Consider the following 57695-nt stretch of genomic DNA (forward strand, 5'->3'; position numbering starts at 1 on the left):
GGATGAAATGTAATAATAAATTTTCAAGGTTAACATGCATCACATGCTCTATCAGGTCAACAATGAAATACGTTTCATGATAGCAGTTCTGTACCTACTTTGGCCCACCTGTACCCATTATAAATTACAGTTGAGGTTTTTCTGTTTGATGATGCCCTTTTGCTGTATGGTACAACACTGTTAGGGAATGGAACTTGAGCTGCCAACACTGGAGACAGCTCTTGGCAAATGTATAATTCATATACAAGATGCCTTTTTTTATTTGGGCCTCAAATTTCAGAAGTGCACATGACAAGAAATGCCCATTAACTCATCCAGTGATTCACTTTGCTGGTGGAGTTTACCTTACTCCTCACGGCTGGTCCATCAATTCGTCTGAGCCACTATCAATTCTGTGTTCCCCTCCACGTTCTGTCCTACTATTGTGACCCTCTGTCACTACCAACACTATTACTACCGTGACCACCAACATCACCAATATTCCCACTACCTACAACTGGCCCAGTAACTTGTGGTTGGGTCAGCAATGCCTCCTCAACCTCGGGTTCCGTCCCTTCCGTTTTCACCACGCTCTTCCCAATAGAGGCCGGCCTGACAGGCATCCTGTGGGAGGTCTTTACCTGGACCATAACTGGCTGCACAGGAGATGGCACCACAGAGCTGAGAATTGACATAAGCCCCAACCTATCTAGTTCGGCCTGACCCCCTACTTTTGCAGGTCTACTATTTACCATCTTTCAAACCTTGACTAACAGCTACATAGCTACCCTGAATGCCTTAGCATTCTCCAACTCTGTGACTGCTGTCTCACGGATGGCTTTTAGCTTAGCCATCTTTTCCTCTGACTCCTCCTCTACCTCTTTTTCCTCCCTCTTAATCTCCACTTCCTTTCTCTCATTACCATATCTTTTCATCACTCCATCACTCCATTACAGATACTGGTCCAGCTACTTTCCTAGTCCCTCCACTTAGTCCCTTAACTTTCCAAATGAACTACCACACTTCCAACAACGTTCAACTCACTACCATCAGCATTTTCTAAAGCTGTTGATGACTTATTTAACTGAATTGGCTGTTGTCGCGGTTACTACTGACACCTCAGCCGAAGTATCAAAGGTGAACTCGAGATTTACTCCATTAACTTCCAAGTGCTGCACAATTCTCCACCATAGTTATCGATCTTCATCATATTTATCTCTAGAGCCAGCAAATCTTGTACCTCTACCCCTGCTACTGTCGGTGTACCTTTCATCACGCCTATCGATTTCTTGCTTCTCATACTGACTGTCTTACTCATACCTGTTCATACTATAGTCTCTGGGTCTAGTCCGCTTATCCCTTACATCTTGAAAGCTGTATCTGCCCAATACCTCTCCCTACTGCTGTCTCGACTGCAATACTTCCCAATACTGCTGTTATGGCTACCTCCTTGCCTACTGCTGCTACCTCGACTTCTATCATAGCTTACCGTTTGGCCCCTATCCCTTCAGTCTCAGGATAAATGACCGCATTGTCCATAAGAATAACATTTAAAGGAAAAAAAGACAACTCGGCATCTCATGGCCACAATGCTTACAATTATGGCAAACTCTATCTTCACTACTTTCTTTACTATTTGCTCGTATCTAGAGATATATATATCTCTGCTATTGTCTTTATACCTTTTACTATTCCTGCCCTTGCTATACTCTCAAATCCTTGCCCCAGTCCTACTAAAATCGCGTTCATCAATACTATCACCATAATACTTACTGCCACTTTCAGAAAAAACATCCATTCCTGAATTGTATCCTCTATCACCACTGCCACCCGGGACTGCTCACAGCTGTTTCACTCTGACAACTCCGCTACCTCCTTAATCTCATTTTTCAAGTCGCTACCTCTACTTTCCGCTCAACAACCTATCTGAATTATTCGCCATCTCACGAACCCTCAATGCCTCATTCAACATTACCAAAGTTAAATTGGCATTCTTCATCAAGTCTCTACTCACATCTCTCAACCCGCTAACTACCACTTCAAGAGCAAACTTTACTCTGTCAGCATTATTCACTACCTCAGCATATCTGCTTAAACTCTCAACTTGTTGCAAGAACTCTGTATCATTTTCACCGAGTGCCTGTCTAGCCGTCAAGAACTTATGCCCCTTCACAAACATGCTCTCTTGTCTACCATAATATTTTGGCAAAATTTCCACTGCCTCTTTATAAGTAAAATTTATCCATCTACATCAAACCCTGCACCTTTTAATACTTATCTACTACTAGCCCAATAGCTCTCAATAAGAGGTTCAACTTAGCTTTAGCTGTCATAAGAGGGTGTCTATTGCCACCTTTATAACCTCTCCTCTCAACTGCACTTTCAATACCGTAAGGCAAACTTGACTGTTTTAAATGATAATTTCAATGGTAGAGAAGTACAAATAGTATTTTAGTTCTTTTTATATTTTGTAATTAAAAAACCTGTTATTTTCCACAGTTACTGCCTATTCAAACTTCAAAAAATAAAGGGGTGACCAATGTAATCTTGCAAGTGGATCAACATCAATGAGTTTTCAGTATTAAGCTAAAGTTGACAGTTGATAGGGCAACTTTGGCTACCCGGAAAGGTCAGAAAGTGACAAAATAATAGTAGCAACATATACAAAAAATAATTACAAGTAATCAAGATTATGTTGAAGTAAAATTATTAGACACCATTGCGATAGGCCGAGAGCTATTTTTTAGAACATCGTTTCATCATACTATGGTAACCATTAGAAAAGATGGCTAAATAAGGACTCATCCTAGTCTATTCTACTGTACAAACATTCTTGCAAATATAGTTTGAAATTCGTGGATCCCTCTGTTATTATTGGTTTTTGCAGTTTCACCAAGATTTGGTCATTGCTTATAATGTGACAGTCAGCAATCAATGGAAAGACGAATTTTCTGCTTGACCCTGTCTGTTTTTTAAATTACATCTTGCTGTAACATTTCGACTTTGCCAACATATTTTTTGTTGTGCGCTTCGTCTTGTATGTCAACAGCTGAAAATCGTCTTCTTCTTGGTCGATCATGACCACCTCAGGCTTGCTGGATACATCCGAAATCGAATTTTCAATCTCAATCTCCGAATCACTTCCATCATTAATAGGCCTCTTTCTTTTGTTCACTGCACATGATGATTTCTTCCCAATGCTTTCTTGCGGAAATGCGGTGCTTGTACGGGGTAGTGCATCGGCATTACTTGTGCTAGGTTGTGGTTCGGTAAGTGAATCAGTGTTAGGTAGAAGACCCCTACCACCAATACTCTTTCCAGCTTCGACTGTTATTCTCCTCTTCTTTGCAGCTCTTTGTGCTTCTCCATACCTCAAGGTCTTCAGGTCATCCATGCATATTTCCCCTACTGTGGATTGAACATCTTCCGCGTTTCCAACATGATCTGGGAAGCCCGATAGTACCTGGTCTGAGTTTAGAGGGCAAATTCAAGTTTTTCTAAATCGAGATTGCATGTTGCGTTGACAGTTCTCTTCCATGGACTCCGGGAGCAATTTGAGACATGAAGAAATATATCTTTAGGGGCTGTCGCACTTCATTGTCTACCGGTTATCCAGGTTGAAAGGTACAGCTCCAGTTAATTTTAACTGACCTGGAAAATGCCTCATCAACCGAATAACACTGAGTTCGGAGGCAAGCAAACAAATTTATCTTGTTCTGCTCGCACAAGTTGAGTACTTCTTGATTGAAGTGAGAACTTGAGTTTTCACCAATTAATACTGTGGTTCTATCTTGTTTGCGTAAATAAGATAATGCTATGCTATGGAACCAGTCTTCAAAACAAAGACCATCAAACCAGCCAGATTTACTGCAATTATATCTAGTTCTTGGTGGTCGTCCATACGTCCAGTTGTTCCAGAAATTTCTCGTTTTATAAACTACATAAGGGGGCAACAGCTCACCTGCTGCAGTTCTAGCAAAAATTATACTGGTTAAACATTTGCTACTGTGCATCATTTGTTTTAGATACTTAGTTATTCTTTAGAAGATGCAATTTTGTCTGTCGGGATTATCAGAGAGGTTAGTTAAATCATAGTTGACAATGTTGGCAAGAGGAATATCTTTTAAAGTTTCCCTTACATTTCTAAAACAGGATTGAATGTCATCAGGTTTGATTTTTGCACGCCTCCGGGCTATATTTTGGCACGTTTTATGACAAAGTTTGTGATGGTTGCTTTTCATGAAACTGTAGCACCACTTCTCTCCCGGATGATTAATTTTGAACTGAACAACCGACCTCCCGATTCTGTTCAGATATGTCTTAACAAGTTCTCTCAAATTTATATATTATTAAAAAAAATGTAAAGATTTTCAAGTCTGGTTATAATAGCGGTTTGTAATTTAGAAATAATAGCTGTAGCTTCTACTAACTCAAAAATTACGCTATTATAAACACCGACTTGTTTCGTTCAATGAGAACCCCCATTCTGTTATTTTTGGATAAGTTCTACCAAAGTTGACTTCTCCATTGCACTTAGAATGGTTTGATGCCCTGGCTTACATGTGTGTTTACCAGCTACCCTGTTATAAAGTTTCCCTCTGCCAATTTTGTACTTTTTCCCCATTTTGCGCTGGGACTGCATTTTCTATTCCTTTCAGAGCAGCATTGATGTGTGCTGCCGAAACACCATAGCTACAGCATCCGTGTTTGAGTTGGTTTTTTCTAGGCATGATCAAATGGATTGACTGCCTGCAAGCAAGAATTTGTGTGTATAATTAAAACTTCATCAACTTTAAATAAATAACCTTTCCAAAAATTTGGGGTTGCTTTAGCCAGGCCAAAGTAACCCCAAATTCTTGCAAAACCATGAAAATTGTCTTCATAGTGTCACTGGAGGAACAATATAAACTAAAATGATTTATTTGTTTTATATATTCATTTGTAAAAGTATTATACATACAAATCCCAAAAATTTAAATGTCCTGATATCACTTTTAGTGTAATATGGAGATCAAAGATGGCAAGATTGAAACCATGTAGTGAAACTGAAAGTAGCAAAAAGAATGATAACAGGCCAGCAGCAAATGATTTATTATAATGGTAATTCTCTAATTACGTTTTATTGGGGTAAATTAATTATAATAGTAGTTATACAATCAAAAAAGAATTAACAGTATAAAATTATTTGTTAAATTAATTAATTGAATTGATTATTTTTATATTTTAATGAAATTTCTCTAAAGCGCCCAAAGTTACCGCAGCTGGCTAGCTAAAGTAACCTCGTTCTATGGTACACAAGATCATCTGTTTTACAAATCTCACTTCTACACAAAATTTGCGTTACTCTATCACAAAAAGATAGAGCTTTGTCAACTAAGCCATGTTGTATAAATGATTAAACTTTGTCTGTTCTTGCCTTCTGTGTTCAACCTGTGCTCTGGAAAATTCTGTTCTTTGTCTGAACATGATGGTAGATTTGGTTCAATTTAGGTTAGCTTGGTTGGTAAACACCTCTCTGTTCTGATCAACACTATAATGACTATTGAGTGCAGTGAGGTCTTTTAGAATTGGTTTGTCTTTTTGTATAAAGGCAGGACTGCACTGATTGGACGTCAAAATGTTTTTAGCTGGCTCAACTCAAGCGGTTTGTCTTTAGCAATTGGTCCAAATGCAGCACCCTTCGCTTACAAGAAATAATTTTTTCAATTTTCTAAATGCCTCTTTTGTTTAGAAGTGTAACTGTTGTGTCTGTCTATGGTTCCTTGACATTCGTCGTTGCATCATAGATTTTATAGATCATGAACTGAAGCAAAGAAGGAAGCTCCTGCTGTCTTGCACTTGCTTAAATAATCTTCCCTCTACTGCATCACCATTTTCTCGTTTAATTTTTCATCACTACCTGTAACTGCCGTGACCTCTGACATTAGTGTAGCCTGGGACCCACTAACCCGATTATACAACAAGCCTGACTGTGTGGGGCACTTCTTTGTTTTCTTTTTCTAACTTTGGTAATCAGTGTCTATAGGGAAGAGTTTCTGTTTTAGTTTATGTATCATGGACATTGCCAGTAAAGTGAAGGTTCACATTGTGTTTCTGGCAGTGACTGACAGAATTTTTAGTGGTGTGCATGTAGATTATTATTTCTTAGGTATGGCTGCCCGTGGAACAGAAAGTTGCGCTGAATTCGGGCAAGGGTAGCATTTTTTTCAGGGTTTGAGGTGGTAACGTTATCATACCTTTGCTTACAGGGTGTCTGGCTCTTACTTCACAGTTTGTTCACTTTGAATCTAACTGCTGCTATTATCATTTCATTAGTATGGTATATTGGTTTAGGGAAGAGTCTCATTGCATTTGTAAGTGCAGAAAGATTTTTCCTAGAGTCAATTCTCTCTTTTTGGCAAAAGCTATATAAGTCTAGCCATGTTTGCTGGAAAGTAGGATATAGTCAGGTTTTCTTGTAAGAAGACTACCTGTTGTGAATACTGTAATAATGAGTGTTTAATGGTTGTTGCAGAATTGGACACCTCGCTGTGTAGTAGTCGGTAATTTTTTCAATTCACGCTGTAGAAGGGTGATCCAATCATCGTGATAATCTGGCTGGCAGTATATGGCAACACATTGATTTTGCTGGCAGTTGGTTATTCCTTTGTATCAATATGTGTAGATTTTACCGCCCACGCGCTTCTAGTAAAATTTCCTAGATTAAAAGTGATCATAAATTTATCCATGGTAAGATCACATGGGCATGAGTTGGGGTGAACTTTATTGAAGTAGATTGTGTTGTCTTGGATTTGGCCCATTGTCAGGTATAATAAGGCACACAGGTGTCTGCGGGCTGGGTGGATTCTGATGAAATTTGGAGAATAAATCTAGTTGTCAAAGAGATGTTTTTGATAGTAAAGTCGGTATTTAAAGCACTTAAAATTTATTCAAAAGGTTAAAAGACTGTCTCTAATAGTAAAGAAGACGAAAGCAATATGAGATGATTACAGGGCAATAACGCTTGCAGGGCAATAACATTTTCTGCTTGGGTTTCAGTCTATTAAGCTGTTATTTATCTATATTGCATGTTATTACAAAAAATGTGTTTTGTTTGTCTGTATTTTCCAATTTGTCACATAAGCGACTTTGGACAACCTTGATAGTTAGAGACTTGATGTAGCGGATTCTTGGTTCATAGTTATGTTGTCACATACGGATGATGAGGCATAGTGTATATTCTATTCAAATGTTAGTTGTACAGTTGTTCATCTGTGAAGCCATTGGTAACATATAAAACAAAACATATAAAATGAAGGATATAACATTTACCTTAATAACACATCCAGGAGATTGCTAAATAGTAAGTGATTCTCTTTCTAGTTAATTTTTGATTATACATGTATATGATATTGGCGTAATGATCACACTTATATACAGATATAAGAAATTATCAGCATTGAAAAAGAGACATGAATAACTACATGTTGGTTCAAAGGCTGACAGAAAAATGACTTCAAGGTCACCTAATCAAATGTATAACTCTGGCAAGTCAGACAGACCACACAAGATTCACAGACCACCCAATATCAACAGATTAACTGGCATTCATTCTGAGCAGGAGCAGTGAATCTCACAGGGTGTCTAGATTATGAAGTGCATTATCAAATTAGGAATTTTTACAGAGACAAGCAGAACTTTACACTTAATATGTTTATATATTATTAGGTAAAAGGCATTGGGGAAGGTAGAATACAGTGTATTTACTATAGCTGCGTGATATATTGACATGTCGATTCACATTGGTGTTAATGCTATATCGACATGGCCATGTAGTGCTAAGAGTATGTTGATGTAAGGCATATTTATGGCTAATTTCTTTATACTGTTAATAAAACACTAACGTTTTCTAATGGAGTGGCTTGGTAAATCATCAAGCTCAAATAGAAGTCAGAAATCTTCTTCCACATACGTTTGACTGTACCAACTGCACATTCTGCTTCACCGTTACCTCTAAGGTATCTGGTTGAGCTCTTCACATGTGTGAAGCCATAGGATTTTGCAAACTCCTGGAAATCCTTAGAAGCAAACTGTGGTTCATTGTCGGGGATAATCTGATTTGGAATTCCATGAGTAGAGAAAATAGATTTCATGGCTGTGATAGTTGTGATCCCATAGAGCTCTTGAAACTCAATCCATCTACTGTAGTAGTCTACAACCAATGGTGAGTTAAACATACCTCATCATAGATAGAAGTTAGTTTCGTTTAGAATTTTAATTTATTTTGAAAAAAGTACAAAAAAACACCCAAGAAGTTTAATGTCATGAATTCAAACTAAATAAAATCTTCACTGATAATTTGAATAATATTGTGAGGTTGGTTTATCCGGTTTGCCTCTGTCTGTCGTTCGGCTGAAAAAAATCCCATATTTTAATGAAAATTAATAGAAAAAACAACATACCGGTGATAATATGATGAAACATGACCTTGAATATAAACGAGTAGGTCACCAAAACCTCCGTACATAAAAGTGTATCATGAATGCGATTCTATGGTTTTAGCAGGGAAGCTGAGCAGAGACCGCATTTATTGAGAAGATGCCTTGAGTGCCACGTAAGTTTTAAAAGAATGGCCTTATCCGCAGTCTATGGCCTTGAACCAGAAGCCGCGCCTAATGACAAGCCGAGCGGCTTGAGCATGAGGACTTACGGTATGCATCGAGGCTTGATATCATCTTTTAATGATATCTGGTAAGTGTTTCCTTTCAACAAATCCAAGCCTGTAAACAATCCTAGAAATTTAGAGAGTATAGCATTTTTAGCAGTGACAACTCGATTCTGCTGAACACTGCAAGTCATTAAATTTAGTGCTGAGCAAGCAGATCTACTGAGTAATGAAGTAAGTTGATCTCGTATGACATAAGCAGTCTCCTGGTGAGTTTTATCTTCATATGTAAGTTTAGTCTGGAAGGATCCAACAACATTAATTCGCTTCTTTCCTGGTTTTAGTAGTTCTATTACTGGCTTGTCCAGACGAATGTTGTTTAGCCACGGTTCGGTTGAATTTGCTATGGTTCTATCTGTACCAGTATCTAGCTTGAATAGAGTCTGGTAACCATTGACGTTGACCTTTGCATTCCAGCTAGTTACTTCTCCAATCACTAGCTCTCCAGTAAAAAGGTAATCTGAAACTGGTCTGGTAGTCACTTCATGGACAGATTTGCTTCTACAAAATTTGGCCCAGTGCCCTTGCTTATTGCAAATTTTGCATGCAGAATTCAAAGCAGGAAAACTCTGTTTAGGGTGAGTCTCTTTTCCACCCCGAGTACACTGCTTCTTGTCTGCATACATTGTTGAGTTCTGTGGTTTCTTTCTCTCAGTTGTACCTCGACTTTGGGTGTTTGGCACAGGTGTGAAAGTTTTATATGAACTCTTCTTTACCCTCACTGCATTCACTGTTTGAACGCTAGCTGCCCCCATCGACTTCATAGCTGAAAAAGTGATCTGACTCCTACACAATCGTACAGCAGCTTCTAATGTGAATGTGCTACCTTGAGAAATCAATTTTATTCTCGTTTCGTCTCCCTTTATCCTAAAACTATTCTGTCTTTAGTTAACTCATTCAGTGGTGTTTGACCTTCTCCACCCATTCGCTAAAAATTATAACCCACATCTACCTGTTAATGTTCTAATATCTGCGTAGAATGAATCAAAATCCCCCCCCCTCGGCAACTGATTCCAAGCACTAAAGTTAGATCTTTCATTAATTATATTTCGTTCTCCAACGCAGTATTGTTTTAGAATATTGAATATAGATGTACAACTCTGATCAGTTGCATACGCAGCTGATTACTCCTCAACTTAATAGTTCACTTTGATACTCTGCACTTTCATTTGCAAGTTTAGAAAGTACAAAAAATACAAATAAATACCTAAATACTCCTAAATATAGCTCCTAAATATACGAAAGTTGGCCTCTTGATCATCATTTAGTACCAAAGCAGCCGGTGGGTTTATTCTAGTTATATGTTTATCATTATTGTTCACAATAATCTGGTGTGCTCCGGCACCCTCCAATTCGTGATGACTATCACCCATACAAAATTCTCACTGCCACCATGGGTTGTTATGAGGTTGATGTGTGCAAGATAAGTGTCAAAGCATCGGATAACAGGATTATATTTTATTTCACGCCTAGCATCATGTTGGGCTCCACCGGAAGACGCACGGCACTCAGACCTTAGTTAGGGCGTCATAATACAAGCATGTGTATACACAACAATAGTTGTCTTCACACTAGACTACTTAATGTGGATGTGGTGTGCCTCATGATTTAATTTGTTTTGCCAGTGGTTTTCAATTTTTTGAGCAATTGAGTTTAATGTTATTTACATGTACAATAGTTGTTTTCTAACTTTTGGTTTTATTACAATACACTTTTCGTTTATGTAACTGCAAAACCTAACATTAGGAATGCAAATACCATAATGAATATCGGTATCGTCGATATTTATTGCATATCGTACCGATATGAAGAAAACTCATATCGCACAGCTATAGTATTTACACAATGCAATATAGTGAGATAGTATTGTGTTTACATTTTTACCAGTTTTGATGGATATCTTCTGGTGGGACATTAACCTTTTTTAACCCTTTCACTGCCGTAGACACATTTATGCATTTTCTATGGTCGACTGCTGTAGAATAGTGCTGGATAACGATTCGAGTGCATTCGGTTTTTCGATAGTTGTTCTCTCTCGGTTCATCGATTCAGAAGGAGAAGACAACTGCGCATGAACAGAATTTTACATCACGATTCGATTCAGTGTTTGCGCATGCCCACGCCGCAGCTTCCTAAGCGAATTTTCGTGAAAGCATTGATAGGTCATCAAATGTGTTTAGAGTTTTTTTCATCCAAATTGTAGCAATATTCTTGACTCTTGCCAAATTAACTCATGTGATGTTTTGTAGTTAAGAGACTTACATTTGTAATATCTTATTATGGTATTAATCTTCATTGATTGTTTTTGTCCTGAGTATATTGTAATTTTTTTTTTATTTATTCAATTGTTTTTAAATTAATTAATTTGATGTTGATTCATTAAATTTTAGCGAGGATAACATTTTTCAAATCGTACTGGTTAATTAATATAATTGAAAATGTCACCATTACTTAAACATTTTTTGCAAACACATGTATTAATTATTAGTTTACTATTTATTAATAAATATACAAATCCCGGTTCGATGCGGTTCATAATGCCCATATGACTAAACCGAAGTAACAATTGAAGATTCGGTTTCATTCAGTTTTCAGGAGGAAACAACTCTGAAATTGAATGCATAGTGCAGTTAGACATCGAACAGCTCTACCGTAGATGCATTTTTGCGACTTTCCCAGCAAGTGCGAAGTAACTTAATTTTATTATTCATTGACAATATTACCAACAATATTTAGGACTTTTATAGTCTTTGATTTGAGTTTATTTTTTTCATAAAAACAGATGCATACAGAGACATAAACTAAATAAATATACATATATGAATGAGCAATCACAATACAATAGGGAGGGATGAAGGCCCAGGTGCACAGGAGCAGGGCTAATCAAGGTACAGGGCCCGAGTTGACAATTTTCTTAATATAATAATGTTCACATATTAAGACCTAAAGCCATCCCAATGAGTCAAGTAGATGCCTCTTTAAAGCAATCCTAAAACTATTTGAATTTTCAATGTACCTGATCGATCTTGGTAAGTCATTCCAAATACTGAACAACTGGTAAGTTACTTGTCGATGTCCAGCTGTTAGAGGTGGAACGAGACAGGTTTTTTAAGTTCGAGACGAGACACTGTCTTGTAAAAATTCGAGACACGAGACAGTAAAATAATGAGCATTTGGTGGTGATTTCACTACACAAGTACTAGCTATTTGGTATATATAAAATTGATAAAACTATTTTTAAATTGAATTTTCACCTAGTGTAAACGATTTAAATACATTTTAATAGTGATATGCATGTAGTTTTTGTAAACAAAAGTGACACAAACAGCTCTAAAATACCGAAGTTGTATATTCTAAGAATTTTGAGCTTTATTGATCATAATTATTATAAACATATTGCTTTGTACATGTATATTTTTACCATCTATTGAATAGATCTTACTTTTTAAGGTAATGTGTAATGAAACCGATAGCCGTCGCTCTACAAAGAAATACCGCAAATAAAAGAACACACGATAACACTTTCATTTTTATCGTTTCATTAATTTCGTTTTTTATCCATTTCAGTCCCCAAGCCATTAAGCAATTATCTAATTATTCTCCATTCTCATTGTTAGAGTGAAGGTTTATGTCTCATTTTACAATATTGTCATTTAGACCATCTGGGAGTAACTTTTCTTATAAGAACACCTATATTCATTCAAATCAGAAATCTTTGGGCTTTCTAATGGTATAAGTAGCAAAATTGTAGCTCAATTACTGAAGAATGTATAGAATGTCAAACTTGGTGAATATAAAAATTTGACAAAAACACAATGATACATGATTTCAAAGACATTATTTTTATTATTATGACATGACTGAAAACATAACAGAGGATTGACGAAGTTGCAAAAAAAGAGGAAATGTTCGAGATTTTCACTTCTAATACTGAACTCTGGTATGGTACGCTTTCCAGCAGTCTGAACCGCGTTTGATGCACAAGTACACGTTGCAGGTTTCACACCGAATTGAACTCTTGACTGATTTGTGTTGTAAGTCTTTGTAAGCCTTCTCTGGATTTTGCTGTGATTCTATCAGGTACTTTTTCTGGCAGACTGCACAGCGGTGATCTTTTGACCCATCAGTAGGCCACTCGGGACAGTGTAGTTTGCTCATGTCTAGACGTATCTCCGGATTGTTGGGAGTGGCAGCTGGTGTGTTTGTCCTAGTTGACTGTCGAGAGAATGACTTTTCACCTATCCATGTCGTCAGTATCTGCAGGACAAAGTCTCTGAATTCCATCGGCTTTTCCTGGCCATGCTTATAGAGCACATAAGTGTTGTACAGGGTCCAGTGAAAGCATTTGCGGTCGATTCGCGTGTACCACTTATATGACTTTCGAGAGCGATCGAGTCTTGCCATTTTATCATTGAGGTCCACACCACCCATCATCTGATTGTATACGATGACGGATGGTGTGGCCTTCACTGTCAGCTTCTCACCTTTCTTATTTCTACGGATTACAGTTGGTGGCTCAGACAGCTCAGCTCTGACATAGTTTGACAGGAAGTAGATCGGTTTCTTGTCATTCCAGCGGGTTGCTACAATTCCTGTTTTCGCACACTGGAGCCACTTAGAATCCCCTTGCTCCAACCTCCGAGCTTCCGCTTTGGTGGCTATTAGCTGTTTCGGGTACTCCTTTCGGCTGGTCATACATGTACCAGTACCAGACATCTGAAGCTCACGTAGCCAGTGGAGAAGATAAGGTGACGTGTAGTAGCGATCAGTAATTACATGGTAGCCTCGACCCCAGTAACTTTGAACTAGTTTCAGTACTACTGCGGCAGAGTTTTTCACTGTGGTCAAGTCCTCAAAGTCTCTGTCCTTCCCAGAATAGACATCTAGGTTTAGCGCATATCCGCTGAAAGCACAACACGCCATCCAGACTTTCACTCCCCATTTGATTGGCTTTGAGGAGTCGTAACATTTCCCACTCCAGCGACCCCGAAAAGGAATCATGCACTCGTCTACTGACAGATCCTGGGAGGGAGAGTACTCTGCTGTGAATCGCTCTTTCATGTGGTTGATGAGGAACCTGATTTTGTAAAGTCTGTCGTATTCAGGATGGCTACGATCCTGAATTGACGTCTCTTCATTACAGTAATGCAGGTAACGTTTTATCTGGTCATACCGTCGTAATGACATGACAGTTGAAGCTTTAGGCATCTGGAGAAGCTCGTACTGCCGTCTCCAGATACTTCTCTGCCTATCCTTGCAGAACATTTCTATGAATGCTCGGAGCGCGTAGAACGCTCGGAGTTCGTCTGTCTCGAGTTTAGTCCATTTTCCATAACCGCTGTGGATGGTACTCTCGCTTATCTTTCGTCTGGCAGCATTCTCGTTCGTGAAATCACATACTGACTGTAAAAGTTTCTCATCGTAGAACAGCATGAAGAAGTCAGCTGGCTTTGAATCAGCAGGCATTACTCTTGTTGGTCCATGTGGTGCAGCTGGGTCAAAGTTAGGGCTGCACATTACTTTCTCAGTAGGCTGCCAGTCGAACGTGGGTGTTGGGGTATTATCCAAGTCAGACAGAATGAATCCCAGATAACCTGGTGCTGCCAGATTTCCTGAACTACCGTCATCACCAGAGGCTCCAGTAGAAATGTTGGTAGCAGTACTAGTACTAGCAGCTCCAGTATCAGTTGTATTAGTAGGTCTACTAGTAGTAGCAGTACTAGTAGAATTTGAGTCCAGCTGATCAAAATCTGAATCCGAGTCGAAATCAGCACCTAATTGTGAGTCATCATCACCAGTATCAGCATCAAAAACAATGTCCCTTGTTCTAGGATGAGCTCCAGTAGCATTGTCCACAAAATCATCTGAATCATACTCAAAATCACTAGAAAAATCCATAAATAAGCCAGCACTTCAAAATGTTACAACTTTCAACAATCAAAAATGGCCGCGTAGTTGTGAGTTTCCTTCCGTATATTTTCATTGGCCATTACTCTGAAAACTTTCATTGTAACATGGTTCAATATTAGCCAATAAGGGAAGCTTAGCATCTCTTCTTATTGGTTGGCTGCTCTAAGACTTCATTTGGATTGGACAAAGGCTGAAATTAGTCTATGCCAAATAGAGTTACACTAAAGCCTCTACAGAGGCTAGGAGGACTGTATGCAGACAACTCCAAGCCTCCACAGAGGCTTGTATGACTGAAATGGTCGCTCTACGAAGAAATACCGCAACTAAAAGAACACACGATAACACTTTCATTTTTAACGTTTCATTAATGTTAAGTTTTGTTTGTGTATTAACTGTAGTGTGTGAATTATATTTAAATTGTACTCAGGAAATTATATTAATTACTGTATACATGTACACGTATATTCTTATATTGAACTAACAATAACGTCATTGTTAGCCGAACACGGACTATGGTCGACACGGCCTTTCGTTCGTTTCTCGGTGTCCGGGCAACTTTTACCTGCGATTGGTAGTATATAAAAGAGGCCCGAATTTTATCAAGGGCAGTTGTTTAGACACGATACACAGATTAGTGTTTAGACACGATACGATAAAATACAGACATTTTACCCGCAAGTTTTATTTATTAAATTGGATTATCCGAAGGGTAATTAGATGCGACCCAATATCTGTTTTAAGGACACAGAACCGAACTACAATATATTAACAGGGCTGTTGTCCGGACTACATGATTAGACTCAGTGGCCAACATAATCAATAGCAACAAATAGTAACGGACCGGGTATAAGGCAGTTGCCCGCAATCCATTACAATATATGGAGTTGTTGCTACCGCAAGAAGCCATGTTTTAACAACCGTGCGCAGGCGCTTTAGTTCTATTTCCTGTCTCGAGTTTGGCAATAGTTGAGACCGAGACGAGACAGGTCGATACTGGAGACGTCTCGTGTCTCGTTCCACCTCTACCAGCTGTAGATGTAGACTTAGTGTAAAGTAAGGCATAAGAAGAATAACGAGTAGCATAAGAGTGTTGTTGAACATGAGTGTCAGAGTAGAATGATGAATGAGCGAGAATACCTAAACGAAGTTTGTATAACTCTTAAATTGGAAGAGCATTAGCCTTTTTGAACAGATCAACTGTGTGGTCTTTGAATTTTTTATGGAAGATTATTTGCATTATACGCTTTTGAATCAGGAATATTTTATTCAAATGACACTACAGCATTGCCCCATTGACAGTTTTGTCCGAAGATTTCTCTATAAAATTAGCCTAAAATGACGAAGCAGTTTTAAATTTGTTTGGAATTTTCCAGCTGGAGAACGAACATTTTTTGTGTAAGTTTTGTAAGTGCCTCCCGGGTTAGAAAACAGATAATTACTTATGTTGATGACATTATAACCAGTTCAGATTCAGATTTTTCCAATTACACCTGTAGATATTTAAAGTAGCAGCACTGACTCTGATGGTGATGAAAGTAATAGCTTTGTAAGAGTTAGAAACATTGTAGAGAATCGTTCTAGCTTCGTAGCGATTGTAGCTTCATATAGCTTTAGCAATGCGCAAAGTATAGATACATTGAATTTTTGACATAGCACTATTTGTTAATGTTAGCAAAATAAAATATATAACAACAATGTTCTAGATAGAGTTTGAAGTTGAAAAAAAATTGTATACGTATCATGAAGCAAAATAGGCAATTTTCAGTAAAATGGCTGGCAGTAGGCCGATAGCTAAATTGGACATGGACAGTAGTGTAAGGGTTAAACACACTCTTCTATACAAGAATTGTTATTATTAATTCAACATATACGGGATGTTTATTAATTGTACCATTAACGAATCATTCTTTGTTGTAATCGTAGCAAAACTGACTTGATTTAGCTATTACTTGCTAATTATTTCACATGTATATTTGAACCCTTTAATAGTTGTTTTATTTTTTGTAACTTATTTGACCTGCTCAAAACATTTTCTTCATGATATGAAGTTTGACAGTTACAGTTGTTTAACAAAATTTGAAAACCTTTCCAGGTGTTTTTATTTTCTCTATTAGTTTATTTCACTTACACAAAACACTTTTCTCATGATATCTAGTTTGAAAGTTTGAATAGCAAATGTTGTTACATGTTAAGTACAAATAAATTTTCTGTCCAAAGACTTTTTTATTACCCGGGCAACGCCGGGTAGTACAGCTAATGTATAATATATGTTGTCCGAGGCGAGAGAGACGAGGCTCTCTAAGCTTTTCGGATATGAGGCCCGGGTATCGCACTGGCTCTTCAATGAAAGCCAGTGGGGGAAATGCATTTGCGTTTCCTGCGCCCAGTTTTATCTAGACCCCCTCCCGCTGACTGTCTCTTCCGACAGTCAAGTGCGGGTGTCTCAGAGGGACATTCTTCAGTTGGCCCCGATACCGGAATGCCTCGCAGGGCTTGGCGGCCCGTCAAAGGCTTCAAGGAAAAGCTATAATATGAGTCAGTGGATGGTCGTGGGTTGCGTTACCACGATCTAGTACCACAGGCTCACCATTGGCTGTCGTCGAACAGTATGGTTGGCCGAAGTGGTGCACAATTTATTAGGGGAATCCTTTTAAAGATGAACCTAGTGCCCACTTCAGCCAGGCGGTGTTTGATTGGCCTTCTGACACCTGCCAACACTGTGGCCCCGGTCATCGAGCCACTCTAGGTCATGTGATGTAGAGCTGCACTTTCACGCATGGGTTACGAGTAAAAAAACACAATCTCGTGACCAAGTACATCATTTTGAGATTGCGTTATTTGGGCTACCTCTGCAGAGAGGAACCCATCATCCCCTTTGCCCAAACTTTCCGTAAACCTGACTTAATAGCCTGACGGGATGGACAAGCATTCGTGTTGGAGAGAGCCATCACAGGAAATGGATGGGATCCTGATAAGGCTCATGAGGAAAAGGTCAGGATGTATGATTGCCCAGAGGTCACCCGATGGGCAAGGAGTGAAAGGGCAGTCTCTTTTGGCAGTGCAACCCTCAAACTGGAGAGGGGCAGTGAGCCCGGTTGGCGCAGGTTTTCTGCGTACTCTAGGGTTAACTAATCATGGTTTTAAGGTCCTATCACGCTGCACGCTTGACCGTGGTTGGGCAATATGGCGCATGTTCCGAGACTATGGTGGGTGCTATTCGGTCGGCCCATCTGTGGGAAGCAATGTTGAGGGGGCCCGGGCGGCGCTCTTGCGGTGGGGCTGAGCTCGAGTTAGGCATTATCTTTCCCTAAGGTGAGTCGCAAAACTCTCACACCGCTCGCCCAGTGTTCGATGATGGGTGTATCAACTGTCCACCTTGACTGGGGCAGCCAAGCACCGAGAAGGCTACCACCAAGCAGAGGCGAGAAGATGCGCAATTTCGGTGGATCCGCTCTGCCCATCCATCTATATCAGGTAGTGGAAACGTGCATCTAGAACGCCGTTCATTCTCAGCGCCAGCACCTGCCGGGTGACGACTGGGTCTTACCATCCGGGCTCAGGAGTGCCATGGACCAAAGAGCTTGTGGTAGTGACACCTTTTACCACAACTTAAGATCGTTAATCTATAGTATCCGCAATTAAGCTCTGCAAAAAATATATATATATAATTTCTCTGCCTATATATACATGTACAGGCAGAAAATATATATAAAGCAGTGTGCACCAATTTCCATTTTTCTGGAAATCTGCATGGTTTGAATTCATTTCTGGACTTTCAAGTTTATTCCGAATTCAGCCTGACATGGCAGAGAAAAAGAGAGCGGGTGGAATGCGTTCACTGAAAGCTGGTGTTATTTCCAATATGTTGGGGTCTTCCATGGCTACACCATTGGGAAGAATGTCATTTCCTACACATGTAACTACTGTGTTTAAAGATTGATGCTATACCATGCTAAGATCATACACATTATTTACCTTTGGATGGAACCTGGACACTTTTCATCTCCACAATTCTTGCTCCAAAAACAAGTTAAACTTTTAAAGTATTTGTCAATTAAGTTGCTCAGTAAGAGATGGGATTGTGATAGTCAGGCAAAGCATTCTATTATGAATTGTATTTGGTTATGATTGAATTTAAATGTTCTTTTCCACACTCAATCCATATGTACAATACAGCAATGTGTCTATACCTGTACAATCTTTTTTACTCCTTGGTAAATGCATAATGAATACACAGACTGCACTACCGATCCATTCATTTTAATAAGCGTTAACATGCCCACCTATTTACAAACAATCTGAGAACCAATGAAATTAATTAACTAAGCTGACCAATCACAAGACACGTGAACATTTCTTTTGATAGAAAACCCTCAAGAGCTTGCTGTATACTCATTGTTCCCTGTGCCACCGATATATACATTGGCAAGAAGGTTTGTTTTGGTTATATATTTCATTTTGCCAACATGTTAACAAACACTGCTATGCAAAAAATTCATTGTATCTATACTTTGTGCATTGATAAAGCGATGTGAAACTATTAAGCTAAAATGATTCTCTACAATGTTTCTTATTTTTACAAAGCCATTACTTTCACCACCATCAGAGTCGGTGCTGATATTGCTATTTTAATTATCTGTGTATTCACAAAAATCTGAATCGGCTATAATGTCATCAACATAAGTAGTTATTTGTTTTCTAACTTGGAGGCGTTTACAGAACTTACACAAAAAGATTTCGTTTTCAAGTTGGAAATTCCCAAACAAAGATTTAAAATTAAATGTTAAGTTAATTTTATAGAGAAAACTTAGGACAACACTGTCACTACCATAAAAGTCCTAAAGATCGTTGGTTATGTTATCAACGAATAATAAAATTCAGTTACTAGCAATTGCTGGGAAAGTCGCAAAAATACATCTACGGCGGTTGGCCATAGAAAACACATAAATTAGTCTACCTCGATGAAAGGGTTAAAAACGTTGAATTTGCCACTGTTTGTGATAGTAAACATGTTCATTTCTTTCCGCAGCTGAAATATTTTTACTTTTTTATCTACGAGTACTACAAAACTACAGCTACTACAGAACTTGTACTGCTACAGTGTTTTACCTACTAAATTTCTACTTCAAAAAAGGTACTCATTCAATGATGTATTGACTATGAATTGCCACACATCCACTGCTTAAAAACGTTAGATTTTCCGCTGTTCATGATAGTAAACATGTTCATTTCCTTCTGCATCTGAGTTACTTTTACTTTTTTCCAGCTATGAGTACTACAGCTACTACAGAACTTGCATGGGTACTCCGAGCGTTGCGATAGGCGACGGTGAGAAGAAAGAGAGCAGGGTACATTACAAAAAAGCACACCATCTCATTCACTTTTAGAAATGCTCCCAATTGAAAATATACCTCAAATAACCTAAAAATCAGAAGTTTTACCAATTAAAACGATCATCTCTTGGAGCAGTACGGTGCCTCACAAAAAGCCTACTCTACTGCTGAAACGCAAAAACAGATTGATTCCCGTAGAGAAAAAGACCGAATTCACAAAGCAGCAGCTAAACGAGCAGAAACTGTTGAGCAAGCACGGCTACAGCTAGAACAGGCCAGAACTGCTACTGCAGCTTCTAGAACTGCAGAAATTGCAGAGCAAACCTAGCTACGCCTACAACGAAATAGAACTGCTACTGCAGCTGCTCGAAGTGCAGAAACTGCAGAGCAAAGACAGCTACGCCTACAACAAAACAGAATAGCTACTGCAGCTGCTAGAAGAGTAGAAACTGCTGAACAAACACAGCTACATCGAGAGCAGGCCAGAATACATGGTGCAGCTTCTAGAAGTGCAGAGACTGCTGAGCCGATCCAGCAGCGACTCAAACTGCTCAGAGCAGCTGCTACAGCTGCCAGACGTGCAGAAATCACTGAGCAGTTGCAGCGTGCAACAAGAACGTGATGCATTAGCTACAGCAGCTGCTCGGCGAGCTGAATTTCTAAAGCAGATTCAACGGCGACAACAGCAAGATGCACTAACTACAGCAGCTGCTCGGCCAGTCGAAAACTTTTGTTCATACATTCATCAGAAAAACAAAAGATGTTGTTTATCCCCAAGTGTTGCGTTGAATTCACATTGTGTTATTGTTATGTCATGCTTGCATTGAATTAACGTTATGTTATTGTCATGTCATGCTGTCCTTCATGTTTTGCTATACCTACATATTATCCACATGCAGTATTCTAACATTTTTTTCAGTATAAACATGCATATATTTTCATGCATTCGTTTGTCTTATTGTATCTCATAAAATGGCTATCATGTTGGCATTGTGTTACTATGTAAGGTGCTAATGCTGTATCTACCTTGACATCATACTGTCTGTGGTGTTATACGCATAATTTTACTGATAGTAAATTTTATCAACACAACCAAATTACTGGTACACTTTTTGTATATACCATGTCAATATACAGACTATAGACGAAAAACTGGTGAGCCCTGATTAGTGTTTTAAGCATGTAGGAGTCTCCATTCAATAAATGCTGGTAATAGCAAAATGTTTTGTAGAATTTTTTACAATGTGCAAAATCTTTCAATACAGCCTGTTTGAAAAACTTCAGTTTGCCTAGCAATGTCAATTTCATTATCAGCTCTCTGTACAAAAATAGGACAACTCCGATTTGAGTGGTTTGAGACTGATGCATTGTAGACTAACTTTCAAACACATTGCAGATTTCCATTGTTCTCCCCAACATTATTGATATGTTTGACTGCATATGTGTATGCAGTCTGATCAGGGAAACAATTTCAGTAAACTGCATATTTGGAGTTGTTTTACAATATGAAAAACAACTCTCAGTAAACCCCTTGCTGTATGTGAATCTATTCCTGTAGACGGGTAATGCAGCTAGTAGCTTATAAATGGCAACACTAGCGAAAAGCTCTAAAGAACATCAATGTGAATGGTCATGCTAAGCTCCTCTGAGACGTCTACATCCAGACTGACCAGCATGTTTTGGCAAACCAAGAAAAATTATGGGGGAACAGTAAAACAACAGGGCTACTATATAGCAGTACAGATATAGCAGTACCCAATAATTACACTATAACTAGCAATGAAAAGGAAAAAGGGGAGAAATATTTCCCCTTTCCTGACATGTAAGAGCAACTGTAATTTCGGTAGTCATTGGAGCATCAGATGCAGCAACTCCTGCAAATCAAATGTGGCTTGGCTAAATACCGGCTACAGCTGAACATAAGATTTGCAAAAAAGCTTGCTATTGGGAACGTCAAGATCTTGAGACGAGTGCTCAAACTTCTAGGTCTTTGGTAGAAAACCTGAGTTTGTGCAGATGTGACCACCCGCCTAGGTTTTAACACGGGTGAGAAAACAATTTGTTTATTTTTGTGTATATATATGGCCATATGTATTTATGCACACACATGTATATTATAGGCGTATCAAAGATCATAAATGTGCTCACTAGGCCAAAAATATGGTATGTAACATCTCATGTTTAAAATGCTTGACATATGATCTATTAGCCTAAAAAAACCAAAGTCTATGCTTGAATACAGTTAGTAATTGGCATATCAAATCGTGTACTCAGTTGACCACATTGCTAGTTACTAGATAACAAAATTCATACTTTGCAAAATGTTAGAATACTAAATCTTAGTTTACTTTTAAGCGTCACTATTATTTTAATATCAAGCAAAATTTTGTGTTATGACTCATTTACGTTCTTCTAAAGCTTTTAATACAAATTGAACGAAGAAATTATCTCTTCAGCGATTGCCTAAGCATCTTTTGAGCGATACTGGTTGTCATTTTATGTTTGCATGTTTAGTTTCATATAAAGAACCACCAGATATTGGGTTTTTAGACACTTGGGTATCAGTATGCTTGTCTAGTGTCTAGCTCATCAGCTGAAATTTTCAAAGTCTCTAAATATTGGAAAGTTTTCCACAAGTGACTTTACAGCGGTTGTTTTCAATAGGCAAACCGCTAGTTATAGCTAATCCATTAAATCAATTAAATTTTTTCAATATCATGAAAATAATGATTTTTCTGCTTGTTTGTATTTTAATTTTCAAGTTCTAATATATTATTTTATTTATAATTCATTTGAAAAAATGTAAAGTTGTCTAAGAGTTATCGTTTCTTTGATTGCAAGTAGACAACTCTCATGTCATTGCATTTCGCGCTAATACCTACATGTTTCCTGCGTTAAAGGCAAGAATATTGAATCGCGATCATTATCCGCCATATTGGCATTTGTTGTGACCATACTCTCAACGCGCGTTTGGAAGTAAAATAAAAAATAGGTTGGATTTGGTCAAGCATCGCGCTCTCAACGGTCATTTGATAAGTATGTAAAATAAATCTGTTTTACTATCAGGAAATAGATTGAGTTTGCGCTTTCTGGTGTTCAGTCTACAGAAAATCACATTAACTGCCAAAGCTTAAAATATTTGCCCGTGATGATAATTAAAAAATAAATATAGGTTGGTTCCTCTGTGAACTGTAGGATTCTGTTTGACAACAAGAGCTTTGTGATTTTTGCTTTCAATGACGAGTATTCTGAAAGGTTTATGAAAGAGATGGCTCGATACTTGTATAAAGACATGAAGGAACATTGTTAATTTGTTTTCAATTCTTAACTGTCTAATATACGTCACGGCTCCTTAGTAGACCAAATGCGTACTTGTAGTTGCAAAACATTGGCAGTGCATCGTTAGAAAATCGCTTCTGCCGCAGCTATTCGTTTGTATAGTTTTTACCAGTGCTTCATTGGCTCTAGCTGCAGCATAGGGCTGCTAGTTACAGTTTACAACGCAGTGTTACTTAAAACAACATTTATTGTTATGTATAATCGTAATAGTATTATAACTTTATCGATTTTACAATAAGCGTTGAAGGATAATATGAGAATCTATTCATCTTATTGATTCAAAAATTCTGATAAAACCTGGTAGACCTATTTGGTGGAAGCTACACAAAAATATTCAGACCTGATCTGTAATGCTACTGGTAATGTAGTAATATTTTGTGTTGTCAGAATGACAAAGCATCAGGTGTGAAATTTTCAGACATCTTTTGACGAAAATTGTGACCAATAGCTTTTTTATGTGAAAAACAAACTAAAATAAATACTACGATACATTTTCATTTATAATACAGCACACTAAAATATATTCCGTAAAATATAATATAATTTTGTTTTTGGTTATGTATTTTATGTTATATTAGCATTCCTGGCTGTGATTCTCTTGTAACAAAATAAAACAGTCATATCTCAACATATGAGCTTAACACGTTCCGGGAATCAAAAAACAATGTTCAAATAGAGGCTATGCAGTAGTTATATATACTGAGTGCTGGTCTGACAATTTAGGCAGTCGGGGTCACTCTTGATGTTCCCTGAAAGGAGAGCTGCATGCCACACTAATACATAGGTATTCATTCCTAGGGTTCTGTGTATTAACGGCGTTTTTCGTAAAGTTATACACCCGTCCTTTTTTCGTACTAACAATGTATGTCCATGAAAGTGAACATGACTATGGGTATAGCTATAGTTTATGACGAGACAATCAAAGGTTTTTAGTAAGTTATGTTTCTCCATTTGAAAACACAACTTTGAACTGTTTCACCTGAAAGAGCATGAAATTTTGAACCAGAGGATGCTGTCTCAGCTTAATTTGACCAGATCTTGAGGTCATGAAGGCCCATTTAGGGCATGTGTGACATGATATCACAAAAGGTCTTGTTTTTGTGGACATATTTTCCATGTGTAAACTTTCTGAAGTGACTAAAACTACCCATAAGACTTGAACATGTGAAAAGTCTATTGTTGGTGTGAGTTCACGTCATACACAGATATGATGTGACCGAATTAAATATTCCTTTGTTGAAACTTGATAAGGCCAACAAAGAAACTTTGTGATATGTAGATTAGTGTTATCATCTGATGAGAGAGTATGTAAACTAATATTTGAGGTCAAATTTATTAACCTCGCAACAACTTTTATGTTTTTCATGTATGACATGACAAACATATTTCTTTTATATGGATCAATTAAACAAGTTTTCTAGTAAGTAATGAACTTCCTGTCATGAGTTCACCGAACCGCAATATTACCCAAACAAATATTTAATGAATGTAATGTGGGTTGAGCATTGTGTTAAAAAGCTGTTATAGAGTCATGAAATTTTGACAAAAAAAATTGACTGTGTGTCTTTGCTAAAGGAAGTGCTCAGTTTGAGTATTGTTGATAAAAATGTTATCAAATTTTAAACATGCATGCTTCTATACATGTCTAGGCAAACCACAAATTTCAGTGCAACTCCTGTTTCCAAAATGACCTCTGAGACCCACATTCTATGGACTGGCTCGTATGTCAAAATGTTCGTTCATGTTATGTCTACATTGCAGGTGTTGCTTTGGTTTGACCATGCCGCAAGGTCATTTGATTCTTCTGTCCAATTTTTATGGCTCTTATTTAAATAAAAGCAAGTTTAGGGCATCGGTCATCGTCAATAATGCCGGCATCGAGCAGCTTGCTACTCTGGGTAAGTTAATGTATAGATGTTGCTCTCATCTTAGGCACATGTTTATTTATAGCTAGTTTACCATTGTGCACCTGCTATCTCTTCGGGTTTTCTGATTCAGTCAAAATTATAATAAACTTTAGAAACATTAAAGTTAAGTACAGTGGACCTTGTTTACTGTTTCGTACAGCGGACCCTTGCCGTACAAATTTAATTCGTTCTAGTTTTGGCATTGTAAGGCAAAAATTTTGTCTAGAAATCCATAGTAAATATCTAATGCAAACAGTCTTTGGTGAAAATCATTCAAATTTTATATATACGTACTTTAAATATTAAAAATTAGGAACAAAATAATATGTTGACCTGAGTAACTATAGTTACCTACAGTAACTTTAGTGTATTTAGTGGTTATGATCTGCAATAAAATGTAATGTTACAAAGTGCTATGTGCAGTAAGTACCATAGGGAGTTCTCACCTTTGAGAGCAGACATATAACATGAATTTATGATGAATTTAACTCAACCCTTTAGCAGGCATAACGATATTGTTTTCGTTTCGTGATACTGACGTCAATGGGCAAAGCGACTATTATGTTGCCACACGAACGTTTTTTTATAAATTGATTTCTGGTTAGCTTATTGCCTTTTTTATTTAATTTTTTTACAAATAGTAAACTAAAATATATTGGTCCCTGTTAGCAACCAAAAAATTAGCCGTTTTGAGAAAGAAAGGATCGTTTTTGCAATACTAAACGAACGAAAAATCCGAAATAAAAACGTATTTGAATAAAATGGAGATTTTTGTTTGTAGCTTGTTTATGCTTCTGTTACTGCTTTCTGAATATTTTCCCAGAGTGCAACAACTTTCTTTTACTGTCATGGCGTTCTCCAAAGACTATAGGCGAAGGCAAAGCTCTAGAGGAACAATAATAAGCACATGATGTCAAGACCGTGTTGTAGGCCTCTGCAAGGGCAAATGCTTCCAAAATTTCTATAGCTGGAGAAACACTTACACATGTATAAAAATTTGACATGTAAATGTTTATTTGTATTTACCTGTATAATAAAAACATAATACGCATATACAATATCATAAATAACAGTGTATCAATGATTATTTATTTTAATTAATTTGTAAAAAACTAATCTGCCCAGGGGGTCTCAAATAGCCCAAAAAACTTGCCTGCGAAAGGGTTAAATGAACTTAGCTTATTAAACAAATACTTGAAGCTAAGTTTTAGTTCACATGTATTTTTAACTATTTTACTGAACTTCAATTTTTTCATGGCTAAAATTTAATCTATTTGTTTCCGGTTTCTTTTTCACAATAACGACTAATACCGAACTGAGCGAAATCAAGCATCGTATCTTTTTCATTGTTAGAGGGATTTCAGCGAATAGTATATCGTCATATTTGTTATACTGGCATAATCAGCACACCAACTGCCAAATTTGAATTTCGAGAAAAATATTTGTTGATATCGTATAACAAAAAATATTTCGTATTGAGAAGGCAAAAATCATCGTGTTCTACATCGCAGGGCAAAGAAATTTGTATAACGGTCATCATAACCCGAGGGTGCACTGTAATTATGAAATGAAGTAATTACGTGTTTTTTAAGTTGAAGTTGGATGATTTCTTTATATTGAGGATATGGTATGAACGCTTCATAGTAACTATTACAGCTCAATATGAATAATTACGGTGTATATATAGATGATCCTATCCTTAGAGTTTTTTGTTTGCAACTACAGCTAATACCATAAGCAAAATTGTCAGTAAATGTCCAGAAAACCTTCACTTCACTTAAAGGTTTACATGCAACAAAATTCACATTACAGTTGTTGGTATCAAAAGATTTACCATGTCTTACTCTGATGTGTTGTAGGCGCAAAATATGTGGAAATGTGATTGCAAGCTCTTAAAAGCTCAAAAAGGAACCGTTAATCGCAGCCATCACGAAAACGTCGTTTGGAATCTCTTTATTTCGATGACGTACTCTAGCATTGTGGTTATTGTTTTGACGCGTGATGTTATGACATGAAATGAAAGGCCATTAAGAGGCTCAATATAAAACGTTTCATAGCACTAGTTTATGACAAACACTTTGGTTTTACCAGAAAGTTCTTATTAAAAATAGATGCTCGCTACTTTACAGTGCTCGCTTCAATTTGGTCTAATCAACTAGTCGTAATCTGATCATGTGACCTATACTTCCCGCCAAATAGCACAAACCATTTCTGCAGCATTTTTCGACTATCACAGGTGACCAACAGGCTCGTCATGTTTATCAGAGGATGATATGCAATCTTTCGAGCTAAGATTAAAAAATTGAACAAATTTTCACAGTAGGTTATAAGATATTAGTGCTGAAAGTGACAGCATGACAATGATGATAAAATAGACGCGTGAGGTCAGTAGACATGGTTTTATTGAATGCGTGAAGTATATTTGTGAAAATATTTTGACAAATGAGGTTGCTTGAAAGTATAAACAGAAGCCATATTGTACAATTACTTCACATTTGAGCCGCTTTGGAAAGAGATTCTAATCTACGCCGGTTTTGTGATGGCTGCGATTAACTGTTCGTTTTTGAGCTTTTAAGAGCTCGTAATCACTTTTCCACATATTTTGCACTTACAACACAGCAGAGTAAGATATGGTGAATCTTTTGATACCAAATAACTATAATGTGAATTTTGTTGCAAGTCAACCTTTATGTTTGTACCTATTAGTATTCACACGAAAACCCTTCTCGTATGGATTACACGTTAAAACATTGAATGCTTGTTGGTATTATTATACTGTGTATTATCCGAACATCCTTGTTATGCGACCTGTTGGTCTGACTGCACAGAACAGTGTGTCAAGTAACTATGGCTTCTCATGTGAATAAATTGTGGCATGCCCTGCAGGTGTTGAAAAGCTGAAGGAAGTCAAGTCTACATCTGGGCCCAAGGATGTTGTTTATGTCCTTATCGTGGCTGGTCTCACTGACGTCCTTATCAAAAGTGTTGAGGAAGGAAAGAGTGAGTGTCGTAGTTTAACTGTTTGTGATAATCTACATCAAAATTTGCCCTTAGTATTAGGCACGCTCCACGCCAGACTAGGCCACTAATTGCAAAAAATTCAGATGGTACATGTCACCTTAGTTGACTCTCCTATAACATAAACCTTTCACATAAATTCCACTTGACGTATAGCTTTCATATAAAATTTTTGCTTCGTATTATTTCGAATTGTTTGTATTTTATGGGTGTTAAATTAAATTAAAACTAAAAAAAATTAACTTTGAAGCTAGTCGTGCAAATATCAAATATTTGCATTGTTATTTGTACTAATTTGCCGGGTTTTCTTTCAACTACCACAATTTGGTTCGTCAAATGTCATTTTCATTTTTCACATGGAGCAGTCCACCATTGTTGTACACAGTCGGTTGTAATGGTCCATTCTGTTGCAATAAACTTCTTTTTGTTCCATACTCATGCCAATTGGACTCGCACTTTCCCTTCCAATCAGTCTAGGCTGCAACAGTTGATTCACAAAACATTCCTCACCTCTCGAATCGGGTTGTTTGTAGTTACTAATAGTTAACATTTTGCAGATATTGGGTTAGGCCTGTTGTGCTTCAATAGCCTAGAACTCGTTTTTATGACTCTTCGCATTATCATTGTAATGCTCTTGCAGATAAGCTCGAGATAACTCCAAACTCAACCCAGCTGCTAGAGACGAAGATGCAGTGGGCCAATTCTCTGCTCGGTAATGAGGGCGCACGCTTAATTTGGGTTGTCATGCCTCCTATTAGCCTCAGAATGTATCATCTCTCCGAGGGCTGGAATCTTAACAAGATGTAAGATCAGGTTATGTTAGTGTAGGAACCAAATCTATAAACTGCTGGGTGTTTTGCGTGTGTCATTTCGATTACGCTGGCTCACTTGCAAGTGACTTCGTGGTTTGTCATAGAATCTAGTGAAAACCGCAATTTGAAGTTATAACTAGGTTAACTTCAGTTTGTATAGCGGTCAAGCAATTTCAATTTCCAAACAAGCCACCAATGGTGACAAGATTAGCATCCAACATGAAATTGCTTTCTGCAACTGGACATGTTTCCAGTTGTCAAGGTTCCGATGCTACTGGAATTAGACATATCCATCCTAGATGACAGTCATTGTTTATGCAATAATGCCCTTAAAAACACGCAGTGTCAGCACGCAGTAAGCTAAATAGGCATACCATAGACATACCTGATATTCGAGGGGTTGCTCGCACGCTGTAACAGATAATGAAGAATTTGAACCATTTTTTAAACAGTAAGAATGTGAATTTAGCACCGGAAATCATATATTAATAAGTCATACTTTTCCGTGCCAATCCTTTCGTCATAACTCAGGTTTTTGTTTATTCTAATATGCTATTGGATACTGCAGTTGTTGAGTAAATGTGTGTTGGATTGCCTCAAGTGTAACTAGTAATTCCATGATCTAGACCAGCTATGGCCAAATGGTGGATCCGGATCTTTCTAGTGGATCTTTCAAAAAATTTGTTTGAAATATTTGTTGTAAAATTTGGTTTAAATTTTTTGTACATTTTTTTTTTGGTAATCTATTTAGTCATTACCTGGAGGCTTGGAAAAGTACCCAATGATTACTAGTTTAGCTAGACGATCACATACTTTGCCTCAACTTACCTACGTGTATCATTGTTTTCAGCAATGAATTTTATGAAAAACAATCATTTACAGATCGTGGGCTGAGCACAAAATTGTTGTAACTTCCCTTATGTTCTATATAAAGTTACAACAATTTTGCGCTCAGTCCACCAAGTACTCTTCTTCATGATTTTGTAAGAGTTACTGTAAGTAACAAGAAAGCGTAGTCTAAGCCCACTCATTCATTTTGCTCACTGTTATCAGATATATTTATTACAGCACATTCATTCACTGATTTTTAGTTATGTATATTAATAATCTTTTTCAAAGTTGTATGTGATGCCTTGCTTTAAGATATACACGAATAATTGCACCCTTTTATTTGCTAAAAAAGAAAAAGGCACGCGTTCAGCTCATTGTGGATTTTTAATTTGTCAGGTTTGGCTGTAGTGGATCATTGCCAAAATCATTTGACCATCCCTGATCTAGGCCTTGTTCAGTTCAAAAATATTTGTGTCAATTCTCCCACATACTTTCAAAACCAGCTTCCGTTGAGCGATATATCTCAAGTGATAAAATTATAATAAATAATAATAATAGTAATCTTAAATGATAAAATAATAATGATATATCTTAAATGATAAAATAATAATAAAAAATAATAATGATATATCTTAAATGATAAAATAATAATAATGATACATCTTAAATGATAAAATAATAATAAATAATAATGACATCTTAAATGATAAAATAATAATAATGATATATCTTAAATGATAAAATAATAATAATGAGATAGCTCAAATGATAAAATACTGGTGTATAATTTTTACACTGCAGTCTTGATGAAAGTTGAAATTAGCCAGTTTTTCACGATCCAAATTAGATTGTTTCCTGCATTAGTCTCTGTAGTGGTGTTCTATAACACATTTTAAACAGAATTTGTAAATATTTTTTTCAATCAACTTCTGGTTAAGTATTCTTAATGCCTACATGATAGCCATCAGCACTTCTGCTATAACCCAACCATATTAGCTGCAAGAAATGAATTTCCCATTTAGGATAGTTTTTTTATTTAAAACTGTTATGCATTACTGTAAAATATTACTATTACGCCATGTAAAGGATTTATGCTTTTTTAGACCTGGTATGTCAAATGGGCTAGATAAGGAGCAACGTGTACTAAACTCCCTTATGTACAACTACAGAAATTTATGCATCAAACTTAACCAAAAGGATGCCAAAAAGCTCTACAACGGACCCTACTTCACTGACTTGGTATGTCAATCATTTTTATCTTGTGGCGGTTTTGTGTTTTTTTGTTTAGTTTGTTTTTATAGTTTTTGTTATTGGTAACTAGTTTGTTTGGTGCTATGAGCATGTTTTGGTATTCTCGTTTGTACGTTCTTTGTTAGCTAGTAAAGTGTTCATACGCTTGTCGTATATGATAAGTGAACATCACACTCTCTTTTAGATACCAGGATCAGTTCTGTTTTACGATTTAAATGTTGCATTTTTGTGCATCAGAATAGGTTCAGTTGGCAGGTCTTCCATCCAGGTTTAGAATGTTGCCCCAACATCTCACTTGGTGTCACGACTCATCTCACTTGTCAACTTCATCGCAAAACTCGCTATCCAATACAGCCTACATTCATTCATTTGGTATAGTTGTCAACTGAGTTGCAATGGGCAACTCAATAGCAAATCGAGAAACTGTCGACAACCAACACGGTTTACCTTTTGCAGGAATCTGTAGTCAATGGCAGCACAGCTATGCTCTAAAACCCAATTTAAGAAGACTTATTGAATGCTTGCTTTGTTATCTCCTTTATTCTTCTCATCCAGCTGGCTATCTCGCATCGATGTGATCTTTTCTAGTTCAAATACAATGTTGTCATTCTGATGATGGCTTCCCTATTCTATTGTAAGTCACGGCCCAAGCACATCTTTGCATGTTTAATCCTTTGGTGCTTTCACGGTTCGTTGCTTGCAGTACCTTTACTGTTTCAGATTTCAGATCTTTCTAAAGAACGGGCAACAATGATCCTCAACACAGGCTATTTTGAAAGTGATGGTATTTCTCCTACTCCGAAGCTGGTGGAGAATTGGAATATGCAGGTTGATAAAGTCTTTAGTGCAGTTGAAAATATGTTCTTTCCTCGGTCCCGCACACCCCCGAGACAGCGTACACCACCCAAGCCTTTTCGCAAAATGGATAATGGGGATTCTTGGGATTTACCGCCTCCGCGATCAAAGACTGATGAGCGAGGTGATCGCTCATTGAAAAGGTCTTATGAAGGGACACGAAGTGCTTCAAGTTCAGAAGGTTTGCATAGCTTTGGTAGGGATTCTTCATTTGGTGTTAACAATAGTCGAAAAAATTCAAATGACCGAGACCATGACCGATATTCTGCTCGGAGTCGAGATGATTATCCTCCTCCTAAAATTCCAAGTCTAGTTGATATGGCACAGTCACTGGACTCTCCACGTCATCCTGCAAGCCTCGCCTCTCGAGGTGCAGATAAGCCTGCAAAAGAAATGGACACAGCTGTGCAGCTGCTTGCTGCCACCATGCAACTCGGTGGTGGTAATCCAAGTAATGTACAAGCTGTGCTAAAGGCACTGATGTCACAAAAAGAGAATGATGATAGACGAATCGAGGAAGAGCGCATCAAGCGGCGTGTTGAAGAGGAACGTATATCTGTACAAAAACGAGAGGAAGCTCGTCGATTAGAAGAGTTGAAACGTAGAGAAGAAAAACAGAGGGAAGAGGCTAGATATAGAGAAGAAATGTGGAGACGTCAGGAGGAAGAACGGCGACGTCGGGAAGAGCGTTTGCAGGAAGAAAGACGGCAGAGGGAAGAGGCACAAAGACTTGAGGAAGAGCGGTTACACCAAATGGCTGTTCAGAAGCGTGCCGCAGAAGAGCAGCGTCTTAGAGAGATACAAATTGCTGCTAAGCTGGCCATGGAACAACAGAAGCGAGAGGAAGAGCAACAACGTCGTGTTAAGATGATGCAAGATCAACAGGCGCAAATGGCTCTGATGGCTGTAACTCAAAAAGTGCGTGATCAGTTGGTCAGCAAACAAAGAGAAGTCTCATCTTATAACAATTCAAAGACAGGCAATGTTCTCGATCGCCTGAATGAAAAGCTTCGAAATGACAGAGAAAAAAAGGAACCTGTCAGCAAGTTTGATCGCAACATTGCCAAAGATGCGTCATGGGCAGCTCCAGTGGTTTTGTTCAGTTTTGTCAATCGGTCAGGTGATGTTAAACCTTTGCGTGGTATACATGGTCAGAAAGTTAGCAAAACTTCTGCACGCGCATCCGATTTAAAAAGTCGCGGCCAATGGATTTATAATACTCCTGGTAATGCACCGCCAGCTGTTGGCCTGCTCAAGATTAAGGTAAAAAGATCTGGTATCATTTCTGAGCTTGAAAGCAAAGTGGCTGACTACAACAATCGGCTTTTTGATATGCTAGATGAGGGAGATGCTTTGATACAGGAAGGACGAAACCAAGGCTATATGATACGTCGAGAAACTGATGATCCTAAAAGTGTTAAAGGAGGTGCCAGCACCATTAAGGATGAGCCCAAATCCGAGACACAACCATCAGCAATGTCAGGGTTGGCAGTAAAATCAAAAGACCTACAAGGTAGTGGCGATAAGGGCTCACAAGGTAATAAGATCAGAGATTTGCGTGAGAACCTCAACAAGTCTGCCAATCGTCGCGCTCGATCAAGAACACCCAATGAGTCAAGTAAGCACACAGCCAATAGCCAAGCCCGGCGATCAGTTGAAGATAAGCCCCGGTGGGATAAATCAGATGAATCAGAAGAGGAGCTTCTTTGGGAAGATGACCATGTCTCAATGAAGGCATCTGCTGATGATGATGATGTCAAGTTTGTCACTGAAACTAGTGTAGTGAAAAATGAACTGGGAAATAGCAAGCTTGATACGTTCAAGCTTGAAGGGTGTGGTGATGAGGAGAATGATACACAAGTGATAAAATCCGAACATGATGATGAAAAGCAGCCATTGGTTGATGGCATGCCTGACAACTTTTTAACCATCGATGAGGCAGCATAGACTTCAACCATATTTGTACATAAACAATTTTCTTTGGACCACAAACATTGAGGATTCCTAATTTCTTTTCCAACACTCTGACCGTTCTTACTTCACATAAGTCTGCACAGGTCTTTACAAAATGACGAGTAAACACAGTAATCTACTTTCATCTCCTGATTATATTCAACTATAAATACAAACCAAGTTTTAAACCCATTAATATTTTAGTTTTATGGATAGCTTGGTTGATAAACACATCTCTGTCTCTCATAATGTTTGAAAGTTTAGCTTATCATTTTAGGTATTAGATTGTAACATACTCGCAACATAATTCAATTAGATGTGCAAAGCATGGCTATTATCCTATACTATTATGTGAAGTTAATCACATTGGCCCGCAGCTGCTAATTAACTCAGTCTTTACCTTAAATTTCAAACTCTTAGAGACTTGGAGAATTAATTTCTGCAAATGGGCACATCGATTACATTATGAGATGGTGTGTTGGTCATCCTAAAAAATCATTGATGGTATTTCAGTTTTTGACAATGCAGACTATTTTCCCATTTTGTAATATTCAGCATATCGGAATCATAGCTTTCACCTTCCAAGTTGGTATTTAGGACATTATAAATTTCTAGTTTCGTTAACACAGCATTCCATTCTAAAAATTGAGCGACCCTTCTCAACTCAAGATTTCAAAATTTCACTTGATCTTTGGCATGCACAACTTGTGAATAGCTACATAATTCATCTGTGCAGCTGCTATTAATAGTGGTGACATGAAGTCCACAACACATGTAACCAAATGCATATCATATGCTAACTCATAGTCAATCTAAAATAGTTTGAAGTATTATTTCTCGTTCCATTTTTTTAAATTAATACTTCAATGCTTTAGGTCTGGCCTACTTCTTAAAGGAGCATAAGGATAACAAGCATGTGCCATCATTGACTGAAAGCCTTAGTAAAAACCACGAAGCTCACTAAATTAAGGCTTTCAGTAGCCCAGTATGATAACTTATAATTTACTTGTTAAATATGTCATATAATTGAACTGAATCTCATTCATGCTACTTCTGCAAAGCTAAATAAGTTCCTGAAAAGCCAATTTATTTGATAGATATTTAGTAATTCTTCTGACATATCTGCTGTCAGCATTCTTTTCAGCGATGGTGCGTCTGAAATCATGGATAAGCTCAATAAATCACCAGTTTTAAAAATTGCTTTATTAGTTACAGGTGAAGAAGACTTTGATTTAGGTAAGTATTCTTTAAGACGTCAAGCTGAATATTAATCATCCCCTGGTGCCTTCGCTGTCTGTATAACATAGAGATGGTATAGCTCATGGTCAGCTCACATCATGCGCTCGTCTTCAAGTCATAGAAATGTTTCAAGGCGTCGCTCATGAATGCCGGGAATCATTGATAGTTTCATTCAGATATGTCCTCGTCATTTAAAAAAAAATTGTTTGTTTAGTTAATGCAAACCGGTACATAAAGCCATTAAACTAGTTGCCAACAAGATGACTTAGAAATCCCTATATATACTTATACTGGCTAATACTTGGCTGGTCACAGAAGCGAGCATCCATAGATTCAGAGCGATATAATCAACTTGATTATCGAATGCAACTTGTGGCTGATGGCATGTTGGACAACCTTTCAATCTGTGATGTTGCACTTCAACCATGGTTGACGTAGAAAGCCATCTATAAACCAGCAATATCAAAAATTCTTCATGTTGGTTTCGAGACACATGTTGGTCTCTGAACTCATGCAGTCTTTACAAAATGATCACCGAACATTGTAACTCCTCTTTTTATCATATTCAATTACAAGTGTACACCAAGCTCTACACGATCCAAAAACTACATAAATATATGGATTGGGGCGTTTTCCTCCAATGTTACTTATCTTTCACTGCGTTGAGATATTGAATATGCATGCAAGTAGAGGATAAACATTGTTGAAGTTATCTCCAAAAACTACAGGACATTCAAAATGTGGCTAGAGTTTGAGCAATAACCTGCAAATTCTATGTGCACCTCAATACCTATGCTTTTCCATTAGTGGAACAAACAACAGGTCATTGACCTCGTTAATTTATTTTAGTATGGCACATTCACCGATAAGTTGTCAAGAATCTTCATTTGCTCTCTAGATGTATAATAAAATTTTAAATACAAATTCACCAGTCAACCCCATTTGTAATGTAACTGTTGCCGATATATGAGATACCATCCTCATTCTCTAGCACATCAGATGAAGACATTGTTTTCATTTTACATTTTGACATCTCGATTGTCAATTGACTCACTTCAAAACAAACCGAATCTAGTATCAAATGATGCCTTCCCAAACAAACAATGTTTTAAAGAATAGAAACAAACTAATGAAATGTTTATTGTCACCGCCAATTTTTGGGGCTGCTTACATGTTACATTTTACCGTTTTCCAAGCTCAATGGTTACGGTTTTCACATAATGGAAAAATGTGAGACAAACCTGTATCCTGCTCCAAGAATTCATTCTCAAGCGCCTTGATTCACCAGAAATCCTTGGGCTAATGTTTTGGTTCTTGCACACTATTTCATGGTGGAGCACAGTGGTAAGTGTTATATTTTTCCATTTACTGATCGTTTATAGGAAAATTCTACTAAGATGTTCATATAAAATCGCAATATAACATTCGTAGCTATAATTTGACATGTCATGGATCAATGTCAGAGGGGTCAGACAAATATGAGTTAAGCTCATTCTTGCTGATCGTGCATGAATAAATTCATTAATGGCTGGCTGATCCATTTGATGGTTGACTCATAATCCGTTTCTGTGACTGCTGGCGGAGTTCATCATCTCTACTTGCAATGCTGCTGCCTCAGATCATGGACAAGCTCAAGGAATATCAGGTACCAAAATAGATGAATAATAACAGGTGGAGTATATTTTGCTGAGTATAAGCCATATTTTGTTGCTATAAATTATTGTCATATGCTAACGATCATGATTTCAATCATGGCTTGTTGTTCATGCCACCATTTCATCCAGCTCGCTTCACCATACATCTCTATAATTCTAACTGTTTAGTATAATGTTCTCAAGAGTCATAAGCCACCACTATAGAAAATCATCAAGTGAGCAAAAAAAATTTTAAAGCAATGATGGTAATCAAAGCTATTGAAGATGTAGTCATGGAAGGGTTGCAAAATGGTTGGCAGCTTAACGCCTTGAGAGCTTTATTTCCTCTTAGCGGATGTGGAGTTTCAATCGCAGCATGAATTTATGTATGCTGGTGCGTCCTTTTCTTGCTTTTCCTGCGATCACATTGAACTCAATGGCAAAGTTTACAGCGCAGAAACATCCCTTGATGGTCCCATACATAGTAGTTGTAGCTTCTTAGTTAAAAGAAGCTGTAAATAATCAGCTAGTCCATCATAGTTCTATGATGTTCTTCGGAATGTAAATTGCCAGTCTATCAGCCATTACTTGGTCGACTAGCACAGGCATGCATACTTTTCGTCGCAGGTCCATAAGGTTTATCATTTTTTGCAGCTATCGAGCATTTGTTAGTCACCTCATAACTGATGGCCACTTCTAGTAGGTCTCCTAGAAGTCTGGCAGATGATTATCTCAACTCTTGCCACTGGACAAAGAATCAACAGAGTTTTCTGTTAATATCGGGTTTAATTACGAAAGTGTGTTTTGCAAGTAGATCAAGCTTCATTATTGAGACCTCGGTCTCTTTAGAATAAAAACGATTTATCAATTGAAAGTAGATATTAAAAAATTTTGGCTTTTCACCACCTGCTGAAACTTTGGTCGTGTTACCAAAATTGAATGAGTTCTGCCTTTTTCGATATTCAATTCATTCTATGGACGCTATAGTTGCCACACACTCTACCTTTTATGTTTCCTCTACCAATAAGAAGTACCTGAAATCTCTTTCCTGTCGGCATACGCCTGAGCACATGGTCACAACAGCCAAGCTTCCCTCATCCCATTGTACCGTTGTAGGTTATATGAAATGTTGAAGCATCCTTCTAGAGCAATTTATAGTACAATACTGTTGACAAAGTTCCTCTGTAACTTTTTTTCTATAAGGCAAAAGGGGCCAGGCTGAGCACTGATATCTGTTTTCCCACTTGGTTGGCTCTAGGTCTTTTTGTCCTTATCCAGTTTTAATAAAAGCATATTACGCAATTGCATCAAATATTTTTGGTTTCGGCATGCTAAAGCTCTTGTCCTGCTGATGCAAGAGGTTTTAAGCTCGGGCTACTCGATTTTTACAGGTTTTGTTCAGTGTCCTGGTTATCTGACCCAAGCAAGAACTGCTACGATGTTGAGAATGGATAAGGCCTATACTAAACATGACTGAGGCGTCCTCAAAAGAGGTGAGTCTCTTACAGGCAGCTATAGCTGTTCATTTAGTTTAATATGATCTATATATAAATCTCAAAGTCTGTCAGGTCTTTTAAGCTGTAGCTATTAAAATCTAAAAGCTGGATTTGATCTCTGAATCTTTCGTTTACCTGGCGATAACCATGCCACGCAGCCACCTTGCCACATCATGAAATAATTATGCACATAGTTATTACTCATGATGATCTCTCACTGCACACAGGACTCCCATGTTCTAGTGTATTATAACTTGCCAATTTGCGTGTAAGACAATTATACTTTTCGATATAACATTGCAATGTTTGTGAATAGGCTTATAATTCGTAGACGATATGTGTAATGATCACAGAAACCATGGTCAAGTCGGGATTATAAGATTTAGAGTTATCCGCATTAACAGGAGAAAATTCTCACAGTTATTTTGCAAAAAAACTTTTGATTCTAGCTTAAATACAGCAGATTTTATGGTCATTAAACTGAATGCATGTTTACCATCAGTGCGAAAACATAGTTCCGAGAAAACTGGTGTTAAAGTCTGAGAAACGAAAACCGATGCACAGTTTTGTTTACATTTCAAAACGTCATAGCAACCAATATTAAGAGGTTGTGATATTGATCTAGATTTCTGTCTTTATATCAAAAACATTATGCTGAATTTAAAAATCTAAACAGATTTTGGCTGGTTGTCATAGAAATGGCTGTATATCTATAAGAAAATGTATTACCTAATTTTGCAGATATTAAAAACGGCTTGGCTGTGCCGCGATATTGAGCACAACCGTAGTATGATCAACAAAATGTTTAAAAAAATAATAACTGTAACATATTGCACATCATGGGTCACTCTATACTTTGATCTTGCAAATTCGAATAATTTTTCCTATAATCAAATCTTATAAAATCGAATAATTGTTCTTATAATTAAATATATTAAAAATCTTATAAGAATGGTTAGGAATATATCATGGTCATTCCCTTTACTTACACTGCTTTTGGCATCAGTTGGAATACCAAAGTACTCATTATAAGTGTCCAAAATGTCAGAATTATCCTTCAAATCGGCAAAAAAAACGATTACGTTTTTCGGACGCCATTTTTTAGTACTTCCTGTTTAGCATAGCAACGGTTTTAAGGGTCTTTTCTGAGGTTTTAAGACATTTATTATCTAAACTGATTTCAGATTCAGAAAGATCATTCTTTGATTGGTCTAAAAGCACGCGTTACAAAAATCTTTTCCAAAATTATAAATTCAGTTAGTGCAACTTTAAAGTCGAATAACTCAACTTCGTGATTTGCGACTTAACCATGGTTTCTGTGACCGCGACCCATATATTAAAATAGGTGCTTCTCATGAATTCACACAACAGTCAGATAGTTTTGTCAAACAATTTGATAAAAACCCTCCCTGAATGGAGTGCTTAGGCACATGTTTTTTTTTATGAACAACAATTACCCAATGTTACTGTTATGTGTCACTGCCCTAAGGGCTCATGCGCACTGTCACTCAAATCAACGATTAGCCTTGGATGGACAGCAAGCAACGATGGGCTGTTATGACATCATTGTGCGATGAGCGGCCAACGTAATCGTTGCTAGCGACTATGCGATGGACTTTCAACACGTTGAACTTGGACACTGATTATCCCAACTATTAGCATCTTGAATGGCTGTTTGTTTACCGCATCGGATCCAGTTTTAAAAGTTCTAAAGATGGATGTGAATTCATATTCACAAGCGTGGCGAAGAACTCTGCTTGTGATTAATTGCATAATCAGATAATTAAAAGATGAAGAAATGACCCGAAATATCACCAACTCAGGATATCACCTACTCACACAATTTCTAATTAGTTGTTGGTTAAGCCTGGTTTCCATATAACAGCGCAAGGCGCCAACAAGGCGCACGACGTCGTGCATAGACCAGCTGTGATATGGAAATGTCAGCGTTCGACGATCGCGCGACGTGCGTACGCTGATCGCAAGGATCCGACAGAATGGATCCTTGCGATGGGTGCGCGCGTTGATGTATCCCACAATACATCGCTAGACCTTTTCAACCTATCCCACAATTCAAACGGAGAGCTGTGGCTCCGAAGAAATCGGTCTCCCGTACGAAAGAGTAAGCCTGGCTTTCATATGACATCGCAATTTCGCAACGGAGGGCTGTTTTTTCCGAAGAAATATGTCTCTCCTACGAAAAAGTAAGGAAATTATCCACCCTGTCCAATGCAAGCATGGCGCCTACGCGCGATATGGAAACACTGCATCGCGACCCAAGAAATGCATTGCGCACGATCACTGGGCCGCGCACGATCATTGCGCTGTTATATGGAAACCAGGCTTTAGTGGTCACCTACAGCTAATCACTCCTAGTGCGTACACGTTATCGTTGGTGATGACCTCAAAACAGCTAATCGTGGTGGTCCATCGCGCAGCTAAACATTGATTTGAGCTATAGTGTAGGTGAGTCTTAAAGGCCTGGCTACAAACACTGATGGAATGTGTTGTTTGCACAGCCATTGCATTGTCGATGCTGTCGTTTCGGCAGCCAACATGTTGATCTACTTGGGAATCTAGATAAACCTGATGTGACTCTGATTGGCTGAATCAGTTGATTATAGCGATCTCATTTTATTCTTTTCAAATGTGACAAGTTGTGGTAAGATTAGCTTTTGAATGATGATGACAAAAGTGTCTCACACCAACAACTGTTTACACAATGAGAAAGGTATTCATTTTGTAACAACTACTATTACAAATTAAAATGTTTCAGAAAACATTTTAGACAATTTTTCTTAGTAATTGAATATTTTAAAATCCTTTCTTGTAGTTTAAAGTATGTCACGAGCTTAGAGTAGTTATGTACTTAACTGTTCTCGTTGCTAATAAATAATTTCCTTATTAAATACAAATATTAAATACACTGCGCAAATGTTATTGCATATTATTATTATTACATCGCATGGTTTTAGACACGCCACATCTGGATACTTCGGTACGAACCAAATATTAACCTTTTATTATCTTTCAATAACTTATTGAATGTCACTTGGAAGTGATATGACATCTACTAAATTAGCAGCAACAAAAATACAATTAGCTTTAAAACTTACCATGGTATTGTCGATAGTTATGAAAGGCCACTCTTTATGGACCTGGTTTTATAAGGACTGTAATCTCCCGCACTTCTGCATCACACTGATGCTCAGAAAACACTGAATCACCTTCGCAGGAACATGAAGCATTGTTTAAATTCTGTTGTCTGTCAATGAAACGTTTTGATTCAGCATTGGTGATTCTGTAAATCAGTAAGTTCCTAATAACGAAAATTTTTGAACAGCAAACCGTGTTGTCTGTGATCTCGAAACCGTGCGATAACATTTAATATGACCTATATAAAAATTTACTGCTGAAAATGGTATAAAGAAAAGATCATGTATTTATCGCTCACGGACTCTTCCTATATATGCTGACTATCTACGTCACGATAAAACCATCCGCTTGAATCTTAGGGTTTCAAAAATGATGTCATCCAAGCTCTTATATCTCTGGCCAGGGCTAGTCTGCAAAGACAAAATTGACATCAAATTGTAGCTGATGTATTTCAGCCTTATATTGGTCTTAACCCTTTGAATCCTAACTGCCGGTTTTCCACCATTGCGTAGGGTGTGTCAGAATCCCTAACGGCCGGAATTCCGGCATTCACATGGCTTTGTTTACAAAAGCTGTTTTTAAGTAACAGCGTCAACCAATCAAATTAATTCTTGCACAGAATGTTAGACTAGAAATTTCACTTCCGTTTGGAACAGTTTTCAAATATCTTTATCTACTTCCTTCGTTATAATAACAAATTTTATTAGAGTATCTCAAAAAAATCGATACGATTCGTTTGTTGGTAGGCCATGGATTATTGTAGTGCAAATGAAAGAGTTTTTTGATACTAACTATAATTTTCAAGTATAAAATTGTAAAAAATCGTGTGAGCTTTTATAGTTTTAGTTCGAATAATGGTGAATTACTCTTTTTTCTGTTTGATAACATTTGCTGTGAGTTGCCAGACTTTTTTTACTAGTATTTTAGCAAATATCATTGTATTATGAGCACATTTAGATATACAGTGAAACTCGGCTAACTCGACCTTCACGGGACCGAGAGAAAGTGTTCGAGTTATCAGAGCGTTCAAGTTATGAGAACGCTGTCACAAGTGCATGTATTATTGTATTTATCAGTACATATACAAACTATATATAAATCAAAAGCATTGATTGCTTGTTGCAAGTCAGGGGACCTCTCATGTAATGTTTTAACAATTTTTATCAGAAAGTATAAATATTTTCCTTTTATTACTTGAGGTTCGTTTGTTTTTTTTAAAGTTATGTGACTGCCAGGACATTCAGATTAAAATAGGCAAAACCTGGTCGCGGTTGAAACTCTCAGAACAAAAGAACATATTTTTCTTTTGAGCGTTTTAACAAAAACCAGTTTTGCCGATTTTTTTTAAAGTTTGTCTGAAGGTTATCTCGCTTCTCCTTGCTTGCGGAGGGCTATCCCAAAGCGGATGTTTGGTAAAATTTGATTTTTTGCAAACCTTTAGAAAAGTCGTTAATGAAAATATTTTGCCGATGGTGGTAATAATGACGCCTAAGAACCACTAAACATTGTTGTTTATCTCTATGGCTTGGAATAAAGTGATATTCTAAAGCGATAACAACCGTCTCTGTTAGCCGTTGAGCAAAAAAACTGTTCGAGCTAACCAAGTAAAGGTCGAGTTATCTAAAGCAATTTATCATTGCGTTGGAACGGACCAAACAAATCCGTTCGAGTTAACCATGTGTTCGCGATATCCGAGGGCGAGTTATCCGAGTTTCACTGTATTTAATAAACGATTAAAACCTTCGGATCGTCGGACAATTTGCCCAGGATTACTGACACGCATTGGCAAGAACGGCCAGGGTTCAGAGGGTTAATTTTTTTTCAGTGCCTTCAATGGTGCAATCACATGTTTGATTACCTTCAGATGCAGACATATTAGTTATGGTTTAGAAAATACTGGTCGCATATTTGTGTTCTTTTAAAGTTATCATGTCTTAAAATGAAACGAGCTGTTTCATCACTTTTTGTTTCGCTTAGAAATTTGAGGAACCTGAGCTGGCGTTGGACTGCTAGAGATACAGCAATGCATTAACCAGCCTAGCCTCTCAAATAGTATAGCATTTATCAGAAATTCAGTATATTTAATATTTATTTTAAAATATAACATTTATATTTCATATACATTACCTTAGGACACTTGTATTTCGCTAGTATTTAGTTTCGTGAGTAGCACGCAGAGTAAAATTTCGCTGCAACTTAATTTCGCGGATCTGATGAGTGCGAAAATATAGTGATGTGAAAATAAATGCAATAGAACAAACATATTTGGATTCCTCAGGTCCAGTTCACTAGTAAAAAATATTTTCAATTTGGGACTAGTTTCTATTTGTGAACCGCAGGTAGAAATGTGTGGGCGAGATCGACAATGCAACTTGATCGCTTGCTGCTATTTGTTTCTTGGACTATTAATGACGTCTAGGTCCTTGCCCTTGCTGCCATGACTGATGTGGCACCAATATTATATCTCAAGTATTTATAGCACGGCGCTGGCCATGGCCCAAGGTTGTTATTGTTTTTAGTTGGTAATAAAATACATCACTACATTAATTATTATTCAATTTTATGGCTTTCCCTACCAGACTTTCATCCTCATCAGTTACAAATTCAGTGATTAAACTAATATCATCATCTTCCTCGTTTGTCTTGGCTTTTCCACAGGCCCGTAATCCCTGGGGCGGCTGGCTGGCTGAGCCGCCCCAACTTTTTAGGAATTTTTGGCGGTTAAGTATAGTCAAACTCAGAGAACTCGCCTTCGGAAAAAATGTAAAAATTTATCACGAACACTTGGTTAACTCAAACGGATTTGTTTGGTCCGTTCCCACGTAATGATAAACTGCTTTAGATAACTTGACCTCAACATCATTAACTCAAACAGTTATTTGCCCAACGGCTACGGAACGGTTTTTATCGCTGTAGAATATCACTTTATTCCAAGCCAGAGAGATAAACTTTTAATAGTTCTTGGGCGTCATTATTATCATGATTGGCAAAATATTTTTGTTAACGACTTTTATAAAGGTTTGCAAAAGGTCAAGTTTTACCAAACATCCGTTTGGCAATGGCCCAACGAAAGCGTAAAAACCTTCGGATGAACTAAAAAGAAAATCGGCAAAATTGATCTTGGTTGAAACGCTCAAAAGAAAAAAGATGTCTTTTTCTGAGCGTTTCAACTGCGGTCAAGATTAGCCTATTTTAATCTGAAAACGTCCTAGCAGTCATATCACCTAAAACAAACAAATATCAAATAATAGAAAAAATGTTTATACTTTCTGATAAAATCTTTTAAAACTTTACGTGAGATGCCCGGTTGAGGCCCTACATGAAAGAAACCTGTTGAGGGGGCTGATACCGCCCCTCCAAACCCCCAGATGCTCATAACTAGTCGCCTAACATTAGCTGCCCCAATTTGCAACCAGGGAATACAGGTCTGCTTTTCCAAAAGAACTTGTTATCTCAATTTGCTTTGCCACGCTGCTCAGTCGACGTATTAGCTATATTGAGTTTAGCAAAAATTGCCCAATGAGCCCAACCACACACAAAGGTTACCTGCATTTCCAATATGACGATTTTATTGTGGATATCAATGAACAAAGCTATTTAGTTTCGCGTTTTCGCTTGTTCGTTATGATAGTTTAGTTTCGCTCATGAAATTTTCGCGAGATGAATGACTCCGCGAAAATGCGAAAGTTAGATGACGCGAATACATAAGTGTCCTAGGGTATTATATGTATTATATATTAGCTGCTGTCTAAACCCATTTGTTGTAAAGTAAGTCAACCACAAGTTCTGTACATAGAGGTTCCGGAACCATCATTTGGTTTTACTGAATATCGAACAATTTGTTGCTCCAAACTAATTTAAACTTATGATTTAGCCTTCTAACATGTTTATTAGTCATATGACATTTTCAGTGAAATATCTCTTCATCATGAATGTTAACTCTTTCACCACCGCAAGACACATAGTAGTTCAGGCTGCTACAAACATTTCAGCTGTAGCCATGGACCTTTACTGTATCAGCTGTAGTCATGGACCTGTACAGTATCAGCTGTAGTCATGGACCTTTACTGTATCAGCTGTAGTCATGAACTTTTACTGTATCAGCTGTAGTCATGGTCATTTACTGTATCAGCTGTAGTTATGGACCTTTACTGTATCAGCTGTAGTCATGGACCTGTACAGTATCAGCTGTAGTCATGGACCTGTACAGTATCAGCTGTAGTCATGGACCTTTACTGTATCTAATGTAGTCATGGACCTTTACTGTATCAGTTGTAGTCATGGACTTTTACTGTATCAGCTGTAGTCATGGACCTTCACTGTATCAGCTGTAGTCATGGACCTTTACTGTATCTAATGTAGTCATGGCTGTATCAGCTGTAGTCATGGACCTTTACAATATCAGCTGTAGTCATGGACCTTTACTGTATCAGCTGTAGTCATGGACCTTTGCTGTATCAGCTGTAGTCATGAACCTTTATTGTATCAGCTGTAGTCATGGACCTTTACTGTATCAGCTGTAGTCATGGACCTTTACTGTATCAGCTGTAGTCATGGACCTGTACAGTATCAGCTGTAGTCATGGACCTGTACTGTATCAGCTGTAGTCATGGACCTGTACTGTATCAGCTGTAGTCATGGGCCTTTACTGTATCAGCTGTAGTCATGGACCTTTACTGTATCAGCTGTAGTCATGGACCTTTACTGTATCAGCTGTAGTCATGGACCTTTACTGTATCAGCTGTAGTCATGAACCTTTATTGTATCAGCTGTAGTCATGGACCTTTACTGTATCAGCTGTAGTCATGGACCTTTACTGTATCAGCTGTAGTCATGGACCTGTACAGTATCAGCTGTAGTCATGGACCTGTACTGTATCAGCTGTAGTCATGGACCTTTACTGTATCAGCTGTAGTCATGGACCTGTACTGTATCAGCTGTAGTCATGGACCTGTACTGTATCAGCTGTAGTCATGGGCCTTTACTGTATCAGCTGTAGTCATGGACCTTTACTGTATCAGCTGTAGTCATGGACCTTTACTGTATCAGCTGTAGTCATGGACCTTTACTGTATCAGCTGTAGTCATGAACCTTTATTGTATCAGCTGTAGTCATGGACCTTTACTGTATCAGCTGTAGTCATGGACCTTTACTGTATCAGCTGTAGTCATGGACCTGTACTGTATCAGCTGTAGTCATGGACCTTTACTGTACCAGCCGTAGTCATGGACCTTTACTGTATCAGCTGTAGTCATGGACCTTTACTGTATCAGCTGTAGTCATGGACCTGTACAGTATCAGCTGTAGTCATGGACCTGTACTGTATCAGCTGTAGTCATGGGCCTTTACTGTATCAGCTGTAGTCCTGGACATGTACAGTATCAGCTGTAGTCATGGACTTGTACAGTATCAGCTGTAGTCATGGACCTGTACTGTATCAGCTGTAGTCATGGGCCTTTACTGTATCAGCTGTAGTCATGGACATGTACAGTATCAGCTGTAGTCATGGACATTTAGTGTATCAGCTGTAGTCATGGACTTGTACAGTATCAGCTGTAGTCATGGACCTGTACTGTATCAGCTGTAGTCATGGACCTTTACTGTATCAGCTGTAGTCACGGACATGTACAGTATCCGCTGTAGTCATGGACCTTTACTGTATCAGCTGTAGTCATGAACCTTAACTGTATCAGCTGTAGTCATGGACCTTTACTGTATCTGATGTTCCTGCAAGTTGAGTAGTCTGTGCTAGAAGTAGAGTCTGTGATGTCTCTTTTTATTTGGCAGGACAGCCAGTGAGCACAGGCTATTGTATTCTCTGACCCGTTAGACTATCGGATTGCGCCGGTCTCATCTCCTTGAGGTTCGCTAGTGCTATTGTCATCAGGTGAAATCCGTTTGTTACTATGAGATCAACGCTCAAAGGTGCTACCCTCTCTAAGGATACAAGGTACTTGCTCCAAGCCCACCAAAACGTTTCTGCTGGGTTCATGTCTGTTGCCAAAGAGCTGAATAAAAGCCTTTTATTGCTTTCATAGGTCTACAGCCAGGAGTCGCACTGGAGCTATTTCATTCAGACTATAATACCCTGTTTCGACATCTCCCTCATAGACCTGTTGTTGTAAGGCCATGACTTTGCGTTAGAGGTAAATTCTTTTGTTGATTTACAATATGTCTGCTTGAGTTTTTTGCATGATGGCAAATGCTTCATAGTCAGTAGACCCTCCTACAACGTAAATAATCCTTTCCAGAGACGTTTATGTTTTAGAGATTTTACGTTTTACGAACACTAAAATACACGTAAATTGCCTAATCCGTTTTAAGGTTGTCTCAAACTCCCATTTGCTCTTTCTACTAGGAACAAATAAGCCGAACGTTTTAATTTACGGTACAGTAATGGGAGTGATTATTGGTTTGTATCGACAACTTTTATGCATATCGCTTTCATTTTATGTTGGATCTATGTTTATATATATATATATATTATGTTGGGTCTATGTTTATATATATATATATATTATGTTGGGTCTATGATCAGGTAATAATCCGTTAAGGGGAGCACACACATTCTATGTTTATGTAAATCATTGTTTTTCACATTTGTCTAAGCAGCACCTTTAGGTATTTGGGAATAATTGTGCACATACCTATTCCCGTTGCTTTATTGTCACACCAGATGACCTTTCATGACACGCTAAGGTGCAAGTGTACTAGGAAATATCATAGAGATATCCCTATCCGTTGTTTTCTTTCTCAAGTGCAGCTAGAGAAAAACAATATTTTCAAGGTCAATACGAGATTATTGTGTTTAAATCAATTTTGAGAATTTGCACTGATTATACGCTTTACATTATGGAATTTCTTACATAATATGAAGCAAAAACTTCATATAAATTCTTTACGTGATCTGGACTTTACGTTAAAAGAGGTTTCCGTTATAGGAGTGTCTACTGTATGTCAAATATAGTTGCTATCTATTGTGTAACACAGCAGAGACTGAGGTCAAATTATCTTTTATTAGTACTTGGAGTTATGCTTACAATTTTTAACAGGAGTAGAAAAATCCCAATTTTATTTTGTTTTATTACAATCCAACCACAGTTTACAAATGTTAGAACAAAGAATTCCGGAAATTTTTGCTTCTCTCAAAGACACCCCTTTATTTGCAACCTGACACTCTTTCATCATCTGTAGTATTCCAACCTTGTATGTAGAGGTGTTTATAGTGTTTTATAAAATGTTCGCTGCATTTTATAACGTATTATTGTTATTTTATTTTCATTATTTGTTAGAATAAAACTCATCAGCTATTTCTACAAATTACTTTTTACAAGCATCGGAGGAAACCTCGGATAGAGATCAGCTACAGATATAGACCAGCTCATTTCAAGCTTTCCTAATTGATGAGACTATTTATGTGATACTCTTTGAATTTTATATATTACCTGTTTTATAATATACAGGTTTTAATGTAGAGTCACGTAAAAAGCCTTAAAAACCATGTTCTAGAACGAATTCAAGTTATGTACATTATAGGTAATTAGAAACCAATTTCAATATTGGAAAAGTTTACGTTTGGAGCAGCTTTCTGGAATGGCTTGTAATCGAACATGGAGGTTCAACTGTACTTGTGTGAGTGCATGCGTGTGCGTAGGCATGGCATTAGTTAGGCGGGGAGAAAAACCAGCAAATGCTTTGGCCAATGAGCTTGCAAGATTCTCAATCACTATGTTTCCATGATGCGCAGTGCTTCGGAGTTGCGCTATCTCCGAATCATGGAAACGGCGTCTTCGCACTGAAATCACTGCGCACTGATCAGTGCGAAGCCAGTGCAAATTCGCAGCAAGGAAACAGCGACTGCGCAGTGGCTGCGCATAGCTCTCATGCCATGGAGACGGATTTTTCGATGGCCATAAACTAATACAAAGGTTGTCCTGCTAATTTTGTTTTTTCACTATTCTTCCGATCTTCTTTCACATAAATTTAATTATGGTCTGCATTCACGAGGATGATGAGGTGATTACTTTCCTGGACTTTATTATCGATGCCAACACTTCGAAAAATAGGTGGCAAGTCCTAAATTAACGTTTAAATAATATATTAAAAAATACTTATTAAAAATATATTACTATGTAAAGAGTGTGTTAAGGTTTGTAAAACCTTGTGAATGTGTATTGTAAATAAAAGTATAATGACGACAGAATCATAAAAAAGACTGTTTATGACGTTCGGTATCCGTGATCGATTCTATTTCTCCATCAGGCGATTCGATTTATACAATTTCTCTTCTCTGGCTAATTTGCGGTATTTGCTGAAAACCACTGCGCAGCATGGAAACGTACAATCCCCTCGACTTCGGAGGGGGCTGCTTCGCAGTACTGCGCACCATGGAAACATAGTGAATCACAAGAATCTAGATTATAGAAGCAAGAACTATCTTTTGGCCAGCCAATCAGAGAGGTGAGAGTTGAATTGTCAAGGTTTCCCGTACTGGCGTATGGTGTAGCAATGGCGTATGGTGTTTCTGCCTTCTGCCAGTATCTTGGCAACTTTCCAACCATTTTTGAATTTTGAGTCATATTTTTGGTACGTCTGTACCGAGACGGGCATGAAGACTGGACTGGAAGATCGATGTTATCTGTTTTACACGATTTGTGTTATTTAGAACCTGCTTTATAGGTTGGTGTTCTAAATATTTATGCTTGTTCATTCAATAAATCACTGTGAATGGACATGTCATCGACATAGTGATCCACTCCTAAAAGCCAAGGCTTCATACAAATAGATAAAATATGGTTGAAAAGGACAAAGCAACTCTGTTATTAGTTTTGGTTGGTTGAAGATGTTGTGCTGATGAGGCATAGCATCAATAATAGCTTTGTCAAAACAGTGTATAGAGGTCATACGTAGATAAACCACATTCTAGATAACATCATCAGCGCTATAAGTATGTTTACATACTTTCAGTTCTGGTACTGGTGCTACGTGCAACAAAATGTGTTGGCTTTTTTAAACTACATGTATGTCTAAATAGGAAACAGATATGTAAGTCTCAAGATTCTAGTCAGGTACTTGCTAGTGTAGCAGTGGTGTCAAATAGCATAAGGTGCATTCCAATTTTTTATGCCTCACAGTTACATATACAGTCATACCACTACATACGAGTACCCCAACCTTCAAGAAAACCGAGATACTCGCAGCATTTTGAGCAAGTTTTCTGTGAGATACAAATAATCTTTGGCATACATTCCGGTTTTCGATGGCCGCTATATGGCCATGTATGCGAGAAGCCGCTTATGAGAACAGCACCTTTCACAGACTCTCCTCGAATTAGTTTTGAAAAGGTTGGCTAAAAGTTATAGTAAACGCCAGGCAAAAAGCGCCAACTGAAAACCGGTAATAAAAACTAAGATGTAAAAAAATTGAAGCAAGTTAAAAAAATTAAAATTTAGGTGTAGGCTAAGTGTGTTTTTAGTAAGCTAAATTTAAAGTTTTTGTTACCTAGTGTCACAAGTTTAGTGTACTGGATGCGTTGCTGTCAAGTCTCTCAGACCGCTGTTAGGCACTGCGTCTATCTCCAAGGTGAAAACATACAGTGGTGTAAATAGTAATGTTTCCTTTTTAGAATTTAACAACTAAATGAGTATTTGTTACTTACGTTTTTCAACTAATATTTTCATTTTCACCGTTTTTTCATAGCGTGGTAACGGGTAAATTTGTATTTCAGTTATTTGAATTTCAGAAATAGTGTCTTGAGACACGAATAAATTAGCATAGGAGATCAGTCCCAGAGCGCATTGAGCTCATATGTCCAGGTATGATTGTATAATATATACTTTGGTTGGGCAGTTCATAACCATTCTTATAGAAAAAATGTTTTGCATGAGGTGCCACCAAAAAAATAATTAATCAAAAGGTATTGGCATGGTTTTCTCATAGGAATTCGCAATTCAAACTCATAGGACAATCAAATTTTGGCAGTGTGTTTGTGTGTGCGTTTGTACCCTAGGACACTTATGTATTTGCGGCATCTAATTTTCGCGGCAACATCCTCTCGCGAAAATTTCATGAGCGAAACTAAACAATCATAACGAACGAGCGAAAACGTGAAATTAAATGGCTTTGTTCATTGATAATCACAATAAAATCGTCATATTAGAAATGCAGGCAAGTTTCGTGTGTGGTTGGCTCATTGGGCAATTTTTGCTAAACTCATTATAGCTAATACACCGACTGAGCAGCTTGGCAAAACAAATTAAGATAATAAGTTTTTTGGCAAAGCCTAGACAAATTAGGGAGATGATAATATTTGTTTAATCATTGAATTTGTAACTGATGAGGATGACAGTCTGGTAGGGAAAGTCATAAAATTGAATAATAATTATTGTGGTGATGAATTTTATTACCAACCAAAAGCAATAACAACCCGGAGCCATGGCTATAAATACTTGAATTCTAATATTGGTACCACATAGGTCACTGCGGCAGAGACCTTGACGTCATTGATAGTCCAGGAAACATGGCAGCAAGCGATCAAATTGCATTATTGATCTCGCCTACACATTTCTACCTGCGGTTCACAAATAAAAACTACCGTACTTTTCGGACTATTAGCCGCTACTTTTTTTCTGATGATTTGAGCCATGCGGCTAATCTGTGGCTTTTTCTTTCACCGCTAGGGCGCACTAACGGGAATATCCAATTAGTGCGCTTTTACGAAACTACGAAAATACGAAACAATGCCTCACAGTACTGTCCCGTTAGGCACTAAGTTAAAAAGCGTCGGATAATACGAAACTGTTCCGTTTTAAATGGCAAAGTTGCTGTCACGTTAAAAAGCACACTCCTAGTTCTGTGGCCTATACAAAGGTGCGGCTTATGTATTGTTTTATTATCGTTTATTGGATAATAAAGCAGATGCTGCTTATATAGAGGTGCGTTTTATAGTCCAAAAAGTACGGTAGTCCCAAATTGAAAAATATTTCGTACCAGTGAACTGGACCTGAGGAATCTAATGATGTTTGTTCCACTGCATTTATTTTCACATCACTATATTTTCGCACTCATCAGAGCTGCAAAATTAAGTTGCAGCGAAATTTTACTTTGTATGCTACTCACGAAACTAAATACTAGCGAAATATAAGTGTCCTAGGGCTACATGTGTTTTTGCATATGTATGTGTTTGCTTTTTTGAGGCTGGCTCAATCTCTCATTGGCACCAATGATATCGGTCTTTGACTGTATCAATGCCCCCTGCACCAGAATCGATATAACAAATTAGCACCATAGCAAGCAACAGACTGAGTACAGCATCCCATGCAAGAACAGATAAGAAGTACAGATATGATTATAGCTAATATCACGCTCTGATGATATCAGCGTCATCTTGTCAGGGCTCTTACTACTGACTCAAGTTACCATTGTGCAAGCTACCAATGCATCTGATACTATAGAGTCACGTTACCACAGCTATCAGCAGACCATGGTCATTTGTTCCCTGTATGCTAGTATATTGAAGGTTGAAAACTCACAACTTTTCATCCCACTGTACACTAGCAGAGACTTGCTAGCAGTTCTTGTTGTAAATTATTGGGTGCTGTAATGTTGCCTATCCGTAGGAGACAGGCCCGTATTCCCTGGAGCGGCTGAGCCGCCCCAACTTTTTAGTAATTTTTAAAGGCTAAGTACTAAGAATTGCAGTCTAAGCTCATTCACCTGGAATTTCCAACTACTAATTACGAGCTCTAGTTGGGCTCTAGCGCAACTAGCGATGAGGCTCACTAATCTAGTATTGGTTTTGCCTGCCACTAATGCCACTATGCAGTGAGTGAGAGATCCTTTTCTGCATTGAAGCAAATCAAAACAGCGATGAGGAGCACCATCGGGCAGGCTCGTCTAAATAATCTTCTAATATTACACATACATAAAGATGTTGAAATACATGTAGATACAGAATCAGTTGTGAAAGATTTCTGCCATGGACACATTGACAGAACAAAAGCTATTGCAATAAAGAAGTAATAGCTCTTGTTCTTTCAATGCTTTTTTTACAGAAATCTGTATCGTCAGGAGTTTTATATCATTCGTTGAATAAAGAAAAAGTTTTGCCTACCATGAACCATAAGCAATATGATTATGTAGATTTTGATGCTTACAATTGATTGCATTTATGCATAATTTGAAGGTTGCTGATGCTTAAAAGTTCTAGAGCTTCGCGGCGCTGCTCCGTATCCCATTGGAGAGGGGGCTAACACCGCCCCCTAAACCCCCAAGTGTTGATAACTAGTCACGTAACATTTGCAGCCCCAACTTGCAACCAGGGAATACAGGCCTGGTAGTAGGTACATGATTGGGGTAGATGAGTCGCATTTATATTTGAATCAAGTGCTTTCAGTTTTAGGATTAATACGGTAATTTTTAACTTGATTAAGGCACAAGTTAGATAAGGTCTGTTAGCCGTTGATTGGCACATTCTTTTGGTGGCACATAAGGTGCCACCAAGAGAGATCTGTAATGTAGTGTACTGTACAGTATATTATAGCTGGGAGTGGTGGTGCACTCTTGTAATCCAACTACTTGGAAGCTAAGTTTGGTGAAATTTAAGAATAAAATAAACTGAAAATAAAATCTATAAGAACAAATAAAACTGACTGATACAAAAATAGAAATAAAACTGACTGAGCGCACAAATAACGACATGTTTAGTCGCTGTTGTTGCCTAAGTTTTCAAGTTCTACTAAAGTTTACTGCAGAGACCGGTCGCTAGTTAAAGGTTATAATCTTATTTTTTCTACATAAATTTTTGCGCGAAATTCGTTATGATTACCAATGGAGCGACCGACATAGCATCGCAACCAAGCCGCATAGACGGAAGAGAACAACTCCCTATAGGTGCAGCTGATGCATCAGGTGTAGTACGTCTTGTGACAAGCTGTTGTGTTGCTCGCCCGCTCGACGGGGGAACAACTCCGCAAAAACAGCAGTTTGTCAAGACAGACTAACAAACTTCCAACAAATTACATATCATGTCATACACATATTGCAAAATTGGTGTGACTTCTGCTATTACTGTTGAGAGACTACTTCTATGTCTTGACCTTTGAACACCTGAGACTGACTCACCGAACCACACGATTTGTTGGAAGTCAGGCTCAAAACTAGGAATTAAAAGCTAGTCTGAAATCTTTACAAATGTTTTATTGTTCGTAATTTAGAAAAACCGAACAGTTGAAATTTACCTCCCAAGTTCAGTTTATGCTATACTTTTTTGTTTTAGGTTTATTTGTAAGGTTTCAATAGAATAATTACCACATAGTCTGAAATATATAGGATAGCCCCAGTTTATTGTTGCACTAGCTGGATGCCCTGCGTTGCACAGGTAACAACAAAACAGCTTATAAACACTATATTACCTACATCACCTTACCTACCATATTACCTTTTCACTACATTACCTGTAACTGTTTATAAACTGTTTTTATTACCCTTGCAGCACTGTGCATTCACTTATTGAGACCAGCTGGTAATTGTTACGTTTGACACAATGTCATTATTCGTATTTTAATCGGTGTAATGAATATCTACTTTGTGTCACTGTGATCAGTTGAACCTGTGGTCTAATGGGTAAGCTTGATGCCTTTAGAACTGGAGGTTCTGAGTTTGAATCCTCTGCAAAGTGTGTTATTCTAACTAAATAGATGGACACTAAGATTTATCTTTCATGCATATAGTACTAAAAAAATGCTTATTGCTACACCATTCGGATGGTGAGTATGATCTCGCTAGGTTACACGAAAAAAATCCAGAGGGAAACTGGAGATATTACGGTAATATTTTAACTAGTTGTTCCAAAAACTGCATAAGATTGGGCCATAGGAGACAGCTTCATGGGCCGGATAGAGCTCATGGGCTGTAGTTTGGGTACAGCGGGTGTACACTATTCGATGATATTGTTGATATTTTGTCTTATGTCCCGCCCTAAAGCACACGCAGAGAATCCACAATTATTCAGTCTCAAGTTATTCTAGAAGAACTTTTCAACACAATTTAATTAGGACAAATATTCCAACTATCTGGTTCATTATAAAAATCACATGGTCTTCCAAATGACAAACCCCAGCTTTTATATACAGGTGTAAACGCATTCTCATGTATGTGCTATTGTCAATTTGTCTACATTCAGCTAATGGCACACAGCTGCTGTGGCCTGGCAATCAATCAGTGCTCAGACTGAAAAAAACTGGGCACCTCACTATCCTAGAAGACATTTTGCACTTTCAGCTAATCAAAGGCATCAATGTACGCTTGGGACAAGCTGCCAGGTAGGTGTCAAAAAAGCTCATTTGTTTCAATGTTCTATAGAAACTGTGGTGAATTAGTCCATAATTGTCACAGAAGATGGCCTGCTTCAACGCCACTAATCCTTTGGAGCTGTTCCACACTCCTGTTCGAGTGGTTCACGATTTTGTTGATATCTTAAAGAGTAGTCTAGAGTTGGCACGGGTAGCTCGTCCGGTCTTGACTCACCGGGTCAGAGGTGCCCGGGTCGGGCCACCCTACCCGCGGGTCTTCTTATACAAAAACACGAGTAGGTTTATAGCTAAACGAGATTGTATATCGCTTTTCATGTGCGATTGAAATAGAGTCGCGCTTAGTCCTAGCACGGAAGGACCAGGCGAAATAAAACAAGGTGAGTCACGACTATATTTTTACGTCTGCGACAATAGTGTTTGGACTATAGGTTTCGCAACGTTTTTAGCAAGAAATAATCAACGTGTAGGCGGTCTGAGAGTTCATGAAGACGCCAGTCACGAAAGGCAAAGACCAAGTTATTTGTACAATATGCGAAAGCAAGTTGAGCTACAAAGAAGGGTCCACCTCAATACTATTGAGGCATTTACAAAAAAGGCATCCTGAGGAACTTGAAAGCCCGTCTAAGAGCCTTCAATCCAGCAAATTTATTTTATTTTAGTTTCTTTCACTAATACCAAAAGTTTTAGGGAAGTGATGGATTTTTGCTTTCCACTACGCTGGGTTATCTATTTTTATATTTGTAAAGTATTTCTTAACTAATCTCTTCTTGTTGATTATAATAGCAGAATTGAAAATAAAATCTGTAATAAAACACTCTAGCCAAAGTCATGTCATTAATCTATCACCCATTGAATAGCATTGATCCACCAATGTCTAGCCATAAATTGTAGATTGCATCTATAAACCAAGCCACAAAATATAATGATTGGTGTGATAATGGGTTCTTTTATCTTAGGTTATTGATGTCACAACATTAGGCTGTCATAGAACTATCTCTTGACCTTGAATGAATAAAAAAAATCGCGTGTGCTGGCCCGACTCGATCTTGGCCCTCATTGCTGGCCCCGAGTCTGGCCCGACCCTGCATTCCTTGGTCTCGTTCCAGCTCTAGTTTTGACTGCTTTTCGTCTATTAATTCATTTTCAATGTCTAAACGACGACTATGAACAGATAGTAATAGGACGACTATAAACAGATAAGTAATAGATGTTGCGCATTATCTGGTCACCTCTCAACATAGAAAGGAGTGAAAGGCATTTGGCAAAGAGATTGGTTTTTTATTGGAGTGAGAGGCATTTGGCAAGTTGCTTTTTTATTGGAGTGAGAGGCACTTGGCAAGGAGATTGCTTTTTTATCTTGTCGGTTCAAACAGAAATCTGGCAGCTGGCTTTAGTGACTGGAATAGCTAGTTGATCAACATCAGGCAATGATGTGAATTTCAGTCATCTCTACGCTTCTACAATCTCATAGCACTCTCTTACCAGATCTACTTCTGAGTTCATAACAGTCATGGGAACATTTCGTTTTATCAGGGAACAGATATTGGAATAAGGGGAGTAAGGTTAGTAATCATGGTGATTATATGATAAAGCTATGGATTATACAAGTTATAGCTAGACAGCTATGTTCCTACTTTAGTCTGTACTCTCGCTATCATTTGGTGACGTCACGATAGGACGTTGCGAGATACCTTCAGAGACCATATGCACAGGTACATCAAATGATTAGTTTTTTATTCTGCTGACAGTTTCATTTAAATATTCAGATAAATGTACTTTCAGTGTCAACTAAACCTTTTCCGCACGACAAGTGGCTGTAGTTGAAATTTGGATTGGTCTAACCTGTGCCACAGGGGGTTTTATATCACTTAGGTAAGCATATCAAATTAATAAAGTTATCTGCTTCACAACACTGGAATAGTTTTCTTTTTCTTTGGTGGCTCATTTTATAGGAATGCTGACCTTT

At 37.8% G+C, this 57695-nt stretch overlaps 2 protein-coding genes across 2 annotated transcripts; one reads left to right on the forward strand and one right to left on the reverse strand.

The window, feature by feature from the left end:
• Positions 1-12607: 12607 nt before the first annotated feature.
• On the reverse strand, positions 12608-14581 carry LOC137397991 (piggyBac transposable element-derived protein 4-like). Its single transcript, XM_068084092.1, has one exon. It carries the CDS (start codon positions 14579-14581, stop codon positions 12608-12610), a length of 1974 nt encoding a protein of 657 aa, XP_067940193.1.
• An 8280-nt stretch (positions 14582-22861) lies between these two features.
• Positions 22862-34767, forward strand: LOC137398549 (uncharacterized). Its single transcript, XM_068084673.1, has 6 exons — positions 22862-22962; positions 25027-25163; positions 28059-28172; positions 28831-28993; positions 30937-31072; positions 31805-34767. The coding sequence occupies exons 2-6, from the start codon at positions 25046-25048 to the stop codon at positions 33884-33886; spliced, it is 2613 nt and encodes an 870-aa protein (XP_067940774.1). The 5' UTR covers positions 22862-22962; positions 25027-25045; the 3' UTR covers positions 33887-34767.
• The last annotated feature ends 22928 nt before the right edge of the window (positions 34768-57695 follow it).

The sequence above is a fragment of the Watersipora subatra genome, chromosome 6 (assembly GCF_963576615.1).
Source record: "Watersipora subatra chromosome 6, tzWatSuba1.1, whole genome shotgun sequence".
NCBI lineage: Eukaryota > Metazoa > Bryozoa > Gymnolaemata > Cheilostomatida > Watersiporidae > Watersipora > Watersipora subatra.

Excerpts from the sequence above, each read along its gene's own strand:
- LOC137397991 (XM_068084092.1), bottom strand. The coding sequence starts at position 14,581 with ATGGATTTTTCTAGTGATTTTGAGTATGATTCAGATGATTTTGTGGAC.
- LOC137398549 (XM_068084673.1), top strand. The coding sequence starts at position 25,046 with ATGCCGCAAGGTCATTTGATTCTTCTGTCCAATTTTTATGGCTCTTAT. Across the intron at positions 28,173-28,830 it reads AAGTGTTGAGGAAGGAAAGA|ATAAGCTCGAGATAACTCCA; the intron begins GTGAGTGTCGTA and ends ATGCTCTTGCAG. Across the intron at positions 31,073-31,804 it reads GACCCTACTTCACTGACTTG|ATTTCAGATCTTTCTAAAGA; the intron begins GTATGTCAATCA and ends TTACTGTTTCAG.